Here is a 55,781-nt window from a genome sequence, read left to right as displayed (position 1 = left end):
CTCAGTGCTGTAGACCTGCATAACTCAGAGCTTGGGAGAACAGGAAGACATATGCTTACTTAGAAACTAAACTACCTAGCCCTGCACATATTTCCTAAGTGCCAAATGCTGCTGTGTGCCTTTACAGGCACTCTGCAGTGACATCAGCTGACTAACCTCTGACATCACAGCAGTCTTATGTGAGTCTAAGCAAGCAAGGCCAAGAAACTAGGGACCCGGGCCTCATGCTGCCCACAGGTGACTTGGCTGCTACACAGCTGTCTGCTCTGGAGCAGCCGCTCCTGACCATGAAGACAGAGAGACACAGCTTCCTCAGAAGCTCTCAGCAGGAGCAGAGCTCAGTGTGTCTCTCTGCAGGGAGCCTGACAGAAAGCAAGCATCTCTCACTAACAATCACCTCACTCCATCAGCTCATGCTGGATACCCAGGAACTCTGCAAACCACTTAACACTGCCATTGAAAATCTAAATGTAGTCACAGGCCTGGAGAGGTCAGAAAGCATCTTAGTCAGGTAGGGATCAGACCTTCTCCAGTCAGCAGGTTCTCAAAGTAGAACCACCCAACTCCAAAATATCTGAAGGAGAGGCAGCCCCTAGAGCCAGCCTCAGGCTAGCATATGCCCTAAAACATAACAAAGTAAAGAAAAAACGGGATGTAAGTTCAGAAAAACACCAAGTACTCAAACACAGGGAAGGGTCAGCACTGTACCAACTTCATGAAGGATGATGTTTCTGGAGAGTTTGCTCTATTAAGGGCGTTTTTACAACACTGCTGAGTGAACACACAGGACACAGATATAACCATGACGGGACACATCCATCCTCCTTCTTCTAACTCAGAGCCGCAAGAAAAGCTCAGCAATAACTGATAATCAATAACTGATAATCAATAACTGATGATCAATAACTGATGATCAATAACTGATGATCAATAACTGATGATCAATAACTGACAATCAGGGATACAAGTGACATCTGCGTTCTTACATTCATTTCTGGCACACCTGAAGTTTACCAAATTGAATGTGCAGTTTAAATTAGAGATAAGGCCTTTGCCTGCCTACAGATTCTAAACTTCTTATGAAGACGTCCATTTTTACATCCTAATGCTTTGCCCACCCCCTCCCTCTGCTTCCCCGCTCCCCAAGTGGCTCTGGATGGATCTGATGTGTCCCTTTGCACAGTATAAGGGTGTCAAGTGTTCATGAAACCCACTGTCTTGTCTAGATATTTTTTTCAAGAGCCCTTCTAAAATTACCTCCTTACCAAAAGTCTCCATTTTAAGTTACCTTTGCAAAGTGTGCCCTCTTTCTGCTGGTAGAAAATGCCATGACACAACATTAGATACACACACACAACCTGTCAGCCTCCTGACGTGTAAGTCAGAAAGGTTTAAAATAAAAATCTTTACCACCAGCAAGTTCATTGTCAATATACAATATGGACTGGGGGTATGGCTCGGGGGTAAGCGGCTGGCCAAGTGCAAGCACTAAGTCTCATTTCCAATACCTGTTCAAAAAAGTATCACAACATCAAAAGCAACCATACTTCCGGCTCCTGGAACCTCAGTGCAGCTCAGCTCACACTTAACTTTGAATTCAGTTTGACAGACACATGGCGCCACCTGTGAGCCATCATGTGTAACTGCAGGTACAGTGTTAACCACTCAGGCAAGACCAGGTCTTGCAGGACTGTACTCCAAGCTACTCTGGAATCTGAGGGAAAAGAATTGAAAGCTCAAGACCTACCTGGGCCAAAAAGCAAGTCTGAGGCCACCTTTAACAACTTCGCTTGTCTCAAAAACAATGTGAAGGGACTGGAATGCAGCTCAGCGGCACTACCGCACTTGCCTAGCATATACAAGGCCCTAGGTCCAATCTCCTCATAACACAGGAGAAGAGGAGGACGCTTGCAAACCAGTGCAGGTCAGGAAAGAAGAAGCACGCTTCAAGACAGGCCGCCTCTCCTCTCTTGCAGTTTAGATGTCACAGCAGCTACAGGCTCAGCTGACAACTAAAAGTGCACATTTGAGAAAACCCCTAACTGTGAGACACCCAACCATGCCCCTGTTGGAATCCAAGCAAATGTTCAGGCTGGCTCTAGGGGCTGCAAGAATCTGCAGGAATCACTTACATGACTTCTTTTTCCTTCATTTGCATTCCTTTGGCCTCTGGTCCTGTGGGGACAGTGGCCTGGCAGGTCAGGGACAGTTGTCTTCCAGTGCTCTGAGACTTGACTTTGAGGGTGATTGTGTGTGTTGAACTGTCACACTATCACACCTTGTGACTGAAGCACACAGGAACCCAGGTGTTGCTAACAGAGGTGACACACTGCTGCAGGTGATGACACAGTCAGTGTTCGCCACTGGAGTCACTGTGAATCCTTTCAAAGTCCTCAGTGGCCCTCGGGACAAACTCAATCTCTACCTCTGTGCAAGGCCATGTCTTCCCTGAGATTCCCAGCCAGCACACAGTGGCACACCCATCTTCTTCAGGTTCCACATGATCTGGCCTTGGGCAAGCCTCAGGCTTCTCAATCACTACTGTGTATATAAATATCAGGCCCAGGGATGCTGAGTCCCTTCACACCCACAGCCCACTCACTCCTGACCCTGCAAACACTCTTCTCTTTAAAGATTTATTTTACTTTTTAAGTTTTGTGTATGCGTGTGTACATCTCTGTATGTGCATGTTTACACATATGTACTGGTGCCTGCAGAGGCCAAAAGAGGGTATTGGAACCATGGAGCTGGAGTACACACTGTTATGAGCTCCTAGTGTGGGTGCTGGGTCCTGAGCAGTATATGTTCTTAACTAGCAAGCCAGCTATCTTTTTTGTTTCTGTTTCTGTTTTTGTTTTTGTTTTTGTTTTCCAAGACAAGATCTCTGTGTCGCCCTGGCTGTCTCAGAACCCACTCTGTAGATCAGACTGGCCTGGGACTCAGAGATCTGCCTTACTGAGTGCAAGGATTAAAGGTGTGTGTCACCACTTCTTAAAGATTATATTTTAGTTCCCATCCTTGTGTTCCCTGTTTTGAGCAGATCACACCAGCCTGGGGGACACCAGTCTGAGCTGTCCCACAGTGTAGCCCTTAGTCCAATATTTCTATTTATATCTGTGTCAATTAAAATTAAACAAAATTTTATAAGCCTTCTTGTTGCAACCACATTTGAAGGATGTAGCAGCCACATGTGGCTTGCAATGCAAACCTCAAAGCCTAAGGATCAATTCCTTGAACAAAGAAAGAAAAGGAAAAACAGCAAACCTCTTTAAAGCACGATTCTAGCAAATGTGGTGGCTAGTGGCTCACATTCCTAATCTCAACACCTGGAGACTGAGGCAGCAGGACTGCCATGAATTAAAGCCAGCCTGTGCTACATAGTGAGTCCCGGCCAGTCTAGGCTACAGAATGCCTCAAAATACACAGCTTTGTGTTAAGGTCTGGTCAGTTCAGTGTTAGGGACAAACACAGGACTCCTATCTGCCACCAGCTCAGTTCACAGGCCAGTGTGTGTCTCTAAATCATCATAAAACATGCTGTCACCAGCTCGTTCTTGCTCTGTACCCTCCAATGACTAGATACAACATAAAGGACAGTCCTGTGGGCTCCTAAAGTGCTGGTGATATGAGTCACTTAGGGCTTATACACACTAAACCCCAAGTCCTCACCTAAAGAGCAGTTAGATGTCTCCCCTCCCTCCTTCATCAGCTTCCTCCCTCCCAACCCCACCCACTGATGGGGAAGAACACAAGGCTGGGAGATAGCTCTGTTGGTGAAGTGCCTGCTACCTTTGTCCTGAGTTCACACCCACAGCACTCACATAAAAGGTCAGGAATATTAGCAAACACACCTGTGAGAGGCAAGGCAGAAGGACCCACGTGGCTTGCTGGACAGACAGTATAGCCAGAGTGGAAAGCTCTGCCTCAAAAAGTAAAGCAGAGTCAGCACGATGGCTCTGCACTCTCCTCAAAGAGCAAACCCTGAGTTTTTAGGATCTACACGGTAAAAGAGAGACTCAACCCGGTAATCTGTGCTCTGTTGCACACCTGCATACCACAGCACACACATACCCCACCACCACCACACAAAATCTGTAAGTGTCATTTTTTTACTATAAAAATGAAGTAGAAGGGCTACAAAGTTATCTTAATGGTTAAGACTTTAGAGAGGACCTAAGTTTGATCCCAGCACACTTGTCTGACAGCTCACAATGTTTGTAACCCTAACTCCAGGGGAACCAAGGCCCTCTTCTGGGCTCTGTGGGCACCTGCACAGATGTGGAAAACATGCATACACACACATATATTTGGAAGAAACAGGAAATTCCCACAGCCACGTTCAATACTTGCAGATTCACAGTGCAGTGTGTGCAATATGATATACTTTGTATTTTTTGTAATGGATTTGAATATTTTTAAAATTCACCATGGATACCTATTTTTGGCAAATGGACTTTTCTAGGTTCACATAAAACTCCACCTCCTATTTCTTCCTAGGAACTGATTGTTTTTCCCATTTATATATATGCTAAATCAGGGAAGGGTGTGTATGTGTGAGAAAGATGGAGTGAGGGGAGGAAGAGGACCAAGAGAAGGATCAGGCAGAAATTAGAGGCAGAGACAGGAGAGAACAAAATTTTTCTCTCTGTCTGTCTGTCTGTCTGTCTGTCTGTCTGTCTGTCTCTCTCTCTCTCTCTCTGTCTCTCTCTCTGTCTCTCTCTTTCTGTCTCTGTCTCTGTCTCTGTCTCTCCCTCCCTCCCTCCCTTCCTCCCTCCCTCCCTCCCTCCCTCCCTCTCTCTCTCTCTCTAGGAAAAGTGTCCTGTGACATGCACTGCACTCACTCCACAAGCCTTAGGTCAGATCCCCTTTAGGCAGAGGCAGAGAAGAGCCCTGGCACAGTAAGCTGAAGCAGGCAGAAGGCAGCAGCTGGAGTGGTACCAGGCCCTAAAATCCTGTCCAACAGGTAGTCAGTGATAAGCAGGAGCAGGGAAAGTGCCAAGCCCAGCATGCAGAGTCTGAGACAAAGGAACTCATGCTGTCAGTCCCCTGGCCTCCTTTAGTCACTATAACCACTCCAGGGAGGAAATACAGAGGCCTGTAAGACACAGAAGCCATGCCTGACAATCCCACCTAAGGGGCAGCTCAGAGCACCCTCAAAGACTGCCTTGACAGACATTAACTCTGTAGACTCCTTAACTATTAACCTTGTAGTTACCACCTTCTAAGCCAGACAACTCTAAAGAGTGTGTATGGGAAAACACTGAAAATCATTATAACTGAATTTGGAACCATTTAACAATATACTTGCACAGAAAAATCCAAAGCTAATTCATGTGAGTTTTAATATGCAGCTTATGTTGTACAGAGTTTCTGTTTACTAAGCAAGCATATTATACCTTAGGCTACCTTTAATGTAAAAGGACTGCTCCATGGAAGGAAACATTGTGTTAAATAGAACAATGAGATCTCAGAGATCCCAGGAGGGATTTCTTCTCATTTCTCTATGCAGTTGTTGTTTGACAGGACACTTACATACCATCATCAGAGCCTGTAACTCAGATCAGTTCCCTCCTACAATAGAACCTAAACACTGGAAAGTGATCTCATGGCTGGGGTTCCTCTGCGATAACAGAATAATAGTCACAGCGTCCACTCCTGAGGACACTGCAGGACATAAGAGCTTCCCTCCCAAGCCTCCCTCTCTGGACCTTATGCTTGAGGTTACAGTATTCACCCCTCCTCCCAGTCTAAGAGACCCACAGACAGCTCAGGCACACAGGGCAAAACCACCGGGAAGGTTCCTAAGCTTAGGAAAGCTGCAGGGAAAAGTTTCCCTTCTACTACTGAGCAGAAATAGGGAAAGACTCTGAAGTAGTAACACAGGAAGTTGGAAAGCTGTCCTGAGGCACCAGAGAGCCAACAGAAGAGGCCACACTAAAAGCTGGGTTCATCCTGAAGCTGATGGTCCGAGGAGCCCCAGGCAGCCGGACTTTGCCCTTCCTGGTCTGCAAGATGCTAAGCCTTGTAGGATCTTGATATTCTTCTTGCAGTTTCTGGTATTTGCCCCTAAAAGCAGCCTGATTCATGTCAAAGTCTTTAGGAAGATTCTGCATTTAAAAAAGGAAATCTAAGTACTTTGGAACTCACAGGAGTGTATTTCTCTTGGTTCCAACTACTCACCATTAAAAAGTAATGGTCCTCAGGTTCAGCGCGAAGATACTTAAAGACCACTTGTTCCATGAACCTTTCCATAAGATCCCAGTCTTCAACAGGCCATGTCATATAGGTCACTGGAGCAAAAAGGGCAGAAGCAGCAGTGTCACCTAAGGAACATAGAGGAGGCTGTGTGCTCCCACAGAATGAAGGCCTTCTGGGGGGCAGCTCCCAGTGACGAAAACATAAGCAACATACATGTATTTACAGCAGTGCCTCTCAGTACATGGAACTACCTGATGGCCGTGGCAGACCCATCTACCATGCAACTCCCTCTGGTCCTTCTGTGTTTACTGAAGACAAAGCGGCTTTGCTGGTGATGAGGTGGAGAAAAGGACACTTCGTGCACTGTTGGTGGACTGTAAAGTGGCAGAACTATTACAGAAGTCAGTGTGAAGGTTCCCAATAAGAACTAAACACAGAACTGCGGTATAGACCAGGGCTACAACTGAAGGACTCCAAGTCAATAAACTTCGGAGATAGATGCATGGCAATGGTGACCACTGTGTATTCACAGGAGCCAAGGAACGGGACCCAGCTAGATGTCTGTCAAAAGTGGATGAATTCCTTTTCAATGTAATATTGATACACAATGGAATCTTATCTAGCCATTAAAAAATGAAATCAAGGGGTTGGAGAGATGGCTCAGCAGTTAAGAGCACTGACTGCTCTTCCAGAGGTCCTGAGTTCAAATCCCAGCAACCACATGGTGGCTAACAACCATCTGTAATGCAGTCCAATGCACTCTTCTGGTGTGTGTCTGAAGACAGCTACAGTGTTCTTATATAAATAAAAATAAATAAATCTTTTAAAAAATTAAATCATGATGATTGGGGAAAAAATGGATGTAAAGGTATATTATTAAGATAAATAAAATAGGCCAGACTCAGAAAAACAAAGATTGCATGTTTTATATATGGGACCTTGATTTAAATCATTCTCTCTCTCTCTCCCTCTGTCTGTCTGTCTGTCTGTCTGTCTCTCTTTGTGTATGTGTATGTGAGTGTGTGTCAGTGTTCATGAGTATATGTGTGTATGTGTCTGTGTATGTGTGTGTGAATGACTCTGTGTGCATGTCTGTGTATGAATGTGTCTGTGTGTGTATGTGTGTGTGAGTGTGTCTTTGTGTGAATGTGTGTGAATGAGTTTCTGTGTGTGTCTGTGTATGAGTGTGTGTGTGTCTGTGTGTGTCTGTGCATGTGTATGTGTGTGTGAGTGTGTGTGAATGAGTCTCTGTGTGTGCCTGAGTGTGAGTGTCTGTGTGTGTGTGAGTGTGTGTGTGTGTGTGTGTGATGAGTGAAAGCAAAGTGGGTACCATGGGAGGAAAGGAAGTGATCTTAAGGGAGGAGGGAGAAAAGAAGGATGGAGTTCATGTATCATAAGGGCAGAAAGGAGGAGTATTTGGAGGAGAGGAGGGAACTGGCAAGAATAGGTGGGTGGACCAAAGAGGTCTTGAGGTCATCAGAGGAAGTGGGAGAAGAAGAACAAAGTACAATGACACGTGTTTATGAAAATATCAGGATGCAATCCATCGCTTGGTATGCTAAATTTAAAAACTAATTTAAATTATTTCTTTAAAAACCACATGCATAGCCAGTCATGGTGGCACACACCTTTAATCTCAGCACTTAGGAGGCAGAGGCAGGTGGATTTCTGAGTTCGAGGCCAGCATACTCCACAGAGTGAGTTCCAGGACAGCCAGGGCTACACAGAGAAACCCTGTCTGGAAAAACCAACCCTCCCCCCCGCCACACACACACAACAAAGCAAACCCCATGCATTTAATATCAGCACTTCTTCTTAATCACTCAGTCTTCAGTCTCCACATCTGACACGTATGTCAGTCAACATGCACCTTCCCAGAAGGGAAGGTCTTGCTCACCCTGATGACAACTGTGTGACTCAGGACTGTGCTAGCTCACTTGGTACTCCACTCTGAAATCCACCTCTTCAAAAACAACCCCCTCAGTTCAACTAACCACCTCCACCTGAGCATAAGAAACAAGAGCGTTCCACAACTCACAGGTACAGCCTCCAGACACAGCCATGCTCTGCTCCGTTTGGCTCTGCTCTTACACAATCACACTGCTGGCACAACTATACCTTGGTAGCGTAGGTAGGTTTGTCAATGGCTTCATCCCCTATGAAGAAATCAAGGTCATCGACTCCTCTCAACACCCACCTTTGGGCTTGATCAACTACCTTTGCGGACTCTAGGACGGCGATACCTGAGGGGAAACAGATGTTTTTCTTTCAATCTCCACGAGTTGCCTGAATTATCAGGAACAGTTAACATAATCTATATGTCCATATGAGTGAATGGTGATGGCTAAGGTTGTATAGGGGTTGGGATGCTCCCAGGGGTGTGGTGAGCATGTGAAGTAAGAGAGAAACAAACAGCTCTTTTCCAGTATCATCTCAGTGTGATGCAAGGGAACTGCTTTTAATGTTGGCACCGAAGCAATGTTATTCATCGGCCTCATCTGGAGGAGCCCCTTAAGAAATCAGGGGATGTTATAGACTATACACCCACTACAGGTTGATTATAAAATACAGTGCGGGGGCAAAATTCTATACAACATAGAAGATTAAGGGAAACTGAATGTGTATATATTCTTAAGTCATTTTAATAAAATGACATCAAATAGTTCTTAGATATAGAGTCTATTTATAGAGGGGGAGGAACTGTGCCTTCCAACTAAAATAAAGCTATCAGGTTAAAGACCCAAATCTATTGCAAAATGACAGATACAATTATTCAAAGAAAAATACCGCAGAAGATCTTAACAGTACATTTTTGCAACTACACTTAGTAATAAATAATCATATAAACTTTACTCCAGAATTAATATCCAATAAACTGGGAAACACTCCTAAGCCCTGGTCACAGTCGGAGCTCCCTTCAATTCCTCCTCCTCCTCGGGTCTCTGGGGAAAGCCATCCCCTGCTGGAAACATTCCCTGACTACCAAGCAGTGAGGCCATGTTCTCAGTGTCCACTGGCCCTTCCTCCTCCCATCAATTCATCCTTCATAAAGAGTACCAACCAATCCACCCCTGAGACTGGAGACCCTCCAAGTGCATCTTCTACTACATCTCCAGGGGTGGGCACATGCAAATTACTAAAGTAAGAGGCACAGAGAGTTAGGGTGAACTCTGCTGCTCCTCTTTGTGCACTGTCACCGAGTCATCAGGGGAGCCTATCAGGTAGGGACTATGTCATGCTGCTTCCAAGAAACAGAGCCAGGCTTTGCATCTGAGCAGCTGACACCAGTGAGCACTATGAAATGTGTGTTGTGTTAAAAGTCTACTCTTCTGAAATACTGATTGTGAATTTGGAAAATGGTCAAACTATGTCAAATCATTCTAACATAAGCCTAATTCTGTAATTATGCCAACAGAACATCCTAAGGGGTTTGGTGTATGTCTAGTAAAGCCACAGTCACCACTGCCAATAAACAGGAGGTCCTCAGAGTTCCATCATGAGAATCCTGTGTGTGCCTCAAAAGGGAGGGTACGTGATCTTTCTGAAAGCCCCTTGCACACAGAGCTCAGGACTCCCAGGCTAGTTGCTCTGAAGTAAGTGCACTCAGCATGCACTCCATATTTGCAATGGAGACTGTGGCTTTACTAGACATACACCAAACCCCTTAGGATGTTCTGTTGGCATAATTACAGAATTAGGCTTATGTTAGAATGATTTGCATCCCACCACCCCCTATGCAGGGCTGCACACAATACATACAGACACTCACCAGGAACACAGAGCACCAAACTGAACACCACACTGAAAATGTGCCTCAACACTTATGGGCAGTAAGATGGAACCACTGAGGGGAGAAATCGGAAACACTGTAACAATGGATTCATCCAGTAAGTTACCTTCTAAAAGTCACTCTAAAGCAGTGTCAGAGTGAATAAGGACACAAAGTGTTCCTTAGAACAAATCACAATGGGGACAAGGCACACACACTCAGGGGTCCTAACTCAACTGAAGTGAGAGGTGGTGAAACTGTATCAAAGCCTCACACAGAGCCACCAAGTGGCCTTTCAGAACCACAGGCTCCATTTCAGTAACTTACAGACCACCTGGTGTGTGGGCCTGAGACTGTCAATCAAAGCCAGGCATAGCTAACCCTAGGCAGCATATCTGCTTTTCAATTATGGGGCTGGAAGGGAAGATAACAGAACAAAATTCAAATGTTTATTCCCTAGCAGGTTGTGTCCAGCTTTTAGCATTGCTACACAAATTTGTCATCTACAAGCTCACTGCACAACTGAATTAAGTGAATCTGTAACTTTGTGTCAGCCTTATCAGCCTATGCTGCAGCACAGCCCACTGCTTCCACAGTGGGAAGTTTAACAAATCCAACTACAAGCCTATCTGGAATTGTAAGATGCACTTTGTGGAAAATTCATCTTAAAAACTTTTCCAGGGGTTGCATGTCGGGTTGGGGGTAAGGGCACTTGCGACCAAGCCTCATGACATGAGTTCAACTCCATGACCAACCGGTAGAAGGAGAAAACTGATACTAGCAGCTCGTCCTCTGACCTCTGTACACACTGTGCCACAAGTACACACACAAACACACACACACACAGACCAATAATAATAATAATAATAATAATAATAGTAATAATAAGTAAATGTAAAACATTATTCCAAAACAAATAAGTATACACATAACTTATTTCTAAAAGTAGAAAAAAAAAAAAAAGAGGGTTTTCTAACACCCTCAAATGATTACAGAGGCAGAATTAAAGCAGCATTTAAAAGTGAATGGGAAGTCTTTTTTTCCTGAGAAGAGCATCATGAAGTAAAATATAGCGAAATATAGTGAAAAGAGAAGGATACAAGAAGGGCCTGAGAGATGGCTCAGTGGTCAAGGGCGCCTGCTCTCACAGACGACCTGGGTTCTATTCCCAGGACCAGTTGGCTCACAATCACCTGTAACTAGAGTCCTGGGGAATCTGGAACCCTCTTCTGACCTTGTGGGCAAGAAAGGAATGTGGTGCACAGACATATGTGCAGCAAGATACACTCACACAGAAAATATATTTCTAAAAAAAAGGAAAAGATAGAGTTATTCTACTGTCTGGCAAGAACAAGCTTAATTAATTATGTATAAATTTCCAATTAAACTGTCAAGTTAGTAGTACAGAATGGGGGGGGGTGAGGGAAAAGATCCCACAATTCATAGCTCAAGTCTGCCAAGAATCTGGGGGCAAAACATGAACCCAAAGGTAAAGAAAGCCATAGCCCAACCCCACCCCACCAAAAGCCTAAGACTTGACAGGAAATAAAGGAGCACAAACAGGAATTTAAATAACAGTAAAGTAAATCTTATCCCTCCCTGTTCTGAGCCCAGGCCCTAACAGAGCTAAGTTTTGGTGGCAGGGAGGGGAGGAGAGGGGACTAGAGATGTGGGAGAGAGGAAGTGGGGGAGGGAGATGGTACTTATTTTCATAATTGTATGGCAAGCAATAAAATCCAAGCAAAGCAATAAAGACACACAAGCTTAAGCTGGAGATGAGGCTCAGTGGCAGAGCGCTTGTCTAACCTAGGTTGCCCAGCAACCCTAGCACCCACTGCAAGCTACAGAGCCCTGCCCTCCTCCCCACCCAGCCCTAACACAGACCCTTTCCAACTAAGTGTCCAAAAAGGCCAAGAGGAAACCTTGCCCTTTGACCCCAAATTGCTAGAAACAAAGAGACATTCCTCCCTTTAAACAAAATAAAGAATCTCATAGCATATTAAACCATATAGCAAGAACTTGAAACATCAACTTAAATCAGATTGGATGGAGATGTCACAGATCTTACATTAGGAAACAGGGGGCCCTAGAACAAGTCCATAACACTCTTCAGAAGTTTCAAATCAAGAACTGCGCACCCCCATTGTATCAAAGTCAGTTCCCTGGAGCAGAATAGGATTTTTCTGTTTAGTAGCCTCACTTTGGTTTTTGAGACAGATCTTCTTTCTGTGTGGTCCAGGCTGGCACAAGCTCTCCATCCTTCTGCCTCAGCCTCCTGATTGGATTATAATGCTGGGTTATCCTGCCCAGCTCCCAGACTGTTTCTTTGTAACTAGTTTGTTGTTACTTCTCTTTTGGGTTTTGTTTCATCTGAGGAAAGCTGCTCAGTAAAAAACAGACTCTTTATGACCTCTTCATGTTTATTTATTTTTTGTTTTTGTTTTTTGTTGTTTTTGTTTTTCAAGACAGGGTATCTCTGTATAGCCCTGGCTGTCCTGGAACTCACTTTGTAGACCAGACTGGCCTTGAACTCAGAAATCTGCCTGCCTCTGCCTCCTGAGTGCTGGGATTAAAGGTGTGCACCACATATTTTTCAATCATACTTCCAGGCATTAAGTTTTGCTGAGCATGTCTGTATTTGTTTAGTGGACATTGGTGGGGCCATCCGTGGCACTGCTGAAGTGAATGAGATCTTGCTACCTAGCTTTTTTGTGGATCTCAGTATGAGCAAAGAAACAAAATCCAAGTGTCTGAACAGACTTCTTGTGTTCTGCAAATATTAAAAACGTGTTCTGTATGTGTGTTTTAAGTAGTCATCGAGTGTATCCTTAAAGTAAGACTTCAAGTACACAGAGAGTAACTGTTTGTTTAGCACATTTGGAGTTATGATAAAATAGTTAGAAATACTAAGAATGTCAAAACCATCACAGCAGAACTGTAGGAGTCAAATTAAACAACTGCCTTTAGAAAAACAATTAAGTGTTTAGAATCCACCGTGTCTTATTATTTTAAATCATTGTCTTAAGTTTTCTGTTCAGAAAGTAAAAAATGGTATATAATCAAGATGAAGAAGATAAACTGTCCTGGTCCTGCTGCCTCTGCCTCCCAAGGGCTCATTCCAGACATGTGTCACTGGACACAGATCTTGGAACATTGTTTAAACCTGGAATAGCACGGCCATAAACAAACGCCTATATAGAACCACTAATGAAACACTAAAACTGTGCTCTCTTCAAAGTCAGTAAGACAAAGTTCTAATTACTGTTTTAATAGAAGTTCTAGCCCTCATAACACACATACCCATAGACCAGCAGGATGGCTCGGTGGGTAAAGGTGCCTGCCACCAAGCCTGACGACCTGAGTTCAATCCCTGGGACCCATGTGATAGAGGAAGAGAACTGACTCTTGGACATTGTCCTCTATCTCCATATGCATAGTATGGCATGTGCACCCCACATACAATAAAGAAAGAAATGTTCCAAAAGAACGAGCAAATATTACAAACAGCCATGATAAGGAAGCAAAATGAAGACCAGAATCAGAATTAGAATTTTTAGAATTAGAATTAGATTAGAATTAGCCAAACAGCCATTATTTGCAAGCAATGCAATGGCCTGCCTGCAGATGGGGCTGGGTGATGGCCCAATCAGTAAGGCGCTTGCTGTGCAAGCAACAGAACAGAATTTAGCTCCCCAACATCCATGTAGAGGCCGAGCAGAGACTTATGTATGCAGAGTCCCAGTGCTGGGAAGGCAGAAACAGGAGTTCACTAGCTGGCAGGGCAGCCTAGCAGAGTTGATAAGATCCAAGGTAAGAGAATGATACTGTCTCAAAAACTAAGATGCAGAGCAATGAACAAAGACATGAACATCAACCTCTCGCCTCTGTCCACAGGCATTCACAGATGCTCACGTCCACACAGCACATATACCACAAAAACAGTCAGGGGAGAGAGAGGAAGGAAGGGAGGGAGGGTTTAGCTGTAGACTATCAAACAAATGTTGCTGCATGCAAAAATAACTTACAAATCTCAAAAATGTTATGATTTATTTGATTTCAAGTCATGCATGTGTATCGGCATTTGCATGTAGGAATGTACATGTGTCTCACAGAGTCCAGAAGAGGGCATAGGATTCCCTAGAGCTGGGCTTACTGGCAGCTACAGTAAACTGCGCAACATGAGTACTGGGATCTGAACTCAGTTCCTTGCAAAGAGCAATATGCGCTCTCAGCTGCTGCAGTCCCGAGAGTGTGCTTGTGTGGCTAGCAAGAACTAGTCAGAAAGTTTAATTATAAAAATAAATTTACACACAATAAAACATAAAAACTGCTATAGATAAATTTAACCAAAAAAGCATGTGGAAGAATATAAAGAAGATAAAACTTTTCTGAAAAACTCACAAGACATGAATGAACAATGGCAACACCTGCTCTGCCTTCATGAACAGGAAATGAAGACTCAATTCTTATTCATGAATATCAAATTAAATGTAAAAATCTTAAATTAGCCTATAAAAAGAGTATCTCAAATCAAGATCCCTATTAGTTTTTTATAATTATCTAACTGGTTCTAAAATTTACAATCTAAAGGAAAAGCCAAATCATTCTGAAAAAGGAAGGAAGGAAGGAAGGAAGGAAGGAAGGAAGGAAGGAAGGAAGGAAGGAAGGGAAGGAGGGAGGGAAGAGGGAGGAAGGGAGGGAGGGAGGAAGGAGAGAGGAAGGAAGGAAGGAAGGGAGGGAGGAAGTGAGGGAGGGAGGGAGGGAGGAAGGGAGGGAGGAAGGGAGGGAGGAAGAAAGGAAGGAAGGAAGGAAGGAAGGAAGGAAGGAAGGAAGGAAGGAAGGAAGGAAGGAAGGAAGGAAGGAAGGAAGGAAGGGAGGGAGGGAGGGAGGGAGGGAGGGAGGGAGGGGAGGGGAGGGGAGGGAGGGAGGGAGGGAGGGAGGGAGGGAGGGAGGGAGGGAAAACATCAAACCCACTAGAGAAAACTGTGTAACACAAAATGGGGTTCAAACTGCATTCCTGGAGCAGAGACAGGTAAACACATCAATGAAGAAAATAAAGACCAAATGTTCCTAAGCATAGGCAGGCATGGTGCCTCACATCTGTAAGCCCAGCACTCTGGAGCCTGAGGCAGAAGATTAACAGTTCTGAGCTATTTGGTAAAATCCTATCTCCAGAACAATATTACCAAGCATAAATGTGACCACGGTGTGACAGAAAAGGAGTGTCAAATGGGAGTGCACTTGTTGATCACTGGTTCGGAGCAGGGGGGAACTGGCCTAGACTTAGAAATAAAATCAGCTAGCTATCTTTCACATGAATTCAAAACTTAATTCAGAAAATCCACAATTCCTTTGGAATTGGAGTGCACTTTTAAAAATAGCAACATTATGAGCTGAAAAATATTGAAATGTTTGACTCTATCAAATTTAAAATTTCACACTTTAAAAATGTCACAGTGCACTTGGAATGTAGCTCAGTGATTAGTACACACAAACACCACAAAAATAAACAAATAATCACAAAAATAGGAATAATAGCTGTAACAAATCAGTACATGATGCCTAGTGTCCCCACAACACAAAACTTGCCAAAAATGCAATTTAAAAAAATGGAAAAAAACATGAACAGCTAAGGAATGATGCTCAGGTTTACCCCTAAGCATAGAAATCAAATTCTAAATGCCAGGTAACTTTACATTCGCTGGAGCTGCCAGTGAGCAGAGACCAATACTGGATTCCTGAGAAGCCAGCTGCAGAGCAGCCACACAACCAGAGCAGCTCGGATCCCTGCTCGGGCAGGTGGGCAAGGCCACCCGTTCTGTATAATAGAAAAACTGAAAAATATTTGTGTTGCTAAAATGTTAGCTGGACCTAATGACCTATGTCTGTAATTCCAGCATGGGGAAGCTGAAGCAAGAGGAGTCTTCAAAAGGAGGCTAAATTTTATAGTCTCACTAGACTTGGCTTCAGAACTGCATACATTAGCAGTTATAGAAACTAAAGACAGCACTGAAGAGGTTTTCTTAAGATAATGCTGAAACGTTGTACGAAATTGCTTTAAAGATTCACAGCACAGTGGACCTTTATACATAGGACATAACGCTGAAACATAACACTATAATCTAGGCAGAAAATATCCACCAGAGGAAGGAACAGGAAGGAGGGGCTGAGACTGAGCCCGAAAGGTGTCATCACAGACAGCTGTCATCTGTGAACCTCTCTTCAGGTGACAGCATAGCAAGCAAGTTCACTTACACCAACTAAAACATTCCAAAGCCTGTGTCCAGTTCAGGCCAGCGCTGGCCAGCACTTCCTTATGGAGCACCTGACTGTATGTGTTTACTTAACAGGAAGAGGAAATGTTAGTGTGCTTTTGTGGGTGGGATCCGGGAGCTTTCCTGTATTTTCTCTTGCATTTAATTAAACAAGCCAAAATATTAAGGCTATATTTAATTTCATTGCATTAAAAATAACAGGCCAGGAGTAAGAGTACACATCTTTAATCTCAGCATCAGGAGAGCAGAGGCAGGTAAAGCTATGTGAGCTATAGGCATGGAGAGGTCCAGGCCAGCCAGGGCTACACAGTAAGATCCAGTTAAAGAAAGAACAGCAGCAGATGCTACCTCAGGCCCCTCTGCTGGGAAGCCCTCATCCCAGAATGCACCTAGTCTGAGCTGTTGGCAACTCCCCAGGATGCAGTGAGCACAGGGAACTCGCCCCCTCAACCCCGCACTAGTCACTGTGCAGTTCACATTCTCTGTTCACTGCCCTCTCTCTTTACTGTGCTGCTCACCCCACTCTCCTCAGCTTAAGCCTTGCACAACAACCTCAAAGCAAAAATAGGAAAAATAAATAAATAAATAAAGTTAAAACAATGAGGCCAAGACTACACAAAATCTTCAAAAAGTGAGGCCTGGACAGATCTACTGACAGTATAGTTCAAGTAGCCAGGCCCTGATGGAAGCCCTCAGGAGCCTGTAAGCATTCCTGATGTGCAAATTGAGGTTCCCTAGGAAGACAATGCAGTCTATCCAGACTCAATCCCATCTACTGCCATGGATGGGGGCTCAGCTTCCACCTGTCAAAGTCCACATCCAGCCTGCAGCCCCTTGGATCACAGACTTGCTTCTGCCCTGATGCCTGCCCTCCCTCCCTCCCTCCCTCCCTCCCTCCCTCCCTTCCTCCCTCCCTCCCTCTCTCCCTCTACTCCTCTTCTTATCTTCCTCCCTTCTTCCTCTTTCTCTCTCTCCTGCACTATGGGACATGAGTCTGGTGCAAGCCAGGCCAGCCCCAGATCCATCCCTCCTGAAGCCACTTCAGCACACACATCTTCAAACCAGTCTTGTAAATGAGAACTCTGCAAACAGAAACCTCAGCACAAAAGCGAGCAGTGGGTGAATGAATGGTCCAGGGTGACTGAGGCCTTCACCTACCTCAACACCCACATGTCTGCCCTAACACCTTCAACTGTGTTTCTAGCAAGGCTCTCCCATAAGAATGGCAGCCAACAATACCATGGTTTGGGGCTAGAGAGATGCCCAGTGTTTCAGAGTACATACCAGTCTTACAGAGGATTTGAATTTGTCTCTCAGCACCCATCTCAGGTGGCACAGAACTGCCTATAAATCCAGTTCCAAGGGACTTGATATCCTCTTCTGACAAAGAAAGGAGTTTGAAGGGATCAAGAACAGGCATGCTGCTAATGATGTCCAGGTGACAATCACCTCCCATAGCAATGCTCAGAGTAAGCAGCCCTTCCCAGGAAGTGGGTGATGGTCTACAAGAAGACACTAAAACCATTACAACACCTCATACACAGAACTGGGCTGCTTTCAAAGCTGAGGAACACAAGCCTTGAGAACCCAAGGGAGAGCTTTACTTACATGACGGGATAATGAACTGTGGTTCAGTGTTGTCTGCTGTCTTGATCCCTTCAAACTCCTTTCTTTGTCATTGGCTTTCTAGTTTCACATCTGGAGGCTACCAGGGGGCTTTTCATTATTTTCTAAGTGTTCTAACTGCCTGGATCTGTCTCTCTAGTTCCTTAAGGCTGATCTGTAAACTTAAGGAAACACAGTTTCATGGCCTGGCTGAGTGTCAATCCCATGGCATCAGTCACTGTTGAAACATTTTTTGTTTATTTGTTTGTTTGATTGATTGTTTGTGGCAATGAAAGAGGCCTATGATTACCCTTTCCATACCATTTAGCCAAGCTTAGTGTACCTAAAAGCACAAAGTCATCAACACAGGTTTAGAAGGCAATGCTCCAAACCACACCCCACTCATGCTGTCATTATAAGCTCACCAAGTCTAGAATATTCCCTTGAAGTTAAACACACACAAACACACACACACAGAGAGAGAGAGAGAGAGAGAGAGAGAGAGAGAGAGAGAGAGAGAGAGAGAGAGAGAGAGAGAGAGAGAGAGACTGTGCTACCTGAGAATTATTTGAAAGTAGTTGCAAAGTTTACAGTATTAGCTTGTTGGTTCAGAATAGAAGCATAAATAATGTTCCTGTCTTTACCTCCGACCCTTGACTCTCAGCGAGCTTTCATATTTTTCTGACCTTCACAAGAACACAAAGAAGATACAGTTGTCCCAGTTTTGCAGACCAAAGAACTGGGGCACTGAAAAGCTAAGCTACCCAAACTAAAGAGCTGGTGAAATGCAGAAAAGAACCTATGCCTGAGCTGCAGCTACCTCAGCACGGGCTCTGTGCCAAGGCCTTACTTCCTCACTCCCTAAACTTTTGGACTGACTACGGAATCTTCTTAAACTGCCATGGCATATGTGTAGACACAGCCCCTGCCATCTCCTGAGGATGCGACAGGAGCATCTCTTTCCCATCTCCATTCAGGAGAATGAAGCCCACTTTCTGTCAAGATACTCTGATAGATTCCAAAAGCCTGTACGAAAACAACTGCCAAAATACTACTTTCTGTTCCAAAAGCATTCGATAATCTCCTAATTATAAAGGGGAGGATTGTAAAACATCACTCGGACCAACTGCTGGAAGGGTACACAGAAAAGCAGTCTCAGGAGCTTGAGGAGTCTGAGGGCCCCAACTCAGCTGATCCCAGCTGATCCCAGCTCTCATTGCAGACAGCCTTTGCTTAGAGTGGACAAAACCCTCCCTGGGACTACAAAGAAATAATGAATTTGTTCTCATTTACAGATTATTTCAAGATGTTTGATATTAAATGCTTCCACTTGACATTTCTAAATCTTCTTAATTTTATGATTTTTTTAAAAAATATACTTTTCCCTATGCTGACTTTGGTATTTTAAAAAAACATATCAAGTAATACACACAAGCTGGCTACCCTTGTACCATACCTATTGTCCATCCTCCATGGAGTGTGAGTTCTTCAGACTACAGGAGAGGGAAAGGCCAGACCCCTACCACACTAGACCACAAACCCAGGAGTGTATAACCAGGGATCTATAACTGCAGATACATTGTAGCAGAGAATGGCCTAGCTGAAAGCAATGGGAGGAGAGGCCCTTGGTCCTGTGGAGGTTTGATGATCCAGTGTAGTGTGTTTCTCAATCAGTAGGGCAAGAAAGGGAGGGGGTGTGAAGGAGAATCCTCATCCAGGCAGAGTGGAGGCTGAGAGTGCAGATTGTAGTTTGAGGGGTTAGTGGAGAGTAACCAGGAAGTGGCATATTATGTGAGATATAATCCAATGGAATGATTAATAAATACATTTTTAAAACACACACATATTCCAGGCATTTAATTTTTACCAGTGAAGACTCAGTACCCAGCTCATAGTGTCAGGGAAAGCACCTAGCTGACCCTCCTACCCTGATGAACTCCCAGTAGGAAAGCATTCTTTATCCCTGTCCACACTGTCTTAAATATCCTTCAACTTAAAGTACTTCTTTCTGAGGCCAGACAGTAGTGGTACATGCCTTTAATCCCAGCACATGGGAGGCAGATTTCAGAGTTTGAGGCCAGCCTGGCCTACAGAACAAGTTCCAGGACAGCTAGGGCTATACAGAGAAACCCTGTCTCAACCCCCCTGCACGCCACCCCCAAAAAAGGCCATTCTTCTGTTTAGTTATATTCATTCCCTATCAACTGGTAGGTTGCTCTACTTCTGGAAGTGGTGTTGACTTTATTTTGCTTTGCAATAAATGTGTGAGATAGGGATGAGCCATAGGACAAAAATGTACACTGAACAGAAAGCTCTTGGATTACAGGTCTGTGCTAGGGCTGAGCTACACCATAAAAAGTTTTTTATTCTTTTTTTCTTTCAGAAATTAACACAGTCGGCCATCAATGGAAAGAGAGGCCCATTGGACTTGCAAACTTTATATGCCCCAATATAGGGGAATGCCAGGGCCAAAAGAATGGGAATGGGTGGGTAGGGAAGTGGGGGGCGCTATGGGGGACTTTTGGGATAGTATTGGAAATGTAATTGAGGAAAATATGTAATAAAAATATTAAAAAAAAAAAGAAAGAAATTAACACAATCTTGGGGTTTACAATGTGACCAAATATCCTGCAGTATAAATTAACCATATTCCCTCCCTTATAGAAATCAAGCTCTCTGACAAGTATCCTGGTAGTTTCCAGGCATGTCTGAGTGCATCATCATGGGAACACATGATTCCAAGGACATTAGAAATGGGTTCTTGAAGCTGTTTCACATGGCAAATAGAAACCTAAAAAACACCAAGCCATCCCTGATCCTTATCATAAGGGATAAATTCCCCTTCCCCCTTGTCACATAATTCATGGCAAGATATCACCATTCTTGACCTTGGCTCAGTGTACTATGTGCTGCTGAATGGAAGTGTTTCTGTCCAAGGGTCAACAAACAAACCACAGAAACACTGAATTCAGTTAAACAGGGAAGGTTTATTGAATGCACACCCCATGACAGAACAACCAGGGCAACAGCTGAAAACTGTATGCTAGATATTTCTTAGGGCCAGCTCCATGAAAAAAAACCACAAAGAGCTCATGAACAGGGGCTAGAAATGCTGCCCTTACTCAAGCCGATTTAAACATAACAGTTCATATTGATCTTGAATTTGAAAGGTCTTATATGAAACATATAGATGTGGAAATTTATAAGGTTAACAACCGTCATAACATACAGAACATAACAGAGTACATGGCCGGCATAACCCTGCTCTGAGTTAAGATTTTGTTTCATTTTGTTTTACATAAATGACTGGTTTCTTAGTTAGGGTTTTACTGTTGTGAACAGACACCATGACCAAGGCAAGTCTTATAAAAACAACATTTCAATGGCGCTGGATTATAGGGTTAGAGGTTCAGTCCATTATCATCAAGGTGGGAGCATGGCACAAGCAGAGCTGAGAGTTCTACATCTTCATCCAAAGGCTGCAGGTGGAAGACTGACTTCCAGGCACCTAAGGTGAGAGAATTAAGCCCACATCCACAGTGACACACTTACTGAACCAGGTCACACCTATTCCAACAAGGCCACACCTCTAAATGGTGCCACTCCCTGGTGCAAGAATATACAAACCATTGATTTCCACTCCCTGTCCCCCATAGATTTGTTCAAACACATGAGTCTATGGGGGCCATACTTAAACATTACATAATGTAAAATGCATATAGTCCAACTTTTAAAACCCTCATAGTCTATAGCTGTCTCAACAATAGTAAAAGTCCAAAGTTCAAGGTCTCTTCTGAGATTCATCCAATCACTTCACTGTAATCCCCATGAAAGACATGAAACCAGCTGGGTAAACTCCAAACACTGCATCTCCAAGATGTCAAAGTGGTCTTCAGATCTCCACTACTTTTTCATCTTTGTTGACTGCAACAAACTGCTATATTCTCAGCTGGTTCAACTCCCTGTTTGCAGCTTTCCTTAGCATTTATCCCATGGCTCTGGCATCTTTAACATCTTTGAGTCTCCAAGGTAATTTCAATGATACAGCTTCTTTTTTTTTTTTTTTTTTTTTTAGATTTATTTATTTTATTTTATGTGAGTACACTGTAGCTGTCTTCAGACACTCCAGAAGAGGGCATCAGATCTTGTTACGAATGGTTGTGAGCCACCATGTGGTTGCTGGGATTTGAACTCCTGACCTTCAGAAGAGCAGTCGGTGATCTTAACCACTGAGCCATCTCACCAGCCCGTGATACAGCTTCTTGTTTCAGCGTCTCAGATTCCACTTGATCTTTTTGGCTCCTCAGTTCTCCACCTCTGCCCTCTGTAGAACTCTAAGCTCAGGTTGATCCACTCCACTACAGCTGCTATTCTTGGTGATCATCCCATAGTACTGACAAATCAAATACACAAGGGTGTTCCACTCCAAATATGCTTCACCAATAGCCTCTCATAGGCTCTCTTCATGGTGCCAAGCCTTAAATTCTTTTCATGATACCCTCAGTCCTGGGCCTTCAACTACAGCAGAGGCTACACCTTCTCCAGTGGCCTTCCATGATCTCTCACAATGCCAAGCCTCAGCTGTTCTTCATGATACCTCATGCTTTCAAAGCCAGTACCACCTGGGTGACTCTTCCACATTACCAAGTCCAGAAGCTGCATGAAGTACAACCTTGGCTGTCTCTGGAACACAGCTTCTTTGTGCTCCCAGAAAACAATTCCCAGATTTCACCTCAGTGATGCTGGACTCTTCTTAATCATTGCTAATTTCTTAGCTCCAAATAACCAACATCAACTGTCCCAGTAGTTCCTTCCATTCCTAACTGTAGAGCCAGAGTCACATGGCTGAAGGTGCGGAGTTCTGCTGCTTACAGGAACTAGAACATGACTCCCTTTTTCTATCACATTATCACTAGCTTTATTTTCCAAATCCTTCCCTGCCTAAACTTGGCTAACAGGCCTGTCTGTCTCCTGGGATTTAAGGTGTGCACCACCATGCCTGTATCTAAATTTAGCTGGGTAGAGTCTTACCCGAAGATCCCACTCCCTTAATCTGTTGCCTCCTAGAACAGAGGATTTTGCTCCATTTCACTTCCTGTTAACCCTTTAATACTCAAACCATGTATTTTATATTTTGCCTTTCTAAGCTTGCTATGCTTGTTCAAACTTGTCTTCCTAAGACTTAAGCAGAGGACAAACGCTCTGCTGGGCTTTTTTGAAACTTCCCTTGTCAATGCAATTAATCTGAGGCTCTTCCCCTTAGTCTCAGGCAGACTTTTCAGTCTAGGGCAAAAAGTAGCCACATTCTTCACCAAAATACCACAAAAACAGCCTTTCTGTCGCAGTCTGAAATCCTTCTCCTTTGAAAATTCTTGGGTCAGGTCAACACAGTTCAAATTACTCCCAGCAACAAAGTCTTCCATATTCCAACTAGGATGACCCATTAAGCCAATTTTAAAGCATTCCACTGTGTTCCAAATCCAAAGTCTCAAAATCCACATTCTTTCAAATGAAAGCATGGTCAGGCCTATCCCAGCAATGCCCCATTCCCTGGTACCAACTTTTGTCTTTATTTTTCCAAACCTGTGCAATTCATTTCTTGAGACTAACATACATAACAAACCTGAGTAGTCACTTTCACAAAATGTGATTTGTGCTAGAAAGGGTTGTATGATGCCTTCTAGATCACAGGCCTGACAGGCCCATGAAAAAGCCACTTCATCTTCTAATAAGTAAAACACTCTAGATTCCAAATTCCTGTCTTACAACTCTCTGGTAGAGCTGGTGGAAAATCAGAAAGGAAAATGCTTTCCCAAGTCCAGAACTTAGCGCAACAGAGTGAGAACAGCCTGTCCTATGGCTGCAACACTCAGGAAAGCCCTATGACAGCACAGTCCAACCAACTGTGAAATGAATGCTGAGGAGGACATGTTGTCTCTGAGGTCTGCTGGAGAGGAAACAAGTTAAGTGTCATATATAAGCTGCAGTCTTCTGGTTCTCTTCTCCAAGTTCCTCAGGCATTCAGTGTGACCTGACTGTACAAAGACAGAGACTCTTCCAGTACAGTATTCTGGCCATATCGAGGAAGGACTCCCAACTCCTCCATGTGCCCATTGACTGTCCCACTATATATACAATACATTAACCCCCAAAAAAATAATTTACAAAAGGCAACATGAAACTTCTATAAACTGGACCCAGCTCCAAAAACATTAATAGTACACATAGTCCCTTCCCCAAATATATACCAGAGATTAGCTGCTCATGAAAGTTTAAAAGCACCACTCCAGCTTTACATGTACCCTCCACCCAAGTTTAAAGTGATTTTTCCCGGAACAAGAGTCTTGGGATTTGGAGAAGCCAGCAAGAACTCCAGGTACATTGCTCTGTCTAAGTTTGTCAGCTGTGCAGATGATCCGAGCTACAGGCCAGCCTGTCATCTAAATAGTGTGCACCTAAGTTCTATGCTGTTCAGCTCTGAGGAAGGCTTGATTTACAGTGAAGAGGTGGAACAGGACAACAAAACAGACATGTACAGCAGTCATTCCTCCAAATCGGCCAGGCCTGCCTTCCAGTCTCCACATTCAGCCGTCCACCTCACTGGGGCTTAGTTGCTCCCTGGACTAGCTCTGATCCAGAGGAAGTGTTGGGGTCTTATGCAGCTACAACTGTTCTGGTGAGGCCTCAGGCGCCCGGGTCTTTGGGAATAAGGACTGTGAATGGACTGGATGCATTTGCAATCCTGGTATTTTGTGTACTTCTTGAAATTAGCCTCTTAATCTGCTTCCAGTGACAGTCTGCTCCATCATTGAAGCCTGAAAGTGACCTAGGCCCTCTTTGTGACAGAAGTTGAGGGAACCCTCTAGGAGAGGCCATTGGGTTGGGTGGTTACAGGGTGGGGATGTGGATGGGCAGGCACAGAGGATGGGTATGCCCTGGGGTGAAAATGACTGGCTGATCGCTGAGGAGTGTATGGAGACCTTGTCTGCAGCATCACACTGTGGGGTGGGAAAGCAGATGAACCAAAAGTCATTCCTGAACTCAGGGATGGTGGTGGAGTTCCATAAAGATAGTCAGTGGTTGACAGTGAGTTCTGCTGCTTGTAGATGCATTATGGTTGTTAGATCTAGATTTTCTTTGGGACTCTCTGGCCTCTCCACAGATTCATCCATCTTTTCTTCTTCTGGACCAGAATTGTGTCCATCAGGAGGAACAACTTTAGCAGTCACTGCATCCATTTGAGTTGGAGGAGTTAAGGCAGAATTTGGTGTCTCACAACCTTGCAGACTAGACAGGACATTCTTCTCTGGGTAGAGGGAGCAGGGAAGGTGACTCTCTGGAGGTCCTCTTGGACTTCTAAGAGAAGAGAGAGATCTCTGCCAATCAGAAAAGCCCTGTGGACATGTATAATGAGGAGCCACTGATAGGGGTGGTAGGAAGGCTGAGAAGAAAGAAGGCTGGTAGGTATATCTCATTCCTTGCTGAGGATGGTACCTAGGAAAGAGTCCAGGGTGGGGACCATTATCCTGGAACCCCCTGGGAGGAAAGGACTGAGGCTGTGATCCTGAGGACTTTCCTCCCATCATAGAGCCCAAGCCTTGCAAACTTGGACTCATAGAGTACTGTGTAGCTGAGTTAGAGTATTCTATGCCAGGCATGTATAAGGGAGAAAACTGGTTCACAGTGCCTACCATCAAACTGGGATCTGTGCAAGGAGGTGTAGTTGCATTCGGTCCTGTACATGGCACAGCTTTTTGTAATGTTTTATCCCTGGGGCAGAGTGGCTTTTCTGAACCACTACCATCAAGGCCTTTCCCTCTGACTTACTGGGAGGTGCTTCACCAACGGCCCCATGTTCAGGTAGATTCCCCATCTCTGCCACTATGGAAAGGTCTCACAAACAGCCTTGCACAGCTGGGCTGCTGTAGCTATTGTCCAAAGGCCAGGTGTTCTTGTTCTTTGATGTGTTATAAGTGTCTGCAGAGTCTGAAGCATCACTTTTGAGTCGGAAGTCCTCTGTTTCCCTTTCTTGTGGTAAGCTTTGCCTGGTACAGCTGGCTTGCAAGGGAGGTGCTGGGTGAGGTAGTTGTTTGAGGTATTCCCCCTCTGAAGAACAAATGCTTGCTGCTTTCTCTTCATGTCCAGGCAAAGGCTCTGGGTCTTCCTCAGGCTCTTGTGTTTCAGTCATCTCCTGTGTACTCCCAGGGTTGTCCAATGCAGGCTTGGGCGGTGAAACACATACTGATGATGAATAAGCTACCTGTGGAAAGGGACCAGGTAACTGGGGAAGAGTGGGCTGGAGGTGGTGGTAAGGCACACCTGGGGGACAGACTCGGGAGGAGAGCTTCTGCATGGCAATCGTTTCAGGGATGTCCATCATGGATTCCCCTTCTTGTGTCCCCCGGAGGACCAGGGAGGGTCCTCTGATTCGAGGACTTGGTGCTGGAGTTGGAGGTGTCTGCAAACCATGTCCGTCAGACTTACAGGGTGGCTGCATATACCCCGAGGAAGGAATTCCATGAGGTAGAAACCTTGATGTTTCGTCCACTGGTTGGGTGGGATAGGTTGTCTCATCACTCGGCCACCTATCAAATGATCAAGGGTATTAGGGTGGTGAGAGAATTCTGGCCCGAATTTGGGTTTTTCATCTGGACCCAAGCGTCTAGGGTTGGTAGTACCATGGTTCAGATTCCAAAATGCAGGGTGTACTCAATTTAGATCCTTGTATGAATGATAAATATGACCGGGAGGAATTGATCTTGTGGCCACTGCTTGGGTAGCTGGCAGGGGCAGCGCATTCGCCCTGTCCCTCTGTGGCAGTCCCAACCTCTGTCTTAGTTAGGGTGTTACTGCTGGGAAAAGACACCATGACCATGGCAAGTCTTATAAAAACAACATTTCATTGGGGCTGGTTTACAGGTTCAGAGGTTCAGTCCATTATCATCAAGCATGGCAGCATCCAGACAGGCATGGGACAAGCAGAGCTGAGAGTTTCACATCTTCATCCAAAGGCTGCTAGTGGAATACCCATTTCCGGGCACCTAGGGTGAGGGTATTAAGCGCACACCCACAGTGACACACATACTCCAACCAGGTCACACCTATTCCAACAATGCTACCCCTCCAAATGGTGCCACTCCCTGGTACAAGAGTATACAAACCATCACAACTTGGAAGCATATTACAGCAACAGCATGAAATAGACTGACGGCTGCCTTGTAACAAATTTCCTACAGGTATGGTAAGGGGGCAAGCCTCATCCAAGAGAACTTTGTATCATTAGGAAAGATGTCTGCATGATGTTAGCATGTTTATACAAGGTCCATGGCCTCAACAGGAGCTCTTTGGAAGGAGGACAGAGAATGTGTTTTTTACTTTAAATAAAGGGCCTCAGCACTGTTGCTCAGACTGGTAAGTGCCCATTTCATCTCACTCTATCGATGCAGAGGAACCCAAGTTGTCCTCCCACATTCCCTTTGAGCAAGGTATAGGCACAAAAAGACCAGGACGCAGAGCTGGTGTCCAGGTCCTCAGATATGCTCAATTATCAAGTAATGTTTAAACAAATACAGTGTGGTCACTTATTATTGATAGTCTTCACATCTTACTGAGGGCACCAACTGCTTGACAACAACCAACTCTTTAAACAGTCTGCGCCCTGGGACATATATCAAGATCAATCTGGCATGTAGGTGCATGAACACTTTCTTGTACTGAACATAGAAAGGTGGAGGTAGAAGTATGATGTATGCTGAATTGGCCACCAAGTTCACATTGTGTTCCTGGATTTCATCTCAGGACAAGGATGTGGAGAGTCTCTGATGGCTTCTGTCTAGCCCCTTGAAAGGTTCTCTGAGCTTGGCTGCAGCTCTTAATACTTCCTGCTGGGTCAGCAACACTAAAGGAAGCTAAGATTTTCATCGGCACAGTATCATGCTAGCAGCAATGGATATTATCAGTTGTTCAGATGATGATACTCACTTTCATTTGTTCTTAATGTGAGCTTAGGGAAACAGAGAACATGGTCCTTAGAATGGAAAGATCATTTTTACTTCTCCATCTTCCCAGAAAGAAAGACTGGAAGGGATAAAATGGTAAGTTCTTTATAGTAGACAAGACTTGGTAAGTGAGGCCTTGGATGTAGCATGTGTTTCAGTGTTATTTTCTGAAACAAGGTCTCAAATACCCCATGTGGACCAGGTTAACCTTGAGTTCACACAATTGTGCTTCCAATTTCCTATATTTGGGCTTCCAAGTGTGGCCTCCACGTACTGTGAAAACAGAACTAGTCATTGTGAGAGATCTGGATAATCTAATGCTAAGGCATGTACATCACAGTATAGCAAAAGCCATTGTGTTCTGTCTGCCCCCTATTTTAGATCGTTGCTGTCATATGACAGCCAATCATCAACACAGAAAAACAAATTGACTCAGAGCAAAGTAATGGTGTCCAAATCCTGTTGTGTTCTGTATGAGGTTTGTTAATCTTATAATGGTCCATAAACCATTCCATGGGACCCCTCAAATTAAGGGTCAATATGCAGTTATATCTACAATGGCCTGATCTGAACACACCACTGGATACTTCACTAACTTTAAATGAACTAATTTCTTTTTTTTCATTTGTTTTTGTTTGTTTGTTTATTTTGGTTTTGGGGTTTAGGGTTTTGTTTTCTTGTCTTTATAATTTAACTAAGATAGATTTTTGAGTCTATAGCTCAACCCCAAAACTTGAGCTATGGTTCTGATCAATCAACTTTAGGGTCTGCATTTAATGAATCATTCATGTTTGACTGAGATACAGGAGGTCAGGAAATCTAAAAAAATAAAAGGGGGGTGGAAGGATGAGGAACAGGGAATAGACCTTTGAGGCTCTCAGACATCAGGGAGATAGAACTTGTAGAGACCACCTCCAGTAGATAGGTATGTCTCCCCCACATCCCCCAAACCCCAACAAGACCACTGGCAATGCTCTCTGTCAAGGAATGTTGCCATCCACCCATCTCAAGGATTTTAACCAAGAAATGTTCCTGAGAAAAGGACTAACAGGGACAAGAAATGGAGCAGAGACTGAAGGAAGGGCCATCCAGGAACTTCCCTACCTGGGGATCCATCCTGTCTTCAGACACCAAACCAGACACTGTTCCTGTGGTCAAGAGGTGCTTGCAGACAAAAACCTGGAGTGAAGGTTCTTTGGGAGGTGTGGCCAGCAACTGACCATTGGAGCCAACTATTAGACTGAGCATTGCAGGAGCATGCAGAGAAGCTGGAGGTGAAGAGGGGAATGGAATCCTATTGAAAAACAACTTCTGCTGGCAGGACCACCCAGTGCTCCTAGACACTAGACCACAACCCAGGAGTGTATAAGCAGGGATCTATAACTCCAGATACATTGTAGCAGAGAATGGCCTAGCTGAAAGCAATGGGAGGGGAGGCCCTTGGTCCTGTGGAGGTTTGATGCTCCAGTGTAGTGGGTTTCTCAATCAGTAGGGCAAGAGAAGGAGGGTGGGTGAAGGAGAATCCTAATTCAGACAGAGTGGAGGCTGAGAGTGCAGATGTAGTTTGAGGGGTTAGTGGAGGGTAACCAAAAGTGGCATATCATGTGAGATATAATCCAATGGAATGATTAATAAATACATTTTTAAAACACACACATAAGCCAGGCATTTAATTTTACCAGTGAAGACTCAGTAACCAGCTCAGAGAGGCAAGGAAAGCACCTAGCTAACCTTCCTACCCTGATGACCTGCCAGTAGGAAAGAATTCTTTATCCCTCTCCACACTATCTTAAATATCCTTCAACTTAAAGTCCTTCTTTCTGAGGCCAGACACTGGTGGTACATGCCTTTAATTCCTGCACTAGGGAAGCAGAGGCAGGCAGATTTCAGAGTTTGAGGCCATGAGGTAGAAAGCTTGACTGTTTAGTCCACTGGTTTGGTGGGATAGGTTGTCTCATCACTCGGGCATCCATCACATGACCAATGGTATGAGGGTGGTGAGAAAGTCCTGTCCCCAGGTGGGGCTTCTCTACTGGCCCCAAACATCCAGAGTTTATAGTACCATGGTTCCCATTCCAAACAGCAGGGTGTCCTCGATTTAGATACTTGTATGAATGATAAATATGACCGGAAGGAATTTCAGAGCTTTCAGGAAAGTCTGGAGGTTGGGCTGGAGTCCCACCATGCCTTGAAGGAATAAATCCTGCCTAGAATGGAGCTGGTGGATCCATGTTTCCAACTTGACTGGGACAATTCATCTGCCCAAGCTGTAAGGATGGGACGTGTGACCCCATATTGGAAAGGTCTGGAGCACTGAGCAGGGATCCACAATGGTTACTAATTCCAACTGGAGCCTGTATAGCAAAGGTTGTATGTTGCAAGGGCTCCCCTGGGGGGCCCCTCTGGAATTCGAGAGGTGCCAAGTACATTGACGGGATCTGATCCTTGAAGAGAGCCAAACGTTCCTGGTGCTGCTGGCTTCATCTGGTTTAAAGGGGATGCGTGGCTAGGCACCCTACCACAATGCAGGAGGCAAGAAAAGCCTTGACCATTTGATGTGCGGACCTCTGGAGGGAGTTTATGGAACTGCTGCTCTGATTGTCCCCTGAGGAGGCAGCTCATAGTGTCAGGGGCAATGATTTTCCCCCATTCTTTACTGGTGGCTGTTTCCTGCAGTAAACATCTGTGTTCCTTGAGTGAGTCCAATCATGGCTTCCACTATTTCTACCAGACCGACTCCTTCTTTTTTCCCGTTTTTCAACCTCTTTGATCCAAAATTCTTCATCTGTGTCTCCATCTTCACCAGGAAAATGTTTTGTCATGGCCCGATGGAAACACTGCTCTAAATTGTCAGACATCTTGGTATATTCATTACTGTCACCATTGTATTTTAGGCAATTTTTGAACATGGTCTTCGTGACATTTACAAATTCCTCCTTGGTACAATATGAACCTCCATTTAATTTCTACTCCATGTTTGAAATATCTATGGGGGTCTTAATAATCTGGTAATAGTTGGGGGCATAAGATTCATCAACAGGTTCCACGAAGGGCCAGGAATCCTTGTGAGCCTTCACCACATCTAGAACTTTTACATGGCTGTGAAATCGTCATCCAATTCAAAGAGGTCCTTGGCCTTCTTCCATTCCCTCATAGGAGAATTCAGATCCAAATGGGAAAGTTCTGGGGGTAGCTCCTTGCCTTTAGCCAATAGCCATGCTCATTCTTCCCTGAGCTTTCTCCTCTTAGCCCGGACTTCCACTGCCTTGATCTTTTTCCTTCTTTTCCTGCCTTCTCTCTTCCTTTAACATGTGCTCTTACTCCTTCTGCACTGCAAGAAGGATCTGTCATTCCTCCTCCTCCCCCCTGTGCTTCTGTTTTTTTATCTTGGTGAGCATGGGAGTTTCCTCTAGCTTGATGAATTGGATGGGCAGGTGGACAGATATAAACCTGTGTTGCAGCTCTGGCTTTGTGCCCTGTGGATGTTTTCCATTCTGAGCAATCATGTTGCAGATTTCAGGCAGGAAGTCCTGCTAAGGAGCTTGTAGAGTTGCTGCTCTTGGAGAGAGGTTGGCTCACAGGATGCTCTCAGTAACCTGTCTCCATTTTTCTGTTAGACACAGGAGCTACCATGTACCTTGTCCTGGCCCTCCGGATCCATTTCTTGTGTGTAGGTCAGATGTCAAGGAGTTTTCTTCCTGCTTTTCACTGGATATAATCTCCTCCTGTAGTTTTTTTTTTTTTTTTTTTTTTTTTTTTTTTGTTTTGCAGGCCTTCCTCTTCTTTTGTCTGTTTTTCCAGGAACATTTGAAACATTTTTTTTTTTTTTTTTGCCTTTCACTTTCCCTGCTTAAGGAGAGTTCTCCATTGGACCTTCCGTGTACTGGGACTTCTTTGTACATTCGTGTGCCATAGAAGTACCAGTACAGTGCACCTGAATTGTCTTCACCTAGAGGTTCAACTCGGAGACTGTCTGCATCCAGACCCTTGAGAAGATCAAAGACATCATCCCCTACAGGCCGGTAATCACAGAGGAGATGCAGGCTCTCTACTCGATTATGCAGAGGAAGGTTTGGAAAATGGCTTCTCTCAGAGGATTGGGCTTTCCTTCTTCAAGTTCACAACCGTAGTTAATGATATCTTCCAAGTAGCTGAGGAATGTCTGAGACATGATATCTCTTTGCTAATAACAGCCTTGAAGCAGGCAGGCAATCAGATCACTGATAAATTCCAAGTCATCTCTGTGAAGAGCTGCCTCTAACTCCTCGATCTCGAAGTTGAGCAGGCATAAGGCCTTGTGAAAGAACAAGCAGAATTGCGCGATGGCTGGGACTTCCCACCAGGAGCAGAGCATGCCCAGCATGGCCATGCAGCCTTCCTCTGGGCACATCTCCCTGCTGGGATCGCTCACTCACTCTTGCTTGCTTCACTCTTGCTTTCTCGCTCCAACTCTGGCCATGGAGCAGTGCCTCTCACTCAGAAAATGGCAGCTTCCTCAGCTTCACAAAAGCTCAAGCAGAGGCCGGCCAGGGGGGGGGGAGGGGAGCAGCTGGCAAACTCGCTCAAGCAGCTGCGTGCTTGCCCCCTCCCTCAATGGCTGTCCCAACTTCTGTCTTAGTTATGGTTTTACTGCTGTGAACAGACACTATGACTAGGGCAAGTCTTATAAAAACATTTCATTGGGGTGGGCTTACAGGTTCAGAGGTTCAGTCAATTAACATCAAGCGTGGCAGCATCCACACAGGCATGGCACGAGCACAGCTGAGAGTTCCACATCTTTATCCAAAGGCTGCTAGTAAAAGACCTATTTCCAGGCACCTAGGGTGAGAGTATTAAGCCCACACCCACAGTGACATGAGTACTCCAAACAGGTCACACCTATTCCAACAATGCTACCCCATCAAATGGTGCCACTCTCTGGTACAAGAGTATACAAACAATCACAATTTGGAAGCTTATTACAGCAACAGCATGAAATAGACTGACTGCTTCCATGAAACAAATTTCCTACAGATATGGTAAGGGGGCAAGCCTTACCAGAGAGAACTTTGTATCATTAGGAAAGGTGTCTGCATGATGTTAGCATGTTTATACAAGGTCCATGGCCTCAACAGGAGCACTTTCAAGGAGGACAGAGAGTGTGTTTTTTACTTGAAATAAGGGCCTCAGCACAGTTGCTCAGACTGGTCGGTGCCGATTTCAACTCACTCTATCCATGCAGAGGAACCCAAGTTGTCCTCCCACCTTCCTTTTGAGCCAGGTATAGGCACAAAAAGACCAGGACGCAGAGCTGGTGTCCAATTCCTCAGTTATGCTCAATTTTCAACTAATGTTTAAACAAATACAGTGTGGTCACTTATTATTGATAGTCTTCACATCTTACTGAGGGCACCAACTGCTTGACTACAACCAACTCTCTAAAAAGTCTGCGCCCTGGGACATATATCAAGATCAATCTGGCATGGAGGTGCATGCACACTTTCCTGTACTGAACATAGAAAGGTAGAGGTAGAAGTATGATGTATGGTGAATTAGCAACCAAGTTCACATTGTGTTCCTGGATTTCATCTCAGGACAAGGATGTGGAGAGTCTCTGATGGCTTCTGTCTAGCCCCTTGAAAGGTTCTCTGAGCTTTGGCCTCAGCACTTAATACTTCCTGCTGGGTCAGCAACACTAAAGGAAGCTAAGATTGTCATCAGCACAGTATCACGCTAGCAGCAGTGAATATTACTCAGTTGTTTAGATGATGATACTCACTTTCATTTTTTCTTAATGTGGGCTTAGGGAAACAGAGAACATGGTCCTTAGAATGGAAAGATCATTCTCACTTCTCCATCTTCCCAGAAAGAAAGACTGGAAGGGAGAGAATGGTAAATTCTTTATAATAGACAAGACTTGGTAAGTGAGGCCTTGGATGTAGCCTGTGATTCAGTGTTGTTTTCTGAAACAGGATCACAAATATCCCATGTGGACTAAGTTACCTTTGAGCTCAGACAATTCTGCTTCCACTTTCCTATATTTGAGCTTCCAAGTGGGGCCTCCAAGTACTGTGAAAACATAACTAGTCATTGTGAGAAACCTGGATAATCTAATGCTAAGGCATGTACAGCACAGTATAGCAAAAGCCATTGTGTTCTGTCTGCCCCCTATTTCAGATAGTTGCTGTCATATGACAGCCAATCATCAACAGAGAAAACAATTTGACTCAGAGCAAATTCATGGTGTCCACATTCCCTTGTGTTCTGTAAGAGGTTTGTTAATCTTACAATGGTCCATAAACCATTCCATGGGACCCCTCAAATTAAGGGTCAATATGCAGTTATATCTAAAACGGCCTGATCCGAACAGAGCACTGGATACTTCCCTAATTTAAATGAACTAATTTTGTTTTTCATTTGTTTTTGTTTGGTTGGTTGGTTTGGTTTGGGGGTTTTTGTTTTCTGTCTTTATAATTAACAAAGATAGAATTTTGAGGCTATGGCTCAGGCAAAAAACCTGAGCTATGGTTCTGATCAATCAACTTTATGGTCTGCATTTAATGAATCATTCATGTTTGACTGAGATTGGGTTTTCTGTGGTTTGTGGGGCCAAACATGAACCCAAATACAAGATGCTAGGCCCTTGCCCAGTCAGCTAACCTATGTCTATAGTATTACCCTATACTTTCTGCATGCACATCCGAATCTCTGTTGAATATATTATTTATTTCATACAGAAACTGATGGTCTAGAACACAGAGGGCTATAAGCAATACTGATCGGTGAGATTGGTGCAGTGAGAAAAGCCCCCACACAATCTGAGGACCACTCATTGTTGGCTCCAATATTTCAGTTTCCTCTGCCAAAAGATCTCTAGACTGTTGTCAGAAGCATGATGACTGCATGACTCCCTCCTAAGGGATCGTGGGGCAAATTTCAAATTCTAAACTCAAGGCTTCATGAGTGTGGTCCCTAAAACACACCCACACTGCAACCGGCCCTGAAGGCTCAGCCTGGATGAGATTTCATGCACCTGTACATGATGAGACAGGAGTAGATTTTGGCTGCATGTTCAAATGCATAATGCATAATATGCATAATCATATTGGTATGATTTCTCAGTAGGTTTTAATGGCTCCTATTGTTGATTGAGGAAAATTTAAGGTAGGATGGGATATTTTTGAGAAGGGTTTGGAAAGGAAACACAGAGTTAGATACATAGGAATTACTTAGGTGTGGCCAATCAAGCCTAGAGCAAACCCTTGCTTTGGAAGGAGGATGTGCTCAATGGCTATGCCCCAGGAAAGGGCAGCTCAGGTTCCTGTCAGTACAGGGAGAACATTAGCAGGGAACCAAAGGCTTTATGTAGTCCATGACATCAGCAGTCCCTTCTTGGACATTCTATCGACTCCTGGAGAGTTCTTAGCAACCTCTGTGATGTCACCAGTGTTGTAGTTACAACAAGCAGACTGAGATTTCTCAATCAGAGATTGCACATTGCAGTGATGGCCTTGCTTGCCCGACTTGGTAGACTTTTTCAGAGAACCAATGTGGATGGGAGAGAGACCAGAGAGGGGAGGAAGGATGCTGGACTACCATCTGAGAGTAATGAAGGACGAAGGAGGTGGACTTGGCGAATGTGGAGTAAGTCCTGGGAAGTGGATGTTGAGCTTCCTGGTAGGGGTGGCCTGAGCTGGCCTTTCTAGTAATGTGGAACTGGAGACTCTGGGTAGCCAAAAAACTTCCATGGTTATCACAATTCTTGAATCATCAAGGATTTTTAGAACAGTACTTTTCCATCCCCTAAGGCAGGAGTTGGCAAGGTCAAAGATGTTAGGCTATGAACTTCAAGTCTTGACTTGCACTGGGTATTGTGGGTGTTACTTGGGGACAGAATGAGACCATCAGGAGTGACAGCGGGTCTAAGCTATGCCAGTTTGAGGGAGGGAATACCTGCACTTCAGTCCATGGCTTCTTTTAGCTCCTGTAGTTATCTGACAGTCACAGGGAAAAAAATGTTGCTCCAGACCATGATGTCATGTTCTCAAAACTACTCTGACCTCCTGTTTGTGACAGTGCCTTCTTTACCTTTCTTTATCACCAATTGTGGGTAGCAGCCATTTCTATACTGTAAACAAAGAACAAGCAGTTGATAGATCCAGAGGGGGATTCTATTTTTATTTTTGGTATGTTTTGTGTTTCAGGGGAGAAGTTGATCATTGTGATGAACATATTCTCCCCCTGCCTGACTTATTAAGCCAATTCCTTGGCTTAGAGTAACAGGTTGGATATCTGAGCATCTCCAAGATCTCAAATACTTGTGATAGTGAATTTGTAGTCTGACTTGTGAAACCACAGGGCTCAGGGCTCTGAAGACAAGTTGTACCCTGAAGAAGACATCTCTCTGGTCCTCATATGCATGTTTAAGGGGGAATGAGGAAACATCTGGCTACTGGTGGTGTCACTAGTTTACAGGCATTTTTCCTTCTCTTTGGTAAGTCCACACTCTTTGCATTCTCACATCAAATATTCTCATATTCATCTACCTACAGTGGCTTACAGACAATCATCATCCCCTATACCTGTCATGAGCAAGGAGCAGTTTGAGAAGGAAGAGAACAAGCTGATCAAAGAGATCCAGCTCACTACACAGGAGACAAATGAGCTGAGAGATCGCCTGATCTATGTGACCGAGGGATCCATGAACAAGAGGTATACCTTGGTCCAAAACCTGCAGTGTTAGTCCGGGGTCTGCAATGCCTCCCTCATCTTATGCTTTAAAAGGGGTGGGTTCTAGGAAGCTATACCACCAGAACATAGTTGGGTCTCACTTCATGCCCCTAAATACTTATTAGAGGAGAGGCCACAACTGAAATTTTGTCAGGAGCGAGAAGGGAAATAGACTCTTTTGATCCCTCCACTTGAAAAGAGGAACTTGGAGTCTGAGTGAAGAACTCAGGGAAAGAGGCAGTGAAGATTTCCTAGGGTTCATTTGGAAAGCCTTTGACAGGAGGTTTCTAGGTGATGTGTGTTTGCAGTTGTGTTTTTACTTGTCTCCCAGGTGATTGAGTGCTGGCACCTCCAGGTAGCAGCTGGAGGGGCCTGGTCCCACATGGTTCTTCTCAGTGCTTGATTAGAATGCCTGAAGTTCATGCCTGTTCCTGTTTGTCTGTGTGCCTTACACTCTGAGGCAGTAATGTTGCATGCATTACTCTACCTCTCATTGTGTTCCCTTTGTCTCTGTCTCTCTTTCTCTTTCATTCTCTCACTCTTTGTTTCTCCATCTTGTGTATAGGTCTAAGTCTGTGAGTCTGTGCATGCACAGATACAGACCTGTGAATATGTTTTGTATGTTTTTATTTCTCTCCACAATTTGGAATCTAGGGTAGGTGTTTTGGCCTGAGGATTTACCTGCCTAAAATTTTCCAGGTGAGGTGAGTCCTTAGACTGGTAGTCCCCACTTTAAATAGCATTGCATTTTGACTATGTGGTCACAAGTGTTCATACATTTGTATCCCTTGGGCAGTTTATAATCTGTGGTGATGTCTGGCATCATCTCCAGAATTATGTCTAATAACTGTCTCTACAATATTAGGTATCCAGTATTTAGAATCCCTTTTATGGAAACAGGGGAAACACCATCACAGCTGTTTGGTGGGTAAAGACAGGTAGCCTAGGCTCCTGAGAAAATAACTGCTTAGTCTGCCCTTCAGGCCTACTGAGTAATGCAGGGAGCCAGGGCATCCTCCATCTGGATACCTAGCTTCTGGTGTCCAGGGGCCAGGATAGCCAGTTTCCCAAGGTTAAGAAAATCCCAGCATTTAGAATGCAGTGTGTGGTTTCCATGGCTGCAGTAGTCCAGGACCCAGCCTGAGTTCATGTGTTACTAAAATCCTAAGTTTATGGAGTTCTGTCTTCCTGGGGCCAGGCCCTACCACAGGCCAAATGGACATTATAAAGAACTGAAATTAAAGGAGAAGGAGATCATGACATTCCTACACGAATTAGAGAAGGACAACATGGAGGCCCAAGAGAACAAGCAGGAGCTCAAGAAGGAGATAAATTTCTATCGGTAAGTTCTTGTCTGGGAGGCCAACACTTGTGAAATGGCCATTTCTACCTTCCTTTGTTTCTGGTCGGGAGACTGCAGGTCTGGTTCTATACTTTATGATTTTTAGGCATCAGTGTCCCTTGGATTTTTGGACTCAGTTTTCCTAGGTCTCTAGGAGACTGTTACCACTGCCAGTGTTCTCCAGGCATCCTCAGGAGCCTCTAGACAGACAAGTGATTCAGATCATCAGAAGGTTATTATGCTGTACTGGGCCTCTGTGGCTCAGGCAGGGTTTGACAGAGCTAAGTGAGGTGTAACACAAGGATAGAGTGCCCTCCCTTTGGTTCTAATGACTACCCTGATTGTAGTTGCAGCCTACTAATTGGTATTGTCCCAATGCATGGGCTGTCATGAGTAGATGGAGATCCCTCTTTCTTTTGGGAACACATGGACCCTTTTGGGTGTTTGGACTGCAGCACAAATTTCTTCTTCCATGAAATGGCTATTTGGTGTTTGTACAGCTGTCATGGATGTATTCTGGTGGATTGTATTAGGTCTTCATGGGAATCAGGGTACAGGTCAGGTTAATGGGACCTGTAAGTAGAAATGGGTGGAGGAGGCTGCAGGAACTTACCATGCAGACTGTTTTTCCAGTAACCTGCACAGCCGGATCCTGCTGGAGAAGAATCATATAAAGAAGAAGTTGGCGATATTGCAGCAGGAGAAGAAGGAAGTACTGGCTGATTGGGCCATCATTCGTCAATGTTTGATGGAGTTGAACCTGAGTGGTACAGAAGAACAGGAGAAGACCAACAACCTGGAGACTCAAGAACATCAGGTAGGGACAAACAATTCGGCCAGGCTTTGACTCTCTGATAATTGGCACAATAGAATCTATCTTTGCTTCCTCCCACCAACTTTCTAATCCATCCTTCCAAGCAGCTGCCCTCCTCATGGAATGTAGCTGTTCTTTGCTCTTTTTTCACACAAGTTAGCCTCTTGTGAGACTCTGAATTAGCCTCTTTTGAGGCACTATTACCACTGGCAAGTGTACCTTTCACCTCTGCTTTAGTCTGCAGTCCACTCAGGCTGACAAGTGAATAACATGTCACATTCATGCATGCATGTCTTCAGATAGGTGGAATGCTATGTGGAGGTTTGAGTGAATTCTGGGTCCCATCTGCAGATTTCACATCAGTAATTTCAGTTTGAATATTAATGTTGACTGTCAAGTAAAGATGAGGTAGTGTGAGATAAAGGTCTGACAGCTGCCATGCCTTTCCCCACCATTCCTGTGTCTTAATAACTGCCTTCCTCTCCCAGGTCTCAGAAACTAATAGAGAGCTGGGATTGGCCACTCCTAAAGAAGAGACCATCTTGCAAAATGAGTTGTCATGCCAGGAGGCCCCTGCTGACCCTGATCTCCAGCATCCAGAATTTTCCTCAGATGAATCTTCCTCATATGAATCTCTTTATATCACATGTCCTGAGTGGGAATAGGCCCTAACTAGGAAGCCATGGCTGATTCAGGGTGTTATTGCCTTTTCTCTTCAGACAATTCCTCTTGGCAGAGAACGGAGGTGACTGCACTGCTAACAAATGTCCAAGAGGAGTAACAGACTATAGGTCTGTGCTGCTAAAAGTGAAGAAAAAAGATGAACAATAATTTGTTTATAGTTTTGTTTGAAGTTTTCATTTTTTGTTCTTTGAGTTGTTGCTATTTTATTTAGAAGTTATATGTTCTTATTCTTTTATTTCATTGTTTATTTTTGCCTTTATCTCTATATTAATTGAAATTGTAAAACCTATTTTTAAAAAATTCTATTTCTTATGCAAAAAATGGATTTGCAAGTCGTGACTTTTGAGACCATCTTCTTTATTCAGGTGTTCTATCCCCTGCTGTAGACCTAGAACTCACATCCAGAGATGGATCTTTATAAGTTCCATGCAGCCAGGGCTATATAGTAAAGTCATAGCCACCTAGGGGTATACAAGGTGATGAACTTTTGTGTATCAATAATTTTATTTACCCCATGGAAACACACTTGGTGATGTAATCACTGCCATATTGCTTCCATGGTGTCATGAATTCTCATACTCCTAACATATAGCACTGTGTAACACACATTCATTCATGATCCTGTGAACCAGATACTGAGGAATATACAATCATTGTTCTAGAGCTGCTGAGAATATAAACACATTCAGAAAGGAATACAAAATAAATCAGGAAGGCCAGAGCCATATGCCTCAGTTTACTTGCAACAGAGCATCAGTGATTGAGGCGAACAATAGCTTCCCTTTGGTTCTGGCCTGAAAGGGTCAGAGCCATTAACTGGGAGAAAGTTCAGGGGTCGTCCCTCCTGAAAGGGAGGGATGTCTAAACATGGCTTTCTGTGAGCCAGAGTTTTTCCTTGTTTCTAGTCAAGAGTTAATATTTACCCGGAGAGGAAAATGTCCTTGGGTCTGCAGATAACAGTTTCTTCTTGTGAAGTTTGTTCTCTTTCTGAGGAAATGACTCCAAAAATGATAATATTGTCTGCCCGGTGCAACTATGTAAAAATGTTATTGTTTGGGCAAAATTTGCAAAGTCATAACCCATGTTTTTAACCTGTAGAAATCAGTAAAGCTTTGCTACTTGGCATCAGGTCAGTAGTCTGTTTGTTTATTTAAGGCATTTGCGAAGCTCATCTTCATCAAGTGATAACCACACAGCAGATATAATGACCTTCCATTTCTTGCTGGAAAATAGTTTTTAATAGATGCTGTTGTCCTTGACCATAAACTTGCTTTGTTTTGCTGTTGCTGATTAGAGTTATGTTGAACATTTATGTGAATGGGTGTTTTTCCTGCTGAATGTAATAGTGTATGTGGCTCCTCCTGAGGGACATTTCCCTAAGATCACAGATGGAATCACAACCATTCCTGGAAATGATTGTTAGGTACCATGTGGGTCTTCTAGTGAGTAGCAGATGCTCTAACCTGTGAGGCATCCCCACACTTCCTGCAGTTGGCTTTTGTCCTTCCAGTGAATATGTTGTATTAGATGATCAGGATCAAATCCACTTTAGTGGAGAATCTCAGGAGACCTGTAGTTACAGTGCCTGACCTGCACATACTCATTGTCCTAGGCTGCCAGGAATTTATACACGGCTCTGATATTACCACTGCTATTTCTGTGTTTAGAGCCTTTTAATTGAACAAAAAGGGGTGGAAGGAATATTGTGGGTTGCTGTTTGTGTGCTCTGCTCCCTCAAGAGTCCCTAAAAACAGGTGTAGTCAGGTGAAATTTTAATTTATCAGATAAGGCTAGAGGCTCTTATTGGGCAGGGGGAAGAAAGGCAGAGCTGAGATTTTTAGAGAGGGGAAGTGAGATGGAGAAGAGAGAGGGAATGAAGGACAAAATATGGAGGAATAGGAAGATGGTGCTGGACTACGGGGCTCTAGGGGCCATAAGTAACTGGGGATTTCATAAATGGGAAATAGAGTAATGTAGGTACATTTTCCTGATCTAAGTGTGCAGGTTGTATTTATATGTGTTGAGTTTTGCATTGTTTGCATGGGCATTTTGTGGTTGTAGATTTCCCCTAATAAATTTGTCTGGCATATTACAAGGGTTTTGTGTTATTATTTTAAGAGGTAAAGGGGAAGTGTGAGTGGCAGCCAGCTCACTGGAGGCTAGCCACAGGTGGTGGATGGCATTGGAAGTATGAACAGCCTGGCAGCAGCTAAACATGGGAAACAGGGCAATAGTGCTACATGGGGCTGGCCACTCAAGGTTAATGAGATCGTCTTTCTTGTCCCTAACCACTTTAGCATGGATTGGGTTTTGTTTTTATGTTTTGCTGTTTTTCTTTTTTGTTTTTTTGTTTTTTATTTTTTTGCTATAAGCTACAATAATGTATTTATTTTTGTTCTAAGCATAGTAGCAAACTGTTGAATTGAAAAAAAAAAAAAAAAGATCCCCCATGACCTGTTTTTTTTTTTTTTTTTTGCCTGTGATCCAAGCCTTCCCCAAACTGTGTAAAATCCCGGTGTGATAAGTTTGTTGCAAAGTTGCAGTCTTAACACAAGAACAAAGTAGGTGGTGAAGTGAAGGGTGTAATGTGTAGGCAGCTGCATGCCCAAAAGATGGCCTGGACCTCCAGTACACCAGCGCCTTAAACAAAGCCATTGCACAGGTGCCAGCCCGAATCTGGCGCCAAACCTTCAGAGAGGGTGTTACACATCAAAGGGCCCGACATACTGACGAATCCCAGGAGGACACATAGCTCTCCACAGTACTGGGGTGGATATAGGCAGTCCTCCAGGGGTTTCCCTGAGTTCCCCAGTAGCATGGAGGTGTTCCTGAAATAAAGAAAGCTGTTGAGAAGAATCTGACCTTGTTGCATCTTTTCTTGCTGGACAAGGTGAGCACAACAGTAATGGGGAAATCTGGAAGAGTATTGGGTGGCCTAGGGCAAGCCAGCTTCTGTAAGCACTCAGCATACATACCTATTATCCCTGGCTGTGTCTACTCTTATCCATATTTGTACATGTAAGAGACTTTTCTGTCAGCTTCTGTAATTTGTGAATAGTTATTTAATTTGGGTTATAGAAAAGTTTACTGTAAGAATGGCATATTGGAACATGGTTCCCTCCACCCAAATTCAGAATAGCTACAGTCACAGTCCTGTAGAATACATACTCCTCTTGCAAACAAAACAGGCTCAGAAACCAAAAAAAATAAACAATAAATAACAACAACAACAACAAAAAACCCATCCACACAGATCAATTTTAAGAGTTCAGATGTCATAGGATCTATTTTCTTCTTTACATGGAATTTTATCTCCAGAAAGGAAGGCAACATAAAGTGAATTACCATGCTGTGTGGCCTACTGTGGAAGGAGAAGTGACTTGGGCATTTCCAGTACTGTATATAAAGAAGGTATTCATGACAAAGCTGCCTGTCACAGTTGGGATTTGCTGCACAACTCATAAAAGTCTCTTCTTGGTCAAATCCCCCTAAGTTCTCCCTGATTTAATCCTAAGAAAAGCCTTGAGCTGCAGTGCAAGGAACAAAGATTCAACCCAAGACAGCCACCACCTTGTAAGTGACTAGTAGAGGCTATCCTACCTATGCATGTCTTGAACCTAAGTAGCCAAAAGTGGCTTTCCCTGTTTCTCCACAAGGACCAGCTAAGGAACTGTGAATCTGAACCAGCTACAACAGTCTCCAGGCCCAGTCCCCTGCACTCCTAAACTTAGACCTGACTGAAAGAAAAGATGGGAAAAATCTAACAATAATTCCTTCGTTTACTACTATTGCTGCTAACATAATCGTTATTGTTGTTATTCCCAGGGAAGGCCCTGGGTCTACACTGTAATAAGCAATAATATTGATCTCTGTTCAATAGCTAGGCAGCTGTCAAAGCATCTCACTTTAACAATATCAATGTGAGGTCTGGATTCTTATCATCAATGACAGATAAGGAAGCCAAAGCTCAGTATGATGGACCCACTTGCCCAAGACTGTACTTAGAGCATGGCGCTGAGAAAATGTCAGTCTGATTATGGTCACCCACTCTTCCTTCTCTGATACCACACCCAGCTGGCAGGGTAACAGACCATCTGCCCATATACACCTTTGAATTAGTCCTGACCCCTCATCACTGCTCCCCCTAGTGGTCAAAGTGATCAATGCTCTACTCCCTACAAGCAAGAGTGAGCAAGTCCTCACCTTGTGAGGTGAGTGAGGACTGAATGAGGCACAGGGGAGCCTGGTACTCTCAAGGGTCCAGTCATGAGGCTGTGGCTCTCCAGCTGGCTCCACAGCCCACTCCCTCACCCTGTCCTTGATGTGGTGATGTGCTGAACCCATGCTGGTATAATAGCCATCTTTGCTTTCAACTTTCTAGCTCCTATTAATTCTGTCTATCCAGAAAGGTGACAAATTTACTCTGCTTAAAAAGAAAAGCAAGTCTGAAACACAAGAAAAATAACACTAATTTTGTTATATTTTGGTTTTTTGAGACAGGGTTTCTCTGTGTAGCTCTGGCTATCCTGGAACTCAATTTGTAGACCAGGCTGGCCTGGAACTCAGAAATCCACCTGCCTCGGCCTCTCAAGTGCTGGGATTAAAGGCGTGCGCCATTACTCCCGGCAAAAAATAAAACTTTTATGCTTTTATTTTACTTATGATTTTTCTTTTAAAGTCCAGATCTACCCTCTGTCTCTTCCACATCCCATACCTCCTCCCCTGTCCCTCCACTGTCCACGAGGTTCCCCAAACCCACCCCACCAGACCTCTAAACTTGCAGAGACCTCAGTCTCTTTAAGGTCAGTTGCATCTTCTCTGACTAAACCCAGACCCAGCTATCCTTTCCTGTATATGTGTGAAGTCATAGCCACCTAGGGATACACAAGGCGATGGTCTCTTGTGTGTGGATCATGTGGCTTACCCCATGTACACACACTTTAAGATGTATTCACCTCCATACTGTATCCATGCTGTCATGAATTCTCCTACTCCTAACATAAAGTACTCTGTAACACACATCTATCCATGGCTCTGTAGCCAAACATTGAGAAATATACAGTCATTGCACTACAGCTGCTGAGGAAATAAAAACCATCACAAAAGAATATAAAATAAGTCAGGAAGACCAGAGTCATGTGCCTCAGTTTTGCTTGCAATACAGCATCAGTGATAACCACACACCAGATATAATAACCTTCCAAGTCACTCTGGGAAATAGCTTTTGATAGATGCGGTTGTCCTTGACTATAAACTGCTGTGTTTTGTTAGTGCTAATTAGGAAGGACAATTGAAGCTCCCCTTTTGCCATAGAAGATCTAAGAATATATTGTGGAAGTACTTGTTCCAGGTGACTGTGTAAGTATTTACTGAATAGAACTGACTCAGCCTGGAGATGAATCAGAGAGTTAATGTGTGAAAGAATTAATCCCCTCTCATTGATGTCAGATAAGGGCATCCTTTGGTACATATGCAGCTGGAACCATGGGTCCTCTTTGGTTAGTGTTTTGTCCCTGGGAGCTCTGGGGGAATCTGGTTGGTTGATTTTGTTGTTCTTCCCAAGGGGATGCAAGCCCTTTCAGCTCCTCCAGTCCTTCCCGACCTTTAATATTCTTGAAATCAGAGTAACTTAATATTTATAAAATAACTGAAAAGATTTTCTTTTTCCTGTTTTTCTACTTTCTTATTCCCGTAAACTTTCTCCTTCAGCTATATCAGGACTTTGTGTGTGTGTGAGTATATGTGTGTGTGTGAGTGTTTGTGTGTTTGTGCATGTGTATTTGTGTGTGGGTGAGTAATTTATGTGTTACGCTTTGTTGATGTTTATTTAACTTCTCTAAAGGTTCTCAGGAAGAAGGCTTCTGGAACACACCCATCTCACTTCCACTAAGTCCTGTTCTCAAACTGTATAGTGTCCTCACCAATAGGGATTTACCTTCTAGTTTTAGGAGACAAAACAGGGAGAAAGCAGTTGATTACTTGTATTATCCCTTGGGCTCCCTTAACCATCAACCCAAAGGAGGTTTTCTATGCCTTGTAATATGTCTTTTGTTATGTAGTCTAAGGGTCCTGAGGGAAGCATTTTCACACCAAGTAATTTTATATATATATATATATATATATATATATATATACATACATATATATATACATACATATAGATAGATAGATAGATAGATACACATACATATTGTGTGTGTGTGTTTGTGTGTGTGTGTGCATGCAATTTTAGATAAATATAACATGGTATATTTTTTACATTTTCTCAAGTATTTTATTGTTATTTAATTTTTTTCTTTTTTATTAGATATATCCTTTATTTACATTTCAAATGTTACCCCTTTCCTAGTTTCCCCTCCCAAACCCCCTAATCCTTCCCTGCTGCCCCTGCTCCCCAAACCACCCACTCCCATTTCTGGTCCTGGTATTCCCCTATACTTGGGTATAGAGCCTTCACAGGACCAAGAGCCTCTCCTCGCATTGATGTTCCCTCTCTTCTTCTACAATGTTCTTTTTCCTCCTTCAACAACTACACTTCTGTTTTTTCCATTCTTTACTTCATATCACCTGTACCCGGCTATAGCTCTCTCTAGAGCTTCTTCTTTTCATATATGGTCTTCCTTTTCTTTCATGTCTTCTGTGGTTGCTCCAAGTTATGTACTTACATCTAAAGATTGGGAGATAGGAAACACAAATGATCAACATCATGTGGAGTTTGTTCTTCTTGTGTATGGTTTATATCACTCAGTATATTTTGTAGGTTCATGCATTTAGCTGAAACTTTCTTGATTTCATTTTTCCTCACAATTGAATAATGCATTGTGTGTATGTGCCCTGTTTTCCTTATCTTTTCATCAGTTCAAGGACATTTAGATGGTTTAAATTCCCTACCTATTGTTACTACAGTACCAATGAACATAGCTGAGCAGATTTCTCTGGAGTTGGATGTCATTCCATTGGACCATAGGTAAAAGAGTGGAATGTTGAGTGATATGTAGATTTACTTTTAGCTCTTTGAGATTTCTCCATATTAATTTGGAGAGCAGATGTATCAATATGTAAACTCAGGAGTTAGGGTTTTCCTTTCCCCACATCATTTTCTGTATTTATCATCATTTCCTTTTAAATTTTTCCTTTTTTCATGTTTATTGAAAATATTTTTTCTTTTCTTATTAGATATTTTCCTCTTTACATTTCAAATGCTTTCCCAAACGTGCCCTATAGCCTCCCCCAGCCCTACTCCCCTAACCACTCACTCTCACTTCATAGCCCTGGCTTTCCCCTGTACTGAGTCATAGAAAGTTTGCTAGACCAAGGGACCTCTCTTCCCAATGACAGCCAACTTGACCATCTTCTGCTACATATGCAGCTAGAGACATACTTTCTGGGGGTACTGAAAGTTCATATTGTTATTCCCCCTACAGGGTTCCAAATCCCATCAGTTCTTGGGTACTTTCTCTAGCTCCTACATTGGGGGCCCTATATTCCATACCATAGATGACTGTGAGCATCCATTTCTGTATTTGCCAGGCATTGACATAACCTCACATAAGTCAGCTATATCAGGGTCCTTTTAGCTCAATCTTGCTAGCATATGCAATAGTGTCTGAGTTTGGTGACTAATTATGGGATGAACCCCCAGGTGTGCAATCTCTGGATGGTCGATCCTATTCTCAAAGACCAAACTTTGTCTCTGCAACTCCTTCCATGGATATTTTATTCCCTATTCTAGGAAGGAATGACATATCCATGCAGTTGGTTTTCCTTCTTCATTTTCTTGTGTTTTGGAAGTGGTACCTTGGGAATTCTAGGTTTCTGAGCTAATATCCACTTATCAGTGAGTGCATATCAAGTGACTTCTTTTGTGATTGGGTTACCTCACTCAGGATGATACCCTCCAGATACATCCATTTGCCCAAGAATTTCATAAATTCATTGTTTTTAGTAGCTTAGTAGTACTCCATTAAGTAAATGTACCACATTTTCTATATCCATTCTTCTGTTGAGTGACATCTGAGTTCTTTCCAGCTTCTGGCTATTATAAATAAGGCTTCTGTGAACATAGTGCAGCATGTGTCCTTACTACCAGATGGAACATTTTCTGGGTATATGCCCAGGAGAGCTATTGCTGGATCTAGTGGTAGTACTAGGCCCAGTTTTCTGAGGAACCTCCAGACTGATTGCTAGAGTGGTTGAACAAGCAATGGGGGAGTGCTTCTCTTTCTCCACATCCTTGCCAGCATCTGCTGTCACCTGAATTTTTGATCTTAGCCATTCTGATGAGTGTGAGGTGGACTCTCAGGATTGTTTTGATTTGCATTTCCCTGATCAGTAAGGATGTTGAACATTTTTTCATGTATTTCTCAGCCATTCAGTATTCCTCAGTTGAGAATTCTTTGTTTAGCTCTATACCCCATTTTTAATGGGGTTATTTGAATTTCTGGAGTTCAGCTTCTTGAGCTCTTTGAATATATTAGACATTAGTCCCCTATCAGATTTAGGATTGGTAAAAAATCTTTCCCAATCTGTTGGTGGTCTTTTTGTCATATTGACAGTATCTTTTGCCCTACAGAAGCTTTGCAATTTTATGAGGTCCCATTTGTCCATTCTTGATCTTGCAGCACAGGCCATTGCTGTTCTGTTTAGGAATTTTTCCCCTATGCCCATATCTTCGAAGGTTTTCCCCACTTACTCCTCTATAAATTTCAGTGTCTCTGGTTTTATGTGGAGTTCTTTGATCCACTTAGTATTGAGCTTTGTACAAGAACATAAGACTGGATCAATTCACATTCTTCTACATGATAACTAGCAATTGTGCCAGCATCATTTGTTGAAACTGCTGTCCTTTTTTTTCCACTGGATGGTTTTAACTCCATTGTCAAAGATCAGGTGACCATATGTGTGTTGGTTCATTTCTGGACTTCAATTCTATTCCATCCATCTTCCTGTCTGTGGCTGTACCAATACCATGCAGTTTTTATCACAATTGCTCCATAGCACAGCTTGAGGTCAGGCATGGTGAATCCCCCAGAGGCTCATTTATTGTTGAGAATAGTTTTTGCTATCCTAGGTGTTTTGTTATTCCACATGAATTTGCAAATTGCCCTTTCTAACTCAGTGAAGAATTGAGTTGGAATTTTGATAAGAATTGCATTATATCTGTAGATTGCTTTTAGCAGGATAGCCATTTTTACTATATTAGTCCTGTCGATCCATGAGAATGGAAGATCTTTCCATCTTCTGAGATCTTCTTCAATTTCTTTCTTCAGAGACTTGAAGTTCTTGTCTTACAGATCTTTCACTTCCTTAGTTTAGTCACACCAAGGTATTTTATATAATTTGTGACTATTGAGAAGGGTGTTGTTTCCCTAATTTCTTTCTCGTCCAGTCTATCCTTTGTGTAGAGAAAGGCCACTGATTTGTTTGAGTTAATTTTATATCCAGCTACTGTGCTGAAGCTGTTTATCAGGTTTAGGAGTTTTCTGGTGTGTGTTTAGGGTCATTTATATATACTATCATATCATCTGCAAATAGTGATATTTTTGCCTTCTTCCTTTCCAATTTGTTTCCCCTTGATCTCCCTTTGTTGTCCAATTGCTCTGGCTAAGACTTCAAGTACTATATTTTGTAGGTAGGAAGAAAGTGGGCAGCCTTGTCTAGTCCCTGATTTTAGTGGGATTGCTTCCAGCTTCTCACCATTTAATTTGATGTTGGCTACTATTTTGCTGTATATTGCTTTTATCATGTTTAGGTATGGGCCTTGAATTCCTGATCTTTCAATGACTTTAATCATGAAGGGGTATTGGATTTTGTCAAATGCTTTCTCACCATCCTACGAGATGATCATTTGGGTTTTGTCTTTGAGTTTGTTTATATAGTGGCTTATTTGATGGATTTCTGTATATTAAACCATCCCTGCATCCCTGGAATAAAACCTACTTGGTCAGGATGAATGATTGTTTTGATGTGTTCTTGGATTTGGTTTCTGAGGATTTTATTGAGTATTTTTGCATTGATATTCATAAGGGAATTGGTCTGCAGTTCTCTTTTTTTGTTGGATCTATGTGTAGTTTAGTTATCAGAGTAATTGTGGCTTCATAGACTGAATTGGGTAGAGTTCCTTCTGTTTCTATATTGTGTAACAGTTTTAGGAGAGTTGGAATTAGTTTTTCTTTGAAGGTCTGATAGAAATCTGCACTAAAGCCACCTGGTCCTGGGCTTTTTTTGGTTGGGAGACTATTGATGACTGCTTATATTTCTTTGGGGGAAATGGGACTATTCATATCGTTAATCTGATCCTGATCCCTTAAGGAATTATAGGGAAACACAATCAAACATGCCATGGAATTGAACAAAACCATCCAAGATCGAAAAATGGAAGTAGAAACAAACAAACAAACAAAAAAACCTCAAAGGGAGAGGACTCTGGAGATAGAAACCCTAAGAAAGGTATCAGGAACCATGGATGTGAGCATCAGCAACAGAATAAAAGTGATGGAAGAGAGAATCTCAGGTGCAGAAGATTCCATAGGGAACATGAACACAACTATCAAAGAAAATGCAAAATGCAAACAGATCCTAACACAAAACATCCAGGAAATCCAGGACACAATGAGAAGACCAACCCTATGGATAATAGGAGTAGATGATAATGAAGATTTTCAACTTAAAGGTCCAGGAAATATCTTCAACAAAATTATAGAAAAAAAAACTTCCCTTACCTAAAGAAAGAGATGCCCATGAACATACAAGAAGCCTACAGAACTCCAAATAGACTGGACCAGAAAAGAAATTCCTCCCAACACATAGTAATCAAAACAACAAATGCACTAAATAAAGACAGGATATTAAAAGCAGTAAGGGAAAAAGTTCAATTAACATATAAAGGAAGGCCTATAAGAATTACTCCAGACTTGTCTGCCATTCTTGACAACTAGTCTTGAAATGTCCACATTGTCATTGGAGTGTCTCAGCTGAGGGTCTTGATGCCACCTGCCCTGTAATAATTGTAGATTAATGGGTTTGTAGACCTGGGATGTGTTTAAGGTGTACAGTATTTGACTAACATGCACAATGCTCTTGGTTCCATTCTAGTCTGCAGTGCTATAGGGAAAGACAAATACAATAAAGGACCCAATTATATGAGGTACAACCTACAACAAAAGGAGAGTCACCTTAGGGGCTTTTAAGTCACTCTAACACCCAGCCTTCCCCCAGATCCCTCCTTGAATTCTATTTCTTGTGTATTTTCATTAATTTTCATGTGTTTCATGGTGTGGGAAAATGTGCACAGTGTGTGTGTGTGTGTGTGTGTGTGTGTGTGTGTGTGTGTGTGTGAGTGTGAGAGAGAGAGAGAGAGAGAGAGAGAGAGAGAGAGAGAGAGAGAGAGAGAGAGAGAGAGAGAAAGAGAGCATAAATACAGATACATAGCTTATAAAATTCTTTGCTTTAGATAATCAGTTGATGACTTGGGTCAGTAGGTATTCATCCTTGCTGCCAAGCCTAGAAACCTGAATTTCTTCCTTGGAATGCACATGGTACAGACAACAATCATCCCACAAAATCCTCTGGTCTTCATGTTTGTGTGTGTATGTGCATCTGTGAACCCATTGTATTTCTGTACAAAATGCTTTTGAAGACCATAGTGAAAAATGCTGTGGAGGAATCCTCCAGATTTCGGCTCCTAATGTCTCTGGGCACCTTGCAGGTTACACTGACATGCTGGGCTACATCAACACACCCTGAATCCTTCCAGGGTGGCTGTTCTCAGTGAGGGAGTGGTGTGCATCTCCGCCATGTAGATCAGCAAGATTTTGATGTATTGCATTCTGCAGTTCCTAAAGTGAGACAAAGCCTCATCTCATGGAGAGATAGGTAGGATTTGATGTCAGGGAACAATCTCAGGGCTGAATTCAGTCAATTTGATAAAAAGGGTACAATACAAATTATCAATATAACCAAGACCCAGTTCCTTGAGAAAAGTTAACAGGATAGACAAATGTTTTGCCAAACTGACTGAAAGGCAGAGAGTCCATTTCCAAATTAACAAAATCAGAAATGGAACAGGAGGCCTAGCAGTGGACACTGAGGAGATTGAAAGAATCATCAAGTTTTACTGCAGAAACTTGTACTGCAGAAAATTGGAAAATCTAAATGGTATGGGTTATTTCTAAACAGTTATCAACTATCAAACCTAAATCAAAATCTGGTCTAGTAACTAACAGTTTCATGAGCCCTAAGGAAATAGAAACAGTCATGAAAAGTCTTCCATTCCAAAAAGCCCAGGGCCAGAAAGTTTTAGTGCAGGATTCTATGAGACATTCAACAAAGAGCTAATACTCCTCAAATTATTCACAAAATAGAAACAGAAAAAACATTGCTAACTCATTCTGTGAGGTCATAGTCACTCTGATACCCAAACCACACAAAGTCTCAACATGGAAAGAGATATTCAGTCCAATTTCTCATTTTTTAACCTTTCCTAGCAAATTTTCTTATCTTGCTAATAGGGAAGAACATGTCTTCCTTGTGTATTTACAGTTGTGAAATTAGGCACTGCTATAGGACAGAAGGTGATTGTGTTGTAAGAAGTGATATAAATTGCCAGTGCCTGGCAAAACAGAAGTGGATGCTCACAGTTATCCACTGGACAGAGCACAGGGTCCGCAATGGTGGAGCCAGAGAATGGACCCAAGGAGCTGAAGGGGTTTGCATCCCCATAGGAGGAGCATCAATATGAACTAACCAGTACCCCTAGAGCTCCTTGTGACTAAATCACCAAAGAATACACATGGTGGGACTGGTGTCTCCAGGTGCACATGTAGCAGAGGATGGCATAGTTGGTCATCAATGGAGGAGAGGCCCTAGGTCCTGTGAAGGTTCCATGACCCAGTAGAGTGGAATTCCAGGGACAGGAATGGGAGTGAGTGGTTTGGGGAGCAGGGAGTAGGGGGAGCAGATAGGGGATTTACAGAGGGGAATCTAAGAAAGGAGATAACATTTGAAATGGAAATAAAGAAAAATATCTAATTAAAAAAAAAGAAGTGATGTAGAATAGAGAGAAACATGCTCATAGGGAAGCTAAAATTAGACCAGAAAACTTCTAGAAACAATGAACAAATTCAGCAGTGTAGCAGGATGTAGAATCGACTGATGTTAATCTTTCTGATAGTGTTTGGGTAAGATATTGTACTCTTAAGTTAGGGAAACTCCATTTACATTTTTATATGTAGATATGTATGCTTGTACTTTGGGAAGGTTGTATAGTAGTAGAATTCCATACTTCTGAGTAGTCTTATTTTGAAAAATAATTGTAATTGTTTTCTAATCCAGTCATATGTATGTGTGCAAGTGAATGAGAACATTCACATGTAACCCACTTGCCAGAGAATATGTGTGGAGATCAGAAGGCAACATATATAAGAGTCAGTGTCCTCTTTCCACTCTGTGTGATCAGGTTTTCAGTGTTGGCAGCAAGGGACTTTACCCACTGAGTCATCTTGACAGCACTTTAAACTTCATGTAATTTCAATTGTGCACTCTGGGATATCACCCAAGTGACTTTCATGGGAGGCCACCAAGGGGGATTAGTAATTAGTAATTTTTGCACGGTTTATATTGCCTTAGACTTTCATGCTCCTTACATTAGTGCATTAGACATTAGGGGCTATTTCACTCTTCAAGTTTTTAACAGGTGTATTCATTTAATTAATATCTTCACATTGTTCTGGTGAAGCTGAGTTGTGGTAGAGTTACGTGAGTAGTTTACCAGTTAAATCCTAACTTCAGGGTCAGAGAGGGCACAATGTATCCTCTATATTATGTCCAGAGGAGAATGCTCACTGGGGGGTATACCCTCAGTGCTTAGTACACCCAGTATGCAAATGTCATACTAACCAATTAACAGCAATCATCCTTCACTTCTATCACTTTGGGAATCTTATTTGGCACACCTAACACTAAGTGGTTGTTTCTGACCTAGGTTTGCTCTTAGCATGGCTTGGCTTGGCCCAGCTTGATACTGTGTGTAAGTTGGCACCCATGGCTTCAGAAGTAGTGTCAGTGTTCTAAGATCCCATTTGTGGGGGAGGGGAGGTTGCAAGTCACTACCTGGTGGGTCCTACTGAACCTGCTCAGCACACCCCTTCAGCTTGCCCTCTGCCTCAGGTTCACATCTGACATTGCTGTCATGTGTGAGAAGTATTTCATGCCAGTTTCCACTGTACCTTGATGTGCCTGGGTCCACTTGCTTTCTTAAGAGATAACTTGCCAGGTTTAATCAGCTCATTTACAGATCTTTCAAAGAAAGTACATATTATTTTGATTGTTTTTTTAAAGGGTTTCATTGGTGAGGTTTCTCATCTCTCAACTTACCCATGGTCATGTTTTTAAGTCTTTCTAAATTGAGTAACATAAATCAGACACATATAAACCATTCCTGTGGACTATAAATGATATATGAATATTTATGTATTATGAATGTATTCATATAGTCACATTTGAGATTATTTTGTATAATATTGATAATATTGCAATCTTTTTTAACTAAAACAGTTTGAAATAATTGTTGATTCGCACATCTAATCAATCTTTAGACAAGGAATATAACACTTTCTTTCAGTGTCCTAGTTCTTCAGATACAACCCTCTAGAAAACTGCACTAGGAATCCTCCAACAGGGCCTTGGTGTTGACACAATCAAGATGCCACATCCTCTCTTTACTACAAGGATCACTTCTGCTATTTAGTAACCACACCCATGGTTTCACCTATTTCTTCAGATCCTGGATTTTACCGGTGTCTTATTTACTTTTCTATTGCTGTGCAGATACACCATGAACAAATAACTTACAAAAGAAAGTAATTAATTGGGGGCTTGCTGGGCATAAATCCATGGTAAAAAGAATGGCAGTAGGCTAGGAGACAGGCATGGTGCTGTAGAAGTAGCTGAAAACTTATTTCTGATTCACAAGTTGGAGGTAGAGAGAAAAAGAGACAATGCCTGGCGTGGGCTTTTGAAATCTTGAGGCCTACCCACAGGGACATGATTCATCCAACAAGGCCATATTTCCTAATCCTTATTGAAAAAGTTCAACCAACTGGGGACCAAGATTTCAAATATATGAGTCGATGTGGACCATTGTTATTCAAACCACTATATCTGGCAATCACTCCATATCTTTTCAGAATATTATATGAATGCAATCCCTCAGTGTGTTACCTTCTTGTTTCATTTGTTATGTGTCCACTTCTATAAATATAGAATCAACTTGTTGTATGTCAATGAATTATCTCACTTTATTGCTATGTAACATTTCAAAGAACAAATGCTTATGGGTGGCTTAACAATCACATTTTGGAAGGATATCATGTGAGTTGTTTTGGGGTTGGTAGTATTATAAATAAAGTGGATTCAGTTTGTGAAGAACAACCTAGATTCTTGCCAGTAGAATAGGTTTTATGGGGATCCCCATGGAATCCCTTTGGTCAACAACTCAACTAAATGTAACCTAAAGAACTGGAAACTTCAATTGACTGACTACACATAGGAGCCAGTGGCTTAAACAAGAAGTTAATGAGGCTCCAATAAGTACATACCAGGTGCTCTTTTCTCAAGTTCACCAAAGTCATCTCCAATCCCTAAAAACTGCATTCTCTCAGAGGACTCCATTTAGGCTAGCTAGTATGATGTCTATGTAGGCGTCAGACCCATGGCCTGACAGTTATAAACAGCCAGTGCTAATTAGGTTCCCAACAAAATAGACCAGACTCTGAAGAAACGTCTGATTCCAAATCTCAAGCACATTAAAAGTGGCTAACATGAATGGGTTTGAGTGGGTCACTAGGCCATCAAGCCCACCATCGTAGTCTAGAAGATGGAGATAGTATTGATAATTGTCTACATAATGAAGAAGTTCATATGAGTCTGTTTAAAGGGACCCAAGGGACTCTAGACATGTTTCTACAGCCGGATCTAATCTGTCCTTGAATGCTGGTATCAGGCACTTGCTTGTCCAAGTAAGTCACCTTGGCACCTAGTCACCTTGGCACCTCCTAGCAAGTTCAGCTCAATGATCTACTTAAATTGTTGGCCTCTGTTGGCCGCCTGGAACCCTGGGCTGTCATGACAGCAGAAGCTTGGCTCAACAGCAATGGATCTCCAGGAACTACACACTCCTCTTGCTAATGATCTTTATTTTATTTATTCTTATTCAGCTTTTGAAACTCTTTGTTTATTCAGGGTTACATTTGTATAGTACTGGCATATTGTAATTTTAGTGGAAGTTCTGAGTTCTTTTCTACAGTGGCTAAACCCACCACAAAATTTTGTTAGTTGTCCATTGTAGCCTACAACAATTTGGAATTCCACTGTGTGTTATGTGTGCCCTT

The 55,781-nt window shown here is 43.1% G+C and overlaps 1 protein-coding gene and 1 pseudogene across 1 annotated transcript; one reads left to right on the top strand and one right to left on the bottom strand.

Moving 5' to 3' along the window:
• Positions 1 to 24,469: 24,469 nt before the first annotated feature.
• LOC147005004 (chromatin remodeling regulator CECR2-like) lies at positions 24,470 to 32,234 on the bottom strand (annotated as a pseudogene).
• Positions 32,235 to 35,328: 3,094 nt separating this feature from the next.
• On the top strand, positions 35,329 to 39,421 carry LOC147005003 (disks large homolog 5-like). The gene is made up of 5 exons (XM_085836124.1): positions 35,329 to 35,467; positions 36,376 to 36,535; positions 37,752 to 37,895; positions 38,529 to 38,712; positions 39,198 to 39,421. Exons 1-5 carry the CDS (start codon positions 35,329 to 35,331, stop codon positions 39,372 to 39,374), a joined length of 804 nt encoding a protein of 267 aa, XP_085692250.1. The 3' UTR covers positions 39,375 to 39,421.
• The last annotated feature ends 16,360 nt before the right edge of the window (positions 39,422 to 55,781 follow it).

Source organism: Mus caroli, unplaced genomic scaffold (genome assembly GCF_978045245.1).
Source record: "Mus caroli unplaced genomic scaffold, Mus_caroli_1 scaffold_4, whole genome shotgun sequence".
Lineage (NCBI taxonomy): Eukaryota > Metazoa > Chordata > Mammalia > Rodentia > Muridae > Mus > Mus caroli.
The sequence above is the reverse complement of the archived record's forward strand: the minus strand, read 5'-3'. Positions and strand labels throughout refer to the sequence as shown.

Coding starts and splice junctions, on each gene's coding strand:
- LOC147005003 (XM_085836124.1), top strand. CDS start 35,329: ATGGCCTTGCTTGCCCGACTTGGTAGACTTTTTCAGAGAACCAATGTG. Junction 35,468..36,375: donor GTGGACTTGGCGAATGTGGA/GTAAGTCCTGGG, acceptor ATCTACCTACAG/TGGCTTACAGACAATCATCA. Junction 36,536..37,751: donor GAGGGATCCATGAACAAGAG/GTATACCTTGGT, acceptor TCCTGGGGCCAG/GCCCTACCACAGGCCAAATG.